The sequence below is a fragment of the Microcebus murinus genome, chromosome 2 (genome assembly GCF_040939455.1).
Source record: "Microcebus murinus isolate Inina chromosome 2, M.murinus_Inina_mat1.0, whole genome shotgun sequence".
NCBI classification, from domain to species: Eukaryota; Metazoa; Chordata; class Mammalia; order Primates; family Cheirogaleidae; genus Microcebus; species Microcebus murinus.
The window spans coordinates 109,370,997-109,441,000 of NC_134105.1; the positions used below are offsets into that span (position 1 = coordinate 109,370,997).

At 43.6% G+C, this 70,004-nt stretch overlaps 3 protein-coding genes and 5 non-coding genes across 14 annotated transcripts; 5 read left to right on the forward strand and 3 right to left on the reverse strand.

The window, feature by feature from the left end:
* The first annotated feature begins 5,470 nt into the window (after window positions 1-5,470).
* Window positions 5,471-22,496, forward strand: FCGR2A (Fc gamma receptor IIa). 3 transcript variants are annotated; one of them, XM_012768599.2, is made up of 7 exons: window positions 5,471-5,613; window positions 6,035-6,055; window positions 6,390-6,647; window positions 11,621-11,875; window positions 12,605-12,727; window positions 15,871-15,908; window positions 22,314-22,496. In XM_012768599.2, exons 1-7 carry the CDS (start codon window positions 5,529-5,531, stop codon window positions 22,368-22,370), a joined length of 837 nt encoding a protein of 278 aa, XP_012624053.2. In that variant the 5' UTR covers window positions 5,471-5,528; the 3' UTR covers window positions 22,371-22,496. The 3 variants fall into 3 exon arrangements, with proteins under 3 accessions (XP_012624053.2, XP_012624051.2, XP_012624052.2); XM_012768597.2 differs by having other exon boundaries at window positions 5,473-5,613; window positions 21,657-22,496; XM_012768598.2 differs by having other exon boundaries at window positions 5,473-5,613; window positions 6,393-6,647; window positions 21,657-22,496.
* A 3,742-nt stretch (window positions 22,497-26,238) lies between these two features.
* Window positions 26,239-26,309, reverse strand: TRNAG-GCC (transfer RNA glycine (anticodon GCC)). The gene has a single exon. It is a non-coding gene; the product is annotated as a tRNA-Gly (tRNA).
* A 581-nt stretch (window positions 26,310-26,890) lies between these two features.
* HSPA6 (heat shock protein family A (Hsp70) member 6) lies at window positions 26,891-29,344 on the forward strand. The gene has a single exon (XM_012768593.2). The coding sequence runs from the start codon at window positions 27,064-27,066 to the stop codon at window positions 28,993-28,995; it is 1,932 nt and encodes a 643-aa protein (XP_012624047.2). The 5' UTR covers window positions 26,891-27,063; the 3' UTR covers window positions 28,996-29,344.
* Window positions 29,345-35,198: 5,854 nt separating this feature from the next.
* On the reverse strand, window positions 35,199-35,281 carry TRNAL-CAG (transfer RNA leucine (anticodon CAG)). Its single transcript has one exon. It is a non-coding gene; the product is annotated as a tRNA-Leu (tRNA).
* Window positions 35,282-35,957: 676 nt separating this feature from the next.
* TRNAG-UCC (transfer RNA glycine (anticodon UCC)) lies at window positions 35,958-36,029 on the forward strand. The gene has a single exon. It is a non-coding gene; the product is annotated as a tRNA-Gly (tRNA).
* Window positions 36,030-37,034: 1,005 nt separating this feature from the next.
* On the forward strand, window positions 37,035-37,106 carry TRNAD-GUC (transfer RNA aspartic acid (anticodon GUC)). Its single transcript has one exon. It is a non-coding gene; the product is annotated as a tRNA-Asp (tRNA).
* Window positions 37,107-42,636: 5,530 nt separating this feature from the next.
* On the forward strand, window positions 42,637-42,710 carry TRNAN-GUU (transfer RNA asparagine (anticodon GUU)). The gene has a single exon. It is a non-coding gene; the product is annotated as a tRNA-Asn (tRNA).
* A 1,769-nt stretch (window positions 42,711-44,479) lies between these two features.
* LOC105873562 (low affinity immunoglobulin gamma Fc region receptor III-A-like) lies at window positions 44,480-54,563 on the reverse strand. Of its 5 annotated transcripts, none has more exons than XM_012768606.3 (6): window positions 54,428-54,563; window positions 53,654-53,882; window positions 52,853-52,873; window positions 51,911-52,165; window positions 47,426-47,680; window positions 44,480-45,935 (listed from the first exon to the last, which is right to left on the reverse strand). In XM_012768606.3, exons 2-6 carry the CDS (start codon window positions 53,676-53,678, stop codon window positions 45,748-45,750), a joined length of 744 nt encoding a protein of 247 aa, XP_012624060.2. In that variant the 5' UTR covers window positions 53,679-53,882; window positions 54,428-54,563; the 3' UTR covers window positions 44,480-45,747. The 5 variants fall into 5 exon arrangements, with proteins under 5 accessions (XP_012624060.2, XP_012624059.2, XP_012624058.2 ...); XM_012768605.3 differs by having other exon boundaries at window positions 51,911-52,168; XM_012768604.3 differs by lacking the exons at window positions 53,654-53,882; window positions 54,428-54,563 and adding an exon at window positions 53,481-53,636.
* Between the last annotated feature and the right edge of the window lie 15,441 nt (window positions 54,564-70,004).

Genomic DNA, 70,004 nt, shown 5'->3' on the forward strand with positions numbered 1-70,004 from the left:
TATGATTCCAGTGCAGTCACTCCAGCCATGCCCCTGTTTATTGTCACCTTTCACCAATAGCCAGAATAGAAGCGCTGCCTGTGAACTTGTCCTCCCACATTCGTGGCCCTATCCAACTCTGCAATTCCTCCACTATATTTTTTTCTTTCAAGGTTTATTTCCTATCTATTATGGGCTGAATTGTGTTTCCCCAAAAGTCATATGTTGAAATCTTCTTAACCCTGAGTAGCTCAGAATGTGGCTGTACTTGGAGATAGTGTCTTTCAAGAGGCATTTAAGGTTAAATGAGGTCATTAGGGTTGGTCCTAATCCAATATGACTGATGTTATTATAAGAAGAAATTAGGACACATATGTGCACAGAGGGAATTCTGCGAGCAGACTATGTTCTGACTTGAACTCCAACCTCAACTCTTCCCTGGGCTTCCAGCCTGCTGGCCTACCCTGCAGATGTTACACTTGTCAGCCTCTGCAAAACATGAGCCAATTCCTTAAATTCCTTTCTCTCCCCACTTGAAGGATCCCTCATGCTACCATTTCTGAATTTCCTTATCTCCTCAGTCTCTCATATATCTTGTTGGTTCTCTTTTTCTAGAGAACCCCAACTAATATACTACCCATCACTTTTCCTACCTCTCTTTATAGGCCATACCCTTTACCTGCTCACTCTTCCCTCAGAATACAACCTCTCTTTTGTTAGAGTTCTCTGAGCGACAGGAATCTAACCCAAACTAGCTTGAGAAAACAAAACTAACAGAATACCCACACATACACACATAAACACACAACAGGCAGGATCCTGGAAGGTTTCCCAAAAAAGTCAGAAAGTGGCTGAGTCTCAGGATTTTCTATTATCTCTTTTTTTTCTTTTGCTTGATACAGGGTCTCACTATGTTGCCCAGGATGGTTTCAAACTCCTGGCCTCAAGTTATCCTCCTGCCTCAGTCTCCTGGGTAGCTGAGACTACATGTGCAAGCCACCACACCCAGCCCTATTAGCTTCTTATCTTGACTTTTTTTTCCTTATACTACAATACTGTAATGAATATTCTTGTTGATACTGTTTTCACACTTAAGTGTTTCTATTGGACATATTTTTAAAAATGGAATTACTAGATAATAAGGTTTACTGATTTCTAATAAATAGTGCCAAAATGCTGTCCAAAAATGTTCACCAATTTAGAACCCTATGATTTGTCTTCCATTTTGGAATACACACATATGTGTGCAAATCAACTGCTCAGCATGGGCAGTTGCTTCACAATTTCTGTAATAGAAAGCAAGGGAAAAACCACTTAGGATTTTAATGGGAGAAAATGTTTCAGTTTCTCCCAAATCGTCTTCTTCTCATTCAAGAGAAGATTTCAGTGGGAGAAATTGTGAAAAACAAGGTCATTTTCTGCTTTGGGTTTCTGGCCTTTGAGTATAACTGAGCACCACCATCTTCCCCAGGCTCTGTCCCCTCTTCTCCAGCAGGTTGCATTCCTGGTTGTAGGCAGTTCCTTAATCTTTGGCTCCTGTTGGAAGCAAACTACGCTAATGCCTTATGGATGAGATTTTGACCAGGAATTATCCTAAACAATAAAGAACCAATATTTCCAGAAAAATTCAAAGGTTAAAAACTCTTGGCAACACTCATTTACATAAAAGTTACTTTTGAACATTTATCTGGAAACAGACAGTGTCCATTTTATGGATTAGGAAACCAAAGCTCTGAGAAGTTAAGTACCTAGTTCAAGACCCCAGAGTCTCCTTAAAATTTTTTTTTTTAAATTGTGGTTAAAAACACATATGATATATGTTATATGTTATGTAATATATAATTTATAATATAACATAATTTACCATATTAACTATTTTTAAGTATAGAGTTCAGTAGTGTTAAGTATATTCACATTGTTGTGCAGCAGATCTCTAGAACTTTTTCAACTTGCAAAACTGAAACCCTACATTCATTGAACAACTCCCCTGCCCCTCAACTCCCACCTAGAAATGATCATTCTATTTTCTGTTTTTATGAGTTCGACTGTTTTAGATACCACATATCAGTGGAATCATACAGTATTTGTCCTGTGACTGACATACTTCACTTGGCATAATGAATATCCTTAAGGTTCATCCATGTTGTAGCATGTGGCAGAATTTTCTTCCATTTTAAATGCAGAATAATATTCCATTGTATGTATATACCACATTTTCTTTACCCATTAATCTTTTTTTTTTTTTTTTTTTTTTGAGACTGAGTCACACTCTCTTGCCTGGGCTAGAGTGCCATGGTGTCAGCCCAGCTCACAGCAACCTCAAACTCCTCAGCTCAAGCAATCCTCCTGCCTCAGCCTCCCAGGTGGCTGGGATTACAGGCACGCACCACAGTGCCCGGCTAATTGTTTTTTTCTATTTTTAATTATCCGACTAATTTCTTTCTATTTTTAGTAGAGATGGGTTCTTGCTCTTGCTCAGGCTGGTTTTGAACTCCTGAGCTCAAGCAATCCTCCCATCTCGGCCTCCCAGAGTGCTAGGATTATAGGCATGAGCCACCTTGCCTGGCCCCCATTCATCTTTTGATGGACATTTGGATTGCTTCTACCTCTTGGACATTGTGAATAATGCTGTCAGTGAACATGAGTGTGCAAATATCTCTTTGAGATCCTGCTTTCAAGTCTTTTGAATATATACCTAGAAATGGGATTACTGGATCATATGGCAATCCTATTTTCAATTTATTTGAGAAGGCTCCATACTGTTTTCCATAATGGCTGCATCATTTTACATTCTTACCAACATGCACAAGGGTTCGAATTTATCCACATCCTTGCCAACACTTTTAATTTAATTTTACTTTATTTTATTTTATTTTATTTTATTTTATTGATAGTGGCCATTCTAATGGGTGTGAAGTGATATCTCCTTATGGTTTTGATTTGTATTTCTCTAATGATTAATGGTGTTGACCATCTTTTCATGCCTTTTGGCTATTTGTATATCTTCCTTGGAGAAATGTCTGTTTAAGTCCTTTGCCTATATTTTATTCAGATTATTTGGGGTTTTTAAAATTTGTATTGAGTCTTATTTTAGGAATTTTAAAAAATGTATTCTGGATCTTAACCCATTATTAGATGTGTGATTTCCAAATATTTTCTCCCATTCTGTATGTTGCCTTTTCACACTGTTGATTTTTTTCCTTTGATACACAGAAGTTTTTAAGTTTGATGCTGTTCCACTTGTCTATTTTTCCTATTGTTGCCCCGTAGTCTGACTTTTAACCACTGTGTCCCTTATACCATGTTGTTCAACCCAATCATACGACACTGTCACCTGCATAGAATATATAGCTGTGGAATAGGTTTCTGCCCTCAGTTCAGGTCCTGGCACAGAGCCCTTGTAATTTTCTGAGCAATAGGAGTGCTAGGAGCATCTTTTGTTCTAATATCCCAATTCATGACACAAAGTTCCTAAATTCTTTGGAATTTTCTGAGTGATAGGAGTGTTTTTTGTTTGGATGAAGTGACTCTTGGTGGGGTCCCGGATGGGGCTCCTTACCAGAAAAACCACGCCATGATCAGAAGCTTGGAACTTGGCTGGGCGCGGTGGCTCACGCCTGTAGTCCTAGCTCTCTGGGAGGCTGAGGCATGCGGATTACTCGAGTTCAGGAGTTCGAAACCAGCATGAGCAAGAGTGAGACCCCCGCCTCTACTATAAATAGAAATAAATTAATTGGCCAACTAACATATATAGAAAAAATTAGCCGGGCATGGTGGCACATGCCTGTAGTCCCAGCTACTCGGGAGGCTGAGGCAGGAGGATCGCTTGAGCCCAGGAGTTTGAGGGTGCTGTGAGCTAGGCTGATGCCACGGCACTCACTCTAGCCTGGGCAACAAATTGAGACTCTGTCTCAAAAAAAAAAAAAAAAAAGAAGCTTGGAACTTTCAGCTCCTCCAGGGAAGGAAAAGTGGCTGGAGATTGAATTAATAAACAAAAACACCTACATGATGAAGCCTCCATAAAAATCCCTGAAAGACAGGGTTTGGAGAGCTGGTTGGTGAACACATCCACATGCTGGGAGAATGGCACATCCCAACTCCACAAGGACAAAAGTTCCTTTGTTCTGGACCATTCTGGACCCTGGCCTATGCACATCTTCATCTGGATATTTTTGGGGTTTTTTTTTTTGTTGTTGTTGTTTTTTTTTTTGAGTCAGAGTCTCACTCTGTTGCCCGGGCTAGAGTGCCGTGGAATCAACCTAGCTCACAGAAACCTCAAACTCCTGGGCTCAAGCGATCCTACTGCCTCAGCCTCCCAAGTAGCTGGGACTACAGGCATGCGCCACCATGCCCGGCTAATCTTTTCTATATATTTTTAGTTGGCCAATTAATTTGTTTCTACTTTTAGTAGAGACGGGGGTCTCACTCTTGCTCAGGCTGGTTTCAAACTCCTGACCTTGAGCCATCCTCCCTCCTCGGCTGTGCAGAGTGCTAGGATTACAGGCATGAGCCACTGAGCCAAGCCCATCTGGCTGTTCGTCTGTATCCTTTATCAGACCTTTAGTACATAATAAACAGCTAAATGTAAGTAAGTGTTTCCCTAAGTTCTGTGAGTCATTCTAGCAAATTATGGAACTAAGGAAGTGGTTGCAGGAAACCCTGACTTATAGCCATCACTCAAAAGTACAGGAAGCCCAGACTTTGGATTGGCATCTGAAGTGGGGGCAGTCTCGTGGGACCTCTGTCTTGTGGGACCCTTTAACCTGTGGGTTCTGACACTAATTCTGGGTAGGTAGTGTCAGAATTAAATTTAATCATAGGACACCCATAGGAGAACTGCTTGATATGTAAAAAAATACCCATGTATTTGGTGTCATAAGTGTTGAGAGAGTGAATATATAGACAAAAAGTGTTTTCCCTTTTTAAATAGCATTTGAACTTGCTCCAAGGCTTTCCTTACCAAAATTGTTTCTTGCACTTGAGAATGTTCTTGTGCGTGTGGCGGGCAGGGCGTGAAGGGCAGGGGCAGGGCAGTAGTTTTGCATATGTTTATTTACAGACTTTCTTGGATTGAATGTTTCCCACAGATAACTACCCTGTTTTATTGTTGTTGTTGTTTAATGATGATTTTTATTGGTTGCAGATTTAGAAGGGTTTCTTTACCTTGTCTAACTGGAGACTCATTTGGAAATTTTTATATACTGGCCAGTAAAGCAGCACAGGGAGTGTGGTGGGCACAGCATTGAACTGAGAACCCAAGACAGGGGCTCTGTTCCCAGCTCTACTTCCTGCTGTTTCCCCCCCATCACCTTCCTCACCAGCACGACAGCACCTTCCCAGGGGTTTTCACAAGGACACAACAAGGGGGTACATGGGAGAGAAACATTTCTGTAAAGTAGACTAAACGGGGCTAGTCTGGTTTGTTCCTAATTGTTTATCGGAAGTAGAATCTGGAGACTGATGACAAAGGCACAAAAAGATGAAACAATTTCCTTCCTCTTTTCTACGTTCATCTCCTAAACCCCACTGGACTCTGGCCCACTTCTAGGATGACTTTGGAGACAGAAATGTTTCAGAATGTATATCCTGGCAGCCTGTGGCTGCTTCAACCATTGGCAGTTTTGCTGCTGCTGGGTGAGTGAAGGTCTTCCTGAAAGGGGGTAACTTCAGCCACTCCTACTGCCTGGACTCCAGGGACCAGTGTGGTGAATAGCTAGCTGGGCTCTGGAAGCTGAGGACAGATTGAAAGGGGAGAGCAGAACTTGAATTCTTACTGTTCCAGAATTCCGAGGTATTTTTGCAGTCCCTGGGAAGAAGTCCATTCTGTGCCAAACATTCATGTTAACTTTGTAGCCAGAGGGGCAGGGCAGGGATGAGATAAGGAGGACATGGGGATTGAGTGCTTTTTTAAGAGATCAACTGGTAACAGGCTCTTGAGATGGGTCCTGGGGAAAGAAGGAGCCAAGATCACCTTCCCCTGCCCCTCTTCACATACAAGCAACTAAATTTGTTCTCATCTTCTGCTCTACATTGACCCCTCTCTTCTCTTTGACAGCTTCTGCGGACGGGCAAGCTGGTGAGTTTGCTGTTTGTTTTCTTGTGTTGCTGGTGTTGTTTCCTTACAATGTCATGAGCAATGTACTATGTAGGGAAAGGCTGTTCTACCAAGAATTAAGCTTGGGTTCAGCACAGGCAGTTCCCCCATTTTAGTGGGGCTTTGATTTGATTCTTGGTAAGATTCCCCCTAGATCCACCAAAGACTCAAAGGAATGAGGTTGCTGCAAGTACAGATCTTTAACTGGGCCTACAAGGGGACTGTCTGTTGCTGGACCTCCCCTGGGAGCTCCTTTGGACTCCACAGTTCCTTCAAGGTTATTTATGCACTTCCCTTTCTGCTCTCTGCCCCTCAGCAGCTCTCCCGAAGGCTGTGGTGAGACTTGAGCCCCCGTGGATCACCGTGCTCAGGGAGGACGACGTGACTCTGACGTGCTGGGGGGCCCACACCCCCGGGAACGACTCCACCCAATGGTTCCACAATGGGAACTCCATTCCCACCCAGGTCCAGCCCAGCTACAGGTTTAAGGCCGACACCAGTGACAGCGGGGAGTACAGGTGCCAGACGGACCAGAGCAGCCTCAGCGACCCTGTGCGTCTGGATGTGTTTTCCGGTCAGTGGAGGAAGGCCCTGGGGAGGATCTGGGAGGACTAAGAGAGATGAAATCTGCTTACACTGCAGAGATTTGCAAGAAAGATGGGGTGGCCTGTTTACTGAGAAGCATTGCTGTGAGTTGCCCACTCATTTCCTGTTTCACCCACCCACCCCTTTGCTTAGCATGTTTGGTGGAAATTTGGAAATTTCTAATAATTTCTTCGGTATGTGTTAGGTTGTTTTTGCCTCAGTCCTGATTGAGCAAGAAGGTCGCAAGGCCTCAAACAGGCCTTTGAGTGTAAGAGAAGCAGAAGGAAATCCCTACTCTGTAAACCACTGAGTCTGGTGGCAGTCTAGAAAAGCACAGAGCCTGGAGGCAAACAGACCTACAAAGGCCCTAGGGTGGGAGGCTGCCTGACAAACGTGAGGAGGTCGGTCTGCTGGAGCAGACCTCATCTGGAAGATGAGGTCAGAGCTGAGGGGGAGGGGAAAGGACGGACCATGAGAGGCCAGAAGGCTGTTGTAGTGACTTTGACTTTATTCCTGCGTGAGATGAGAATTCATTAGATAGTTTTAATTAAAAGAGTCACTTCAAGGCCGGGCGCGGTGGCTCACGCCTGTAATCCTAGCTCTTGGGAGGCCGAGGCGGGCGGATTGCTCAAGGTCAGGAGTTCAAAACCAGCCTGAGCAAGAGCGAGACCCCGTCTCTACTATAAATAGAAAGAAATTAATTGGCCAACTGATATATATATATAAAATTAGCCGGGCATGGTGGCGCATGCCTGTAGTCCCAGCTACTTGGGAGGCTGAGGCAGGAGGATCGCTTGAGCCCAGGAGTTTGAGGTTGCTGTGAGCTAGGCTGACGCCACGGCACTCACTCTAGCCTGGACAACAAAGTGAGACTCTGTCTCAAAAAAAAAAAAAAAAAAAAAAGAGTCACTTCATTGGATTTAGGTTTAGGTAAATCTGACAGTGTTCAGTTTAAGAGATTCTGTAGAGAAAATACTCCTAGATACTATTTCTGCCCCTCTCCAATGTCTGAAAATATGAGTGCTTTTGTATTGTAGTTTACTTCAGTTGCACCCTTGGTGCCTAAACCCTGAAGAAGGTCCCAGGTAAACATCCAGTGTTTTAGTTTAACACCAGGAGTGTGATTTTTTTTTTTTAGTGGTCCTTTAAGGGCATTGTACCAGAGAGATCCTGGCAGTGGAGCCACTTTCTGTTTTCTGCTCTATTGAAGGGGGCAAATAATGAGTTAACCTCAAAAACCTGCCCAATGACATCACAATTCCCCATCTCCTCTCTTTGTGAATTGGCTTCCCAGAAACAGCTGATGGTACTTCTGACTTTTCTAAGAAAAGGAATATAGATCACAACAACTGAGATCTGAAGGGTTGTTAGTGTTAACTTATTTTTTTCTTCCTGAACCTGTACATGACTGTTTATAGTGTTAACTTAAAAATCACACAATTTATAAATCTGAAAAGGAGAACATTACTTCTTTTTTTTGAGACAGAGTCTCACTTTGTTGCCCAGGCTAGAGTGAGTGCCATGGCATCAGCCTAGCTCACAGCAACCTCAAACTCCTGGGCTCAAGCGATCCTCCTGCCTCAGCCTCCCGAGTAGCTGGGACTACAGGCATGTGCCATCATGCCCGGCTAATTTTTTCCTATATATATTAGTTGGCCAATTAATTTCTTTCTACTTACAGTAGAGACGGGGTCTCGCTCTTGCTCAGGTTGGTTTCGAACTCCTGAACTCAAATGATCCGCCCGCCTCGGTCTCCCAGAAAGCTAGGATTACAGGCGTGAGCCACCGCGCCCTGCCAGAACATTAGTTCTTATAAAGGGTTGCAGTCTATAAGGTGGCCATTCTGACAGGCTGGGAAGCACAGCCTCTGTCTGAAAACTGAGAAAATAAAGCAATTTGAAGGAGGAGGGTTTGGGGCAGGAGCTTTATGTTGAACAGGATTCCTAAACATACATATTCAACAGGTTACAAGGGGAGCTCTAAACATTCACGAAGGGGGATTGTGCACATGCGTGATAAGAGACTGTGCATGTTACATGCATTCCATGTCCACTTTGGGGTGGAGAATTAACATTTAAATGTATTACAGTTAGGCCCTATACTTTAAAAGGTGAAGCAGGGACACACATGTGCAGGCTCTGCAAAACTGGCCCAAACCACTCCATGGTCTGTGGTCTCTTATCAGGAGAATCTTACTGAAATCAGTCTCTTGTCCAGTAAAAGCTGTAGGTGTGGCTTGTGAAATAAGGTGGTCAGTTAGTCAGCATCTGGCCATGATAAGCTGTAATTGTTTCAGTATTGCTTATCTCAAGGCCAGTGCTTGTTTAGCTGCTATATGAAAAGAAAACCTCTGGCAGTTACCATAGTTTATTCTTTAAGTGTAAGGGTGTATGGCTTAACCCTTGCCTGGCATGGCGTTAGGCCCTGTTTATAAGTTGGTATCATATTGCCACAAAGAGTCTGTTCTGTCAGTCATATGATCTCTATTTTAACATTAATGTTGGTCAGTCGTTTCTAAACCATAACAGGGAGGGGCTATAATGAGGTGTGTTTGACCTCCAATTTCATCAGTTTTTAAGGTTTCTCTGCCCTTGGCCTAGAGGGGGTCTCTTATCAGGAGAATGTTACCAAAATCAGTCTCTTATCCAATCAAAGCTGTAGTTGGGGTCTGTTCAGTCCATTGGGGGGCTTAGGATTTTATTTTTTTAGTTTACATCAGAGAGAAACCATCTAGTCCCATCCATCCTTTGGACAAAGAAATGAAGGCAATGAGACCCAAGAGCTCAGCAGTCAATGGCACAGCCAAAATCAGAATACCGACTTTAGATTTCTGTTTCATGCCATCTCAACCACAGTACCTTGCCTTTCATATGCAGAATACTCTTTTCTTACATGGATTTTTATTTAAGGTAGATATAATAAATTATACTATTTATTTCTCTGATAAAGCAATTTGATTTTCTTCTCTAGTAAGTTTGTTGAAACACTTTTTTTTTTTTTTTTTTTTTGAGACAGAGTCTCGATTTGTTGCCCAGGCTAGGGTGAGTGCTGTGGGCTCAGCCTAGCTCACAGCACCCTCAAACTCCTGGGCTCAAGCAATCCTGCTGCCTCAGCCTCCCAAGTAGCTGGGACTACAGGCATGCACCACCATGCCCGGCTAATTTTTTCTATATATATATGTTAGTTGGCCAATTAATTTCTTTCTATTTTTAGTAGAGATGGGGTCTCGCTCTTGCTCAGGCTGGTTTCGAACTCCTGACCTCGAGCAATCCGCCTGCCTCGGCCTCCCAGAGTGCTAGGATTACAGGCGTGAGCCACCGCGCCCAGCTGAAACATTTTTAATAGATGTCCTCCAAAGTTTTAATAGCTAAATTTTGGAGTCTGATTACTCTGCCATTGATAAAGGAAGAGAGTGGTTGGGAGTGAGGGTGTTTGTAGGCAAAAAGGGAAAAGGGATTTTAACTTTAAAAGATTTCTTGAATGCCCCTTTAATTCAGAGTCACAGTTGAATATTAAATTCAAAAAGTCAGGCCGGGTGCGGTGGCTCACGCCTGTAATCCTAGCACTCTGGGAGGCCAAGGCGGGTGGATTGCTCAAGGTCAGGAGTTCAAAACCAGCCTGAGCAAGAGCGAGACCCTGTCTCTACTATAAATAGAAAGAAATTAATTGGCCAACTAATATATATATATAAAATTAGCCGGGCATGGTGGCACATGCCTGTAGTCCCAGCTACTCAGGAGGCTGAGGCAGAAGGATCACTTGAGCCAAGGAGTTTGAGGTTGCTGTGAGCTAGGCTGACGCCACGGCACTCACTATAACCTGGGCAACAAGTGAGACTCTGTCTCAAAAAAAAAAAAAAAAGTCATATATTTTTTTTCTTATGTGGATGAGAGATTCCACTCAGAGTATGCTATGGTCTGAATATTTCTGTCCTCCCAGTTCGTATGTTGAGATCCTAAACTCCAAGGTGATAGTGTTAGGAAGGTGACACCTCTGGGAGGATGATTAGGTCATGAGAGAGGAGCCCTTACGAATGGGATCAGTGACCTTACAAAAGAGGCCCAAGGGAGCTCATGGTCCTTCCCTACCGTGTGAGGACACAGCGAGAAGCCTCGATTCTGTGAACCAAGTAGTAGTCCCTCACCAGACACAGAAGTTGCCAGCACCTTGATCTTGGACTTCCCAGCCTCTAGAACTGTGAGAAATAAATTTCTGCTTATAAGCCACCCAGTTTATGGTACTTTATTATAAAGGCCAGAACAGACTAAGAGAGGTGGGTGAGGCATTATTGAGGTTCTACTTTGTTGCTCATGTAGTTAATGGCTTCCCACCTACACTTTGCAAAACTGGTACCAAAGTTCCCATTGAATTAATAATCCCCAGACCATGAATAGTGTATCCAGAACAAATTGAAGATTCCAGGTCCTGTTCAGTAACATCTATAGCTGCAGTCCCCAACCCCTGGGCCACGGACTGGTATCAGTTTTTGGCCTATTAGGAACCCAGCTGCACAGCAGGAGGTGAGCCGGCAGTGAGAGAGCAAAACTTCATCTGTATTTACAGCTACTCCCCATTGCTCTGCCTCCTGCACCCTCCTCCAGAAAAATTGTCTTCCATGAAACCAGTCCCTGGTGCCAAAAATGTTGGGAACCACTTATAGTTACTGAAATGCACTCATTTCCCTATTCCAGTATAGTGTTTTTAATTCCACAAAATTGTTTTTAATATCTGCTCTTTATCTTTGGGACTTCTGAAAATTTCTATATTTCAGAGGTCTCATAGACAAAATACTGTATGAGAATGCTCACATTTCTTACATACTGCCTGTAAGAGAATGCTCACATTTGCATCTTCAAGTCTGTCTGCCAGAAATCCTGTAAGTAATGTAGCCCTAAGCACAAGGCGGCAAAGGCCTTGGCATCTAGCCTTAAAAGTTTGTCTTGCCATGTTTGTGTCATTCAGAGTGGCTGGTGCTCCAGACCCCTCACCTGGTGTTCCAGGGCGGGGAAACCATCATGCTGAGGTGCCACTCCTGGAAGAACAAGCCTCTAGGCAAGATCACATTCTTCCAGAATGGAACATCCAAGAAGTTTTCCCATTCCAATGCCGGCTTCTCCATCCCACAAGCAAACCACAGCCACAGCGGTGATTACCACTGCACAGGATATATAGGACAGATGCAGCATTCATCCCAGCCTGTGACCATCACTGTCCAAGGTATGGGACTCTGCTGAGACATAGGGAGGGAAGAATAGGGGTGAACAAGGGCTGAGTCGCATGGGCCTACATGGAGATCTGAGAGAAGCCACAGCAGCAAAATTGGGCACTGAGGCAAAGAGGAGAGGGGCAGAGGCCTTGCTCAGTATGGGCCAGTGGACAGGAGTAGGGCTCAGAGCTTGGAGCCCTCAGCTTCCAGGTGACAGGTGATAAGTCTGTTGTCGCACTTTGCAATGCAGGCCCCGTACTAAGGACAGCAGTGAGGCTGAGGTCTCCCGTTGGCACAGAGGTTCCCTAAGCTCCTGGGCATTCCTAAGAGCTGAGGTTTGCCTCGTTTCCTGTCATGTCCTGTGTTATGGACATTCACTCTGGAAGGCCTGGCATGTCCTGCACTGTTCAGGCTGTGCTTGGTAGAGCAGCGATGCCTCCAGGGATGGGAGGCTTCAGGCCCAGCCTCCCCGCTGACCTGAGGGCTAAGGGGAACCGTCCCTCTGCTGGCACACACTCCCCAGTGTGCCTTTATTAGTGTGGCGGAGAAACCTGGGTATGGGGGAGGCACAAGTCCAGCCACAGAAACGATGTGCAGGTGAGGTTGGAGGGTGAAGTGAGTATTTCACCCGCAAGTGACCCAGACACAGAACAGCTCAGGCGACAAGCCCTGGGGGACGGTGGGGAGGGTGGGGGTGGCACAGGGAGAGTACTGCCTGTCCTGAGGTCTGTCTTCCCTAGGGCCCGAAGCGAGCAAGTCTTCGCCGATGGGTGTAATTGTGGCTGTGGTCATTGGGATTGCTGTAGCGGCCATTGTTGCTGTCGTAGCAGTCTTGACCTACCGCAGGAGAAAGATGACTTCAGGTTTGTGGCTTCCCTGTACCCCTCTTGTTATTGGTTTCTGCTAGGGCAAGCACCCATGCCAGATGTTTCCAGAAAGTCTATCTTTGAGCTAGAGAATTGTTTGTCATTTAATTATAGATCCATATTTCATTCATTCATTCATTTATTAATTCATTAATTATTGTTGAATTATTAACTCATTCAACAAGACTTGAACAAAATTGTTCATGTGTCAGTGCTAGATGCTGTGGTGATTCCAAGGTAAAGAAATCCAGTCCCTGACCTCAGGGAGTCCTCAGGAGTGTGGGGAAGACAGAAGTACATGCAGATCATTACAATAAAGTGGGATAAGGGCAGTGACAGAGAAATGAAAAGGCTATGACAGGGGTACAGAGGAGTCACCATAGCCCAGCATGGGCAGGGGTGGTTCGAGAAGGTTCCATGGGGGGCAGTGTAGTGTAGTGATGGAAGCACACGTTGTGGGGCCAAACTGCCTGGGTTCAAGTCTCAGCTCTACAGCTCACCATCTACCTGACTTTGGCCAAGTTATTCCACCTCTCTGTGCCTCAGTTTCCTCACCTGGAAATGGGAACGCTAATAGGACCCACCTCACAGGGTTGTTATGAGGATGAAAGAGGCTGAAGCTCTTATCCCAGGGCCTAGTAGACAGTGATGGCACATAAATAGCAGCTGTGGCCATGATGGAGGAGGTGGTGAGTGAGAGGAGCCATTAGGCCCAGAGGACACTCCAGGCATGGGGCCAAGGCATGGAGTGAGGACTGCTGTGGCTTGGATGAGGGTCGAGGTAGGAGTAAGCCACTGCAGAAAAGAACATAATACTACTAATACCTCTCAGAGCACTTTGCAGTGGGTTTGTAGGCTGGACCTCAGTTACTGATGATAAGTCAGTAGAGAGACTCAGAGAGAGATACTGAAGAGGTATGTTCTTAAAAGGCAGAGCAAGCCTAAGAAAGACACAATGGAGTGGCCATTCTAACACTCCTAGGAGTCCCCACCAATCAGCTGAATTATGTCTTTCTGGACCATAATTCAGGCCAGGAAATCCCTGGCAGGGGACCAGGGGAGTGGGGAGGAGAGGAGGTGTCTGTGAGAGGGAGCATCTGTGTTGTTCCTAACTCAATCCTGCCCCTTGTCCTTGGTCCTGAAGACTCAGGCCCCTCAGAAGGGCAGAGGCTCAAATCTCTTGGTCAGTTCTGAGTCTAACTCCTGGGCCTGAAGAGGACCTCGCTGGAGACGGGAAGAGGAACACAGGTCCCAGACAGAGAGGGAAGGGCTGTGTCTGATTTTTTGGGGCCAGGAATCTGGAGATATTTCCAGAGCAGGAAACCAGAGATATCTGGGCAGGGTTAGGAGTCGTATGGCCAAGCAGATAGGGTTCAGGAGGTAGGAGTCTAAGAGGAAAGAGGGAGGCCTAGGGAAGAAAGGCCAGATTGCTGAGGAATCTGTGCCTGTGGAGTGATGGGGTAGGGGTGCCCGGGCTCAGCTCTCCGTGGAGCATGAAGAGGAGATTTGGGCTTGAGAAAGTTCTGGGGGACTAGAGGCACTAGTGGGCTTTACTTTGTGTGCAAAGCTGGGTTCTGATGCCCACCCGGCCTGGTTCTGCCACCGTTGTACCATGGAATCTTTTTTTTTTTTTTTTAGAGACGGGGTCTTGCTCTCGCTCTTGCTCAGGCTGGTTTTGAACTCCTGACCTTGAGCAATCCGCCCGCCTCGGCCTCCCAAGAGCTAGGATTACAGGCGTGAGCCACCGCGCCCGGCTGTACCATGGAATCTTGAGTCACCTCTCTGAGGAAGCGAGTGGGTGGCCAGGATGACCTCTAAGCCCTTCTAGGTCTGACGTCCTGAGAGCCAGTGACCATCCAACCCCTGGCTCAGGTGGGAGTGTGCAAAGGAAGAGGATTCCAGGCACCTTCCTGACTGTAGTTAAAGTCAGAGCACAAAGTTAACTGGAGCTTTCTCTGGGGGTTTCCATGACAGTAGAAACCAGCAGGAAAAAGAGCTCTTGGTGACTCCACCTCACATGGCTGGAGCATGACTCAGAGCAGAGCCAACAGATTTGAGAGCTTGCGCAAAATATCACTCATCCAGCTGCGCTTTGAGCAAGGTCTGCGTGTCCGGTGGTCAGGCCCAGTGGGATATGGGCCTGGGGCATGCCAGAACCAGCTAGATATAGAAAACAGCCCAAACACAACTGGATTATCCACCTGGACATGTGGTTCTGTCTACAGTGGCATGAACATATTTCGTGAGGCCAGGTGCTCGAGCTGATGGTTTCCCCAAAAGTGTAGCCAGGTTATTGGGATCACTAAGGGTTATATGAGAAGCAGAATTTAGTTGCCTAATAGATTTGTGTGTGTGTGTGTGTATGTGTGTGTGCTTGAACTTAGAATGTGGTTTGTTGCAGAATTTGGAGCATAGTAAATAAAGACCTTATGTCCAGGGGATGAGAGAAAAAAGACTCCTCCCCAGCTTCCTGAGAAATGCTGATTTGCAGACACTGAGGCTGCTTTTGACAGTGGCAAAGTGAGTTTATGACAAAAATATGAGGGAATTTGGTGTGTTTTGAATACCAGAGAAAGTACTTGTTGAGTGGCTTTGTTGCTTGCATGTTTGCTTCCTTTTTTCCTTCCTTCCTCCCTTTCTCTCTCTCTCTTCTCTTTCTCGTCCTTCCTCTCACTCTCTTTGTTTCTCTTTAGTGCCATGGAGTACCAGATTCTTCAAATTTCCATTAAAGTCTCTCTACATTTGAAACACATGGAAATGGCCCTCAGTCTTCTCTCACTAAATCTGTGGCCAGTAAAAGTCTGGACTTGACTTCAATACTGAACATCCCCCACCTTTTTCCTAATATCTTATATTCCTAAAGCTTCCTGGTTTGCTTCTAGGAAAGTTCAGCAATCATTTGAAAAGAATATGGCACAAATGACTGCTTCCTTTTGCCAGTGTGGCCAGTGGGGAACACTGTGTCTGGGATACCCCAAGGGTGGGTAAATTGGGTCAAATTTACTTAGCTGTTGCCCTATAGACCCAAGATGGGGTCTGCAGTCCTTGCCTTGAATTTGGTTTGGGCCTTTTTCATTAGCAGCACCAGTAGGCCCTCTTCTAACCATACCCTAGCTGATCTGTCTTCCTTTCACCCACAGCCAATCCCATTAATGGTAAAACAGCTGCCAAAGTTAAGGTGAGTGATGCTATCCACCTCCTTTTCCTTCATACCCCTTCTCTTCTCCCTTGCTCCCTCTTTTGTTGCCTTTGTTAATGCAAAATTAAAATGGAGACCGGGTCTGGAAAATTCCGAAGCAAACAAAATCAACTAGGCATTAGAAATAGCCTTAACTTTGCTGAAGCTACAAACATAAGCGAAACTTCACTGGAGTCATAACTATAAACTTAGGCAAAACTTAGTTTGAATCATTTCTGGTAAACGCTTATATTAGACAGAAATATAAGACTCACCCTCAGCCAATCATAAGCAGCCAACTAACATATATTTATGTTACTACAGACTTTCCAACAAGGTAACCCCCCCCCCAAAAAAAAAGACAATTATATTACTGCAGACCAGTCAAATGTCTTTATTTTGCTTCTGAATTTTCCTGATAAATACTTGGCTTTAACATTTGTCATTGGAACACTATACCTCTTTTGGTTTGGGGTTCCACAATTCATGAATTGCTTCTTACTTAAACTCTCTAGAATTTTATTGTGCCTCAGATTTGTTCTTTAAAAGTTTGGTGTCAGAACTGGATCTTAAGTAGATCCTACTCCTTAGCTCCCCAGGAGCAATGAGCAACCAGGCATAGGTAGGTTCCCACTGAGTCCATTGTGCTCACTACTTTCTTGCTGCATTTGTGGGTCACTGGATAAGTCCCTCTCAGAGGTCAAGCTCTACACATTGTGTCCTGAGCTCTCTGAGTTTGATTCATTTTATTCCCAACTGGATTCATCAGTCTGAGTGTTTGGCAGGTTATAATGGGTGTTCAACAGGAACTGGACTAGGCTGGTTTCCAGAGTGGGTCTGATTTCTGGGTTAGAATATAGGGCTCAACCTGTGTATTCAGCAGGTTGAACCAGGTGTTCAACAGGAATTGGACTGGGGGCCTAGTTGGAGGCCTCAGTAGGTAAATTTTAGAAGGACAGGACATTATGGTTTTGTTAGAATCTAAGGACTCTGGGACTCCTCTGTCCAGAACACTAGCAATTTTTATGTTCAAATATGGACCCAGAGCCTGTGCCTGATGAGAAAAATAGGTGTACCTTACTAGAGATGATTTGACATTACAGTGGCCACAGTGAGGAAGTTTTAATCTAGATAAAATTGTTCATTTATGGGGTTCATTGGGGAAAAAAGGGGGATCCCAAATGCCTTAGGAAACAATGAGATACATCTTTAATTGGTATATAGAGTCTTCTAAAACACAAAATGACTTGGCCAGGCATGGCGGCTCACTCCTGTAATCCTAACACTTTGAGTAGGCCAAGGTAGGAGGATCACTTGAGGTCAGGAGTTCAAGCCCAGCTTGAGCAAGAGTGAGACCCTGTCTCTACTAAAATTAGAAAAAATTAGCCAGGTGAGGTAGTGCTTTTTCTCAAAAAAAGAAAAAGGAATGCCTCAAAAAATAGTCCAGTCTCTCTAAAGAAATCTCTGTAGCACACTAATGAGAAAACACTCTAAACCTATTAACCTCTATGTTTATTTATTATTATTATTATTATTTTTGAGGCAGAGTCTTGCTCTGCCAGTCAGACTAGAGTGCAGGGGCATCATCATAGCTCACTGCAACCTCAAACTTCTAGGCTCAAGTGATCCTCCTGCCTCAGCCTCCCCAGCAGCTGGGACTACAGGCACAGGCCACCACATCATGCTAATTTTTTTATTTTTAGTAGAGGCGGGAGTCTCATTCTTGCTCAGGCTGGTCTGGAACTACTGAGCTCAAGCTATTCTCCCACGTTGTCCACCCAGAGTGCTAGGATTACAGGCGTAAGCCACCGTGCCAGGCCTTAATCTCTTTAATTTTTTGCTTTTTCCATCTGAACTTCCTTAAAAAAATTAGACCTTCAGATTTGCCAGTAGTATTGGTAACAGCTAAATTTAACTCTTGGTATTACACACAACTCTGAGCTATTATAAAAGCAAAGACTTAAGTTTTAAAAGGACAAAGACTTATTGGAAATAGAATGGATTTCTCCTCAATCACCTAAAATTGAGTCCATAGTCTCAGTAAGACTGACTCCTGATAATAGATGAGTATGCCCCATAACTCCTTCATGGAGAAAACCTAACATCTTTTCACTGTCTTTTTGAGATGGATAAGTCTTTAAAATGCAATCTTTAGGGAAATGACTGATCAGAAGGAAAAACAAAAGGAGGAACCTTTTAGAAATAAACTGGCAAATGAAAAATCTTAAGAAGTCCTCTTCACAAATATTAATAAAAAGTTTTAGCTATGCAAGCAGCTAAATTTAACTCCCACAAACACTACTCAGATTCAGCTAGTGAATTTTATATTATTGTACATAGCACATGGGTAAAATTTCAGACAAAAAGCCATGAATTTTTGTTTGTATTTGCCTGTATGTTTACATATGTCTACATATGTGTATGCTAATTATATGTAATATTATTCTACCTCTGGATGGTATTATTATAAACAATATTAAAATAGCTCTATTTACCTGGCCTACAGAAAAATAAGCACTTGTATAAATTATTTTCTTAGAAAAGAAAGGACTTAATGAAAATGCTTTTCAACTCTGGGAGGCCAAAGTGGGTGGATCGCTCAAGGTCAGGAGTTCGAAACCAGCCTGAGCAAGAATGAGACCCCGTCTCTACTAAAAATAGAAAGAAATTAATTGACCAACTAAAAATATATAGAAAAAATTAGCTGGGCATGGTGGCACATGCCTGTAGTCCCAGCTACTCAGGAGGCTGAGGCAGTAGGATCACTTGAGCCCAGGAATTCGAGGTTGCTGTGAGCTGGGCTGATGCCGCAGCACTCCAGTCCAGGCAACAAAGTGAGACTCTGGCTCATAAAAAACAAAAACAAAAACAAAATGCTTTTCAAGTTCTTATGACTTGAGTAATCTTTAATAAATAAGAATATTGATAATTTAATGAAAATGGAAATGGATATTATACTTAGCTTTACTAGTCAAATAAGTTCATGTCATCTCTGTTACAAAATTTGTCAACAAAAAATATACCTTGAGATGACAACTAGTTTTGTTTAATGTTATGTCTGCCTAAAAAGAATTTCTAGAATCTTCTTGACAATTTTTTTTAAGGCAAGCACAAAAGTGAAGTTTATTGAGTAGAGAGAGAATTATAGTGCAAGTGCAAGACATAGGTTTACAGAGCATGATACATATGCCACAGATGACAACCGGACCCATTGTGGCAGCAAAGGGAGAGCAAAACAAAGGGCGCAAAAAGGGGACTTTTTGACAACTTGACACAAACTATACTACGTTAAATTATATAAAATGATTAACTAACTATCTAGATCATTTCCAAATAAGACAAACTACTAAAAAAAAAAATGGAACATTTATCTTTTTCTCCCTGTTTGTTCCAGAATTTTGAAACTCAATAGTATTTTTATTTTCAACATGGGTATTTGCATAGGTCCAGTAAGAATCTGTTCTCCTTGTAACAGGACGTAATTGGGCAAATCCCGGCTTGGTTTCTAAGCCTAGAGAAGTTTTTAACTTGTAATGAGATTTCTCATCACAAGATAGTTTTTAAAAACTAAGGTTGACTAATACAAAGTCAATAAACCCTCTTGCTAAACTCTTCAGCGCTGACTAAAATATATTGTAAAATATATAGAGAATTACTGTTCTTGTTACACTTATATAAATAATCAGGTCAAGTTTAATGAAACTAGACTTTTTTTAAATTTTTTTTTTTTTTTTTTTTGAGGCAGAGTCTTGCTCTGTTGCCTGGGCTAGAGTGCCATGGTATCAGCCTAGCTCACAGCAACCTCAAACTCCTGGGCTCAAAGCAATCCTTCTGCCTCAGCCTCCCGAGTAGCTGGGACCACAGGCATGTGCCACCATGCCTGGCTAATTTTTTCTATATATTTTTAGTTGGCCAATTAATGTCTTTCTATTTTTATTAGAGACTGGGTGGTGGGGGCAAGGTGGGGGGGCAGCAAGGGGCAGTGTCTCATTCTTGCTCTGGTTGCTCTTGAACTCCTGACCTCAAGCGACCCTCCCATCTTGGCCTCCCAGAGTGCTAGGATTACAGGTGTAAGCCACCATGCCCAGCTGAAAACTAGACATATTTTGCAAAAATATTAACTGAGATTTTTGGATAAAAAGGAAAGTAAAAATATCTTTCACCAGAATAAAAAGATTGTATTTCAGTAGAAAACTATAGTGTACACACTATCACATTCTAGTCCTGGGGTCAGGTGCAGTGGCTCTTGCCTGTAATCCCAGCACTTTGGGAGGCCAAGGCAGGAGGATCACTTGAGACCAGCCTGGGCAACATAGCAAGACCCTGTCTCTACAAAAAAATAGAAAAACTGGTTGACGTTAAGCTTCAGAAAAATCACTGCAACAGAACATGTAAGAACAATCTTCATGCTTGCTGCTATATGGGTTACTCAGAGAGTTCACTAGAATAGCCAATGACATAACTAGAGACATTCAAATTGCAAACCAGGGAAGCCCATCAGATTGCAACTGCCATCTTCATCCCACCACCTAAAGATGATTCAAACTCAAATCTAGAAATTGTCTTGACTAGCTGCCCTCTGGACTCAAAATCTAAGATCATAATTTGCTCCAAATATTAACTTTGTTTTTCTTTCTTTTCATAGAATGATACCTTAAAATTCTTTTCAAGCAATATAGCCCGAAACAAACAATTTAGCCTCACTAGTACCTTAAAATAGAAGTTCTTTCTTTATGTTATTTTTTGAAATGGGGTCTCACCCTGTCACCCAGGCTGGAGTGCAGAGGTGCAATCATGGTACACTGCAGCCTGGGCTCAAGGGACCCTCCCACCTTGGCCTCCCACAGTAGTGGGTTTATAGGCCTGAGCCACCACAACCAGCCAAAAACAGAAGTTCTTGATACCTTAACAGCTTAACAAGGAGGAGCTTGTGCTCTTATTGATGTCAAAAGATAAAATTACAACAAATTTAATTTATAGATCTCAATTGGCCTTATTGTAATTCTAGAATTGGGCAGCACTTTATTTCTTAGAGTAAATGTTCCAGTGAGTCAATCAGAGGAGACTGGCTTTACACAGAAAAAGGGCTAAAGAAAGAAGAAACAACAAAAAGTAGATTGGTCCTTTCAAAGTTATTTTCCCTCTAAGGTGAAAACAGGGAAACAGAACAATAGAGAAATAACTGATTGGTTAACATCAGTTTACTTCAGGTCACTTTTTTGTAAGGATTATAGCTGAGGAAACTTAATTCCCATGCTGATTGAAACTGACCTTTTTGGCAAATGAGGCTGTTATCTCTCTCTCTCTTGTGATTTCTCCAAAGGCCAGATAACATCTTAGTTTAGGCTTGGTGACTTGGACTGTTAGTGTAGGTGACTCCATTTTGACTTTTAGTCTGATTTGTTGGGGCCTAGTATAGGAGCTTAGTCTAAAACAATGATCTCCTATAATTTTGGTTTAACACTGATAAAAAAAAAAGTTTTTTCTCTGTTAATAAAATGGAAATTATTGCCCCAAATTTAAAATTTTAAAGAACAAACATGAGTTTTTCATCAGACAAGCACTGTCTTCTCCATTAATTTATTCATCTTTCAAGATTCATCATTCAAGATTTATTAAATCTTGGTTGCTGAAAATCTTTGCTTAAAGGAATTTTTCAATCCTTGGCTATTATTCTCCTTATAGCTATTGTATTTATCTCCCTAGTGCACTGTATTCGTTCTCTTAAGGGTTTTTAATGCTTTCCAGCGGCCATTGTCAAGTCAAATGAGTGAGATCAGGAATAGACAACTTGAGGAAACCAACAATGATTATGAAATTACTGATGGTGGCTACATGACTCTGAAGCACAATGTACCCACTGATGATGATAGCAACGTCTACCTGACTCTTCCTTAATGACAATGTCTACGGTGATAACGTTGTACCATTAACGTTATGCCATTTGCCCACCCAGTGGATCCCCACTGCTTGCTTCTGCTTTCTCTCAGCGTAGAATACAACCACCTTTTGACTTCTCATCCACCGCAAAGCTCCAGAGAAAGAAACAGAACAAATACAAAAACCTCATTTAGTCTCCATTGCCTTGCCCTGAGATTTGGGAAGGGAATCAGAGGGGCAAGGACAAGAGGATGTTGCCATTGCCAAAGGAGAAGGACTCTTCCAGAGTAATTAATCTACATGAGTCCTGCCTGAAACTGCCTGTACTGAAGCCACAGTCAATAGGATCTTGGATGACTGACTGCACCTTCTGTACAAGAAAGACATCTAGACTTCTGTTATACATCCACACAGCCAATAAAATTAGTAAAATTACTGCTATTAAGAGATTGTACATGGAAGATGCTTGTTATAGGATACATGAGAACAATTATGTTTTTTAAAAAATCTTTTTTTTTTTTTTAGATTTCAGTGCAGATGAAGAGAACAATTATGTTAAGTATATATGATCTGAGATGTTAGACTAATCTATACCAACACATTAGAAATGATTATTTCAGGGTGAAGAAATTATCAGCAATTATTATTTTCATTCTTTTTTTCTATAAAGATCATCTATTACTTTTATAATAAAATGTTAAAACAACATTCTGTTTACCTTTTCCAACCTGTAATGGTTAAGTGTAGACTGAACTATCTGGGGTCTGTTTGTTTTCATTGATAAGAATCTTGGGAAGGTGGTCATGGATAGAATGTGGCAGGGAGGAGGGATGGGGATTTGAAATGTAGGGCAAATGCCCCTCTTCTTATAACTGAATAATCTTCTTCCAGTGAACTTGTATTCTTGTTTCCATGTTTTCTCTCCTCCCCTCCTATGGTGAGTAAAACATTCACTTTGCTTTGCAACGCAAGTTCCCAGGAAGTCAAATTTCAGGTAAATCTTAGTGGAGAGTGCTGATTCATCCTGCTCTGCTCTTCTCCCACTGTTGTTACCAAGACGATGTGACCTTCTCAGAGAAGCCTTCCTTGGAATGTTAGAAACATGACCAGGTGGTCTCCTTGAGGATTTGGTGAATGCCCTTGAAGAGATTGCATTTTCCTGAGACACAGCATCATTGTACAAAATTCTTCTTGCATTCAGTATTTAGCAGCTTCCTTTGTTGGATAGTTTCCATAAATTCTAAGGAGGCTAAGGAGCCTTCAAGCACCCTTCAGCCTTTAGACCCTAGACAGAGGCTTCTCAAATATGCAAAACCTCAGGAAATCCTGCTTCTATATTCAAATACATCCAGCAATCTGACTGTTTCTCAGTACTCTACTCCTACCTGCCTGATCCAACCCACCATTATCTTTCACTCGGACAACTGCAGCAGCCTCCTGACTGGCCTCTCCTTGCCCTCCTACAGTCTATTCTCACCACAACGGCCATTGTGGTCTTTTTAATATGTGTGTTACATTTTTTACTTCTTTGCTCAAAACTATGTAATAGCTTCCCTTTGCACTCAGAGTAAAAGCTAAAGCCTTTGCAATGTTCGACAAGACACTTCATGATCTTGCTCTTCAGTCTTTCTCTGACTTCAGCTTTGACTGCTTTTCTTTCCTTACTCTTGGTCACTTTTCCTCTCCCTTGAAGACATCAATTATACTTCTGCCCAGAGCCTATATTGTTTTCTGTTTCTGGAATGTTGTTTCTTAGAGATACCCACATCATGCTTCATTATGTCCTTGAGGTCAAATGTCACCTTATCCATAAGGTCTCCCTGACCATTTGGTATAACCTACTCCCTTACCATACTCCTAATCCCCCTTTCCTGCTTAATTTTTCTCCATTGTACTTATCACTAACATTACATGTTTGCTATCACATCATTGTACTTATCATTGTAGTTATCATTGTACAATGATATGTTATCATATCATTGTACTTATCACAAATATTACATGTTTGCTCCTTTAATTGTTTTTTGTCTGACTCCACCCCCAGCCCTGCCACCACCATTGGAATGTGAGCTCTTGGAGAGGCCTTTGTCTGTTTTGTTCACCACCATATACTCAAAGCCTAGGTCAGTGTCAGGTACATGATAAATCATTCAATAAATATTTTTCAAAGGAAATATTTAGGTTTGAAATATTTAAGGTTTGAAAGCAGAGACTTTTAAACATGGAAAGTCCTTTGAAACAATATAGTCCAATCTCCTCCTCATTTGAAAAATTGAAGAAACTGTAGCCCAGACAGGTGAAATGATTTGTTCAAGGATGTACAGGTAGTTGATGTCACAGACCTTTATATATAGTTTCGATCATATTACAAATTTTGCTCTACAGCTTGCTTTTTTTTGCTCTCATTATTGGGTCATGAGCATCCCTTCACTCCGCAATGTTTATTTAAGTCCTTACTTTAAGCTCTGGTTCTACTTTTGAAGATACTCAAACTAAGCTACTAAACACAAATGGATATGTTTAAGTGTATGTATAAAATTTCTACTGCCTACATAAGCTCCCCTATGCCTGAACCTCTCTGAACAGATTAATTGAAAAGAAGTGAATGACATTGGAAATGTGCCAGTGTGATGCTATGGTAACATTTACAGCCCGCTTTAGGGCTATACCTGCAACAGCTGGGGGCTAGGGGGTGGGTAGGTGGGGTTCTGAGGCTGCTGAGTGCCAAGAGAGGGCAGTCCCTGAACAATCCAGGGCATAGAACCCCAGGTTAGGACACCTTTCTTTTCTGAGATGAAGACCTTTCTCTTGCAGGCTCTCAGCTAAAATGTTTCCCCTCTGGTACCCAAGCCTAACCGGCCTAGGCTCTGAGAGTGAATGAATTTAAAGCTGACAGATTCTCTCCCTCCTGGAGTGCATGCTTTTTTTTTTTTTTTTTTCCCTTAACTTATTTTCTTGCCCCACCCCGGAGTTATGAAACAGGATAGTTGTTTTTTTTTTTTTTTTAGTGAGACAGAGTCTCGCTCTGTTGCGCAGGCTACAGTGCCGAGGCGTCAGCCTAGCTCACAGCAACCTCAATCAAACCTCTGCTACAGGCATGTGCCACCTTGCCCAGCTAATTTTTTCTATATATTTTTAGTTGTTGGGTTAATTTCTTTCTATTTTTAGTAGAGACGGGTCTACGCTCTTGCTCAGGCTGGTCTCGAACTACTCCTGACCTCGAGCGATCCATCTGCCTCAGTCTCCCAGAGTGCTAGGATTACAGGCATGATCCACCATGCCCGGCCTTGGGCTCCTTTTTTGAGGGCAGTTTCATTTTACACTGTGGAAGTCATTCCTTGCACACTTCTTCCAACTTTCCCTTTTTTTCCTGGACCGATCACCTTCCCAGTACAGCTGATCTCTGTAGCAGCAACCCGGCCTGCTCCTTCTCATTGGTACTCTGGGAGAGAGGATGGACCAAGAAATCCAGCCTAGGAGCTGGACCGACCTTTGCTTCCTGACTCCCTCCTTCCTCTTCAAAAACCCGGTGAGCTTTCTAGTGGGTTCTAACCTGTCCGAGGAGATAAGAGCCACCTACTTTATCTTTTTTAAAATTAGAAGTTTCCTTTGAATCATCCAAGTAACATTAAGTTAACTTTAACTTCCTTTAAAACACTGCTTAAAGTATATTAGAATATACCCCATGCTCTCTAGCTGCCACACTGTGTAGCCATGATCCTCGTTAGTATAGTCCTAGGGTTCGATCCCCACGCGGGGAAATCACAGGTAACACTTTGCTTCTCTTCCCTCCAGTACATTTCAACCTTGAAATCTCCGAAATGGCTCTTTCTTTTGGCTTTCAGTACAAGTCCAAACAACAGAAAATCCAAAATGGGATGTTCTGGATTAAAGAAAGTGGGGCATGGCAACCACTCAATTCGTAAAGCCACAGGCCCCATGGGAACTAGTATGGCTTTACCGTCCGGTGAACCTATCTGGTTCTCCGACCTTGGGCACTGGATGGACTGGGGCTTGCAGCAGTTTATTATTCTCCACCTGAGTCCTGGGCTAGGCCACAGAAAAACTCATTGTGCCTTTCCAGTGGGTTTCTGGGGATGACGCTCCTGGGCGATACGAAAGTCAGGGAGGATGTCGCAGACAGGAGCAGGACATTCTCACTGCATCCTCCTCCCTCGGTGCTGCATTCTCTCCTGGGCGGGGCAGCGAGCCAGCTCCCGAGTTCCAGAGCCACAGCGCGATGTCCTGGCTCCTCTGAGGGAAGCGCCTTGGTAAAGGACGGGGAACCAAGCCGGAAGAACCCAAAGTCTTCGGCCAGCTGGCTTCATTTATTTATGTGTCATAAATTCTAGAATGGAAAAAGAAGAAAAAAGAAAGAAAAAAGCAAAAACAAACAACAAAACAAAAAGAAAACGAAAAAATTTATTTAAGCTAAAAGAGTTACGCGTTTTGCATTGGCCGGGAATCGAACCCGGGCCTCCCGCGTGGCAGGCGAGAATTCTACCACTGAACCACCAATGCTTCCGACGTAAGCTAGTCTCCAGTATCATCTCTTAACCTCACCTCTGTTTTGAACGCGTTGCACAGGGAATCAAGTATCATCTTTGAATCACAGTTTCGAAGATTTTGCCTTCATGTTTCGAGATAGTATTTTACGACTTGGAAAAAAAATTTAAACTGGCTTTGATGCCCTGGCCCTATTCGCTTGGTAACACGTTTTCGGCTTTCCCGGGCCACCGGACTCAGACCAGCCTCTGAGGCAGTCCGCAGGCCTGCGCGCTGGGGATCCGACCCTGACCGATCCCCGGAGACCTTGTGTCTAGGGACGTTACCGCCTCAGCTGGCGTCTGCCGCGCCCGAGCGCCCTCAGTCAGAACCAGCGGGGAGAAGCTGGAACTTTCTCCGCCTTTCTTTTCAGCGGCTGTGAGTCAGAGGCGGGTGAGGCCAGATCCTCCCGAACCTTCTCCCCGCGTCAGCGCGGCGCCCGCCCGACTGAGTCAGCCCGGGGCTGGCGGGGACGGGCGGCTCTCGGCTGGCCGAGAAGGCGCGGGAAGGTTCTCGGCGCGGGGGCGGGAGGAGGCGGGTCCCCTGCAAACGGATAAAAGGCCTGTGGAAGCGGAGCCGAGCAGCTCCGAGCTGGGCTGGCTGGAGAGAAATCGAGAGGCGAGCGCCCCCGCTGAGCGCCCCCGAGCGTCCGCGCAGCACCGACTCCCGCAGCCGCGAGCATCTGACCCGGTTTCCGACTCGTCCCCAGGAAGCTCGAGAAGCTACAGCCATGTCCGCCCCGAGGGAGCTGGCGATCGGCATCGACCTGGGCACCACGTACTCGTGCGTGGGCGTGTTCCAGCGGGGCCGGGTGGAGATCCTGGCCAATGACCAGGGCAACCGCACCACGCCCAGCTACGTGGCCTTCACCGACACCGAGCGGCTGGTCGGCGACGCAGCCAAGAGCCAGGCTGCCCTGAACCCGCACAACACGGTGTTCGACGCCAAGCGGCTGATTGGGCGCAAGTTCACGGACGCGACGGTGCAGGCGGACATGAAGCACTGGCCCTTCCAGGTGGTGAGCGACGGCGGCAAGCCCAAGGTGCGGGTGTCCTGCCGCGGGGAGGACAAGACGTTCTGCCCCGAGGAGATATCGTCCATGGTGCTGAGCAAGATGAAGGAGACGGCGGAGGCGTACCTGGGCCAGCCTGTGAGGCACGCTGTGATCACGGTGCCCGCCTACTTCAACGACTCGCAGCGCCAGGCTACCAAGGACGCAGGTGCCATCGCAGGGCTCAACGTGCTAAGGATCATCAACGAGCCCACGGCGGCCGCCATCGCCTACGGGCTGGACCGGCGGGGTGCCGGAGAGCGCAACGTGCTCATTTTTGACCTGGGTGGGGGCACCTTCGATGTGTCGGTACTCTCTATCGACGCCGGTGTCTTTGAGGTGAAGGCCACCGCTGGAGACACCCACCTGGGTGGAGAGGACTTCGACAACCGGCTGGTGAGCCACTTCGTGGAGGAGTTTCGGCGGAAGCATGGGAAAGACGTGAGCGGGAACAAGCGGGCCCTGCGCAGGCTGCGCACAGCCTGTGAGCGCGCCAAGCGCACCCTGTCCTCCAGCACCCAAGCCACCCTGGAGATCGACTCCCTGTTCGAGGGTGTGGACTTCTACACGTCCATCACTCGTGCCCGCTTTGAGGAACTGTGCTCAGACCTCTTCCGCAGCACCCTGGAGCCTGTGGAGAAGGCCCTGCGGGATGCCAAGCTGGACAAGACCCAGATCCACGATGTCGTCCTGGTTGGGGGCTCCACCCGCATCCCTAAGGTGCAGAAGCTGCTGCAGGACTTCTTCAACGGTAGGGAGCTGAACAAGAGCATCAACCCTGATGAGGCCGTGGCCTATGGGGCTGCTGTACAGGCCGCGGTGTTGATGGGGGACAAGTGCGAGAAAGTACAGGATCTCCTGCTGTTGGATGTGGCTCCCCTGTCCCTGGGGCTGGAGACGGCAGGTGGGGTGATGACTACGCTGATCCAGAGGAATGCCACTATTCCCACCAAGCAGACCCAGACCTTCACCACTTACTCCGACAACCAGCCTGGGGTCCTGATCCAAGTGTATGAGGGTGAGAGGGCCATGACTAGGGACAACAACCTGCTGGGGCGCTTTGAACTCAGTGGCATCCCTCCTGCCCCACGTGGAGTCCCTCAGATCGAAGTGACCTTTGACATTGATGCTAATGGCATCCTCAGTGTGATGGCCACTGACAGGAGCACAGGCAAGGCCAACAAGATCACCATCACCAATGACAAGGGCCGGCTAAGCAAGGAGGAGGTGGAGAGGATGGTTCGTGAGGCTGAGCAGTACAAGGCTGAAGATGAGGCCCAGAGGGACAGGGTGGCTGCCAAAAACTCCCTGGAGGCCTATGTCTTCCATGTGAAGGGATCTTTGCAAGAGGAAAGCATGAAGGACAAGATTCCTGAAGAAGACAGGCGCAAAGTGCAAGACAAGTGTCAGGAAGTCCTTGCCTGGCTGGAGCACAACCAGTTGGCAGAGAAGGAGGAGTATGAGCATCAGAAGAAGGAGCTGGAGCAAATCTGTCACCCCATCTTCTCTAGGCTCTATGGAGGGCCTGGTGTCCCTGGGGGCAGCAGCTGTGGGTCTCAAGCCCGGCAGGGAAACCCCAGTACCGGTCCCATCATTGAGGAGGTTGATTGAATAGCCCGTCAAGAATAAGTCACCTGTGACATTAGGGCTGGGCTTGTGAGCCTTCTAGACTCTTTTCTATGATCTTGCCCTGTAACTTCAGGGATGGGAGGCTGGGAGTCTTTTCCCCAAAGCTGGAGTTTTCTTTTCAGTTTGTTTTATAATGGAGGTCTTTGTCATTTGACTTCTTTTTCCCCTTTAGTCCTTTTCTCCCTCTTTAAACAAGAAGTCATTAATTTATTTATATTTGTATGGCACTTTAATATTGCTCTCACCTAGGTTTTGTGTATTTTGTTACTTGCACATAAGGATTTTGTTATGTGAAGTATAGTTATAGATCTAAATAAACGTTTAAAACTCCGTCTTGTTTTTTATTCCAACCAATTAAGCACACAAAGGGGCTAGGCTTTCAGAAGCAGAAAATATTGGGGCGGGTGTTGAAGGAGGACTATGAAGAAAATTCACAAGGTTGTGTGGATGATTTCTATAGGGGAAACAGAGTGAGGGGAAAAGTTTGAGGTTGACACATTGAGGTTGACACAGTCTTGCAGTGTGAGAGCTGATGTCAGGAGAGGATTGTGACTTGTAGTGCAGGAGGAGGGAGGGAGATGGAATTGGAAAAGCAGAGAATGGAGAGAAACTTAAGTGTTGGTAAGGTTCCCTTGTGTGACCCTACAATAAAAATTCTGTACTGGGAGGCTAGTTTAGTTTGTCAGTCTTATGTGACCTAATGACACTGACAAACAGTTCACATGCTTATTAGCTGTTTTTAGTCATGTTACTTTATCCATTGTTCTTTTACAGAAAAGATTCCAAGTTCTAGATTTTGGGGAATAGTTTTTGGAGAATAGGTCTGGTGATAGGACTAAAGTTACTGTTGACCTTATCTATATGAGAGAAATAGCATGGTCCTGTCTGGTTTATGCTGATGGGTCTGAGGTTAATAATGACCATAACAACAAAGTGTAGTATAATGGCTATATTGGAACAAGACCCCATAGATTTTCAGCTCTGCCATGTTATATACTGTACAAATTAAGTCTCTGAGCTTCAAATTCCCCTTCCCTATAGCGGAAACGATTACAATAATAGCACCAGCCTTAGAGTATTGTGAGGGTTCAATTAAATCATATGTATGAGAAACAAAGAAGAATGTTAGGCATATAATATATTATCAACAAACATTAGCTATTACTAATTATTATTAGCTGAGTGTTAACTAGGTACCAGGTACTTGGCATACACAATCTAATTCAATCCTCATAGCAACATCACAAGATATCTTCTTTTTGAAGATGAGGATTCTGAAGATCAAAAAGGTTAAACAATTTATTCAAGGTCAAATAGCTATTAAGTGGGGACAGCAGGAGGGAGGGCTAGAATTAAGAACCCTGTCCTGCCTGATTCTAGAGCCTGAACATGTCACCTCACAAATAGCCTATAACTCTATTTCTAGAACTTCCCCCAGATGTTGTGAAATTGGGTATATTATTACTTTAAAATACATTTGGATGCTGAGCCCTGAGAGGAAAGTACATCCTATTGTATATTTACATTATTCATGAAGTGAACATTCGTGTGCGTTTTTATAGCAAGTGACTGAACCTGGGAAATATCTTTAGGCTCAAGTTCACTGCCAGTTAGGTAAATGACAATATAAGAGCAAGCATAAACTTGTGTGAGTTAGTTCCCAATCAATCCAATTTATACTGCATCTATCCTATGAGCAATGGAGATTTATTTTTGTTTCAGAAATGAGGATGAGCTTGGCTACATTATATTTAGATTAGGTTTATCTCTTGCAGATATGATGAAAGTTATGCTAACAATACATTTGGCTCTCATATTTCCTTTTTTTTTTTTTGAGACAGGGTCTTATCTAGTCACCCAGGTGAGAGTGTAGTGGCATGATCATAGCTCACTGCAACCTTGAACTCCCACCTTGGCCTCCTTAAAAGTGCTGGGATTACAGATGTGAGCCACCACATCTGGCCCATTTCAAATTTTTTTTTTTTTTTTTTTTTTTTTTGAGACAGAGTCTCTGTTGCCCTGGCTAGAGTGCCTTGGCATCAGCCTAGCTCACAGCAACCTCAAACTCCTGGGCTCAAGCTGGGACTACAGGCATGTGCCACCATGCCCGGCTAATTTTTTCTATATATATTAGTTGGCCAATTAATTTCTTTCTATTTATAGTAGCATCAGCCTAGCTCACAGCAACCTCAGCAACCTCAAACTCCTGGGCTCAAGCTGGGACTACAGGAATGTGCCACCATGCCTGGCTAATTTTTTCTATATATATTAGTTGGCCAATTAATTTCTTTCTATTTATAGTAGAGATGGGGGTCTTGCTCAGGCTGGTTTCGAATTCCTGACCTCGAGCAATCCGCTGGCCTCGGGCTCCCAGAGTGCTAGGATTACAGGCGTGAGCCACGGTGCCAGGCTGAGGTCTCGCTCTTGCTCAGAGCTGGTTTCAAACTCCTGACCTTGAGTCATCCTCCCGCTTCGGCCTCCCAGAGTGGTAGGATTATAGGTGTGAGCCATGGCACCTGGCCTCCATTTCACATTTTTAACTGCCCTTTTTCCCTGCACCTGGCCCAAGTTCTATGCAACCTGCTTTCACATTGAAGGAACCTGCAAAAAAGAGATGGAGTTACATATATGCCCTGTATTACATTCTCCCTTTCCTGAATCTCCTCCCAACCTCCAACATTGACCACCTCAACCTGTTTGTACTTCCCAAAAGGAACGATGGTACTTACAGGGTTAATGAAGTTCCTTAGTATTCCAGTAGCATGCCTCTTTCTTAAAGATCCCTGCCACCCACTCACGCCCCCCTCCCCCACACTCTGACAACCCAAAATAAGTGACTGGGAAAAGATCTCAATCAATGGAGATTTATAAAGCCCAAGATTGAGGACATGCCTAGGAAAAGTACTAACCACAGAAGCCCCTGTGGCCCGAGCTCTCTTAAGAGGGATTTGGGAACTCAGTATTTAAGTGGAGAGGGTGAGGCAAACCATTATATTCTTGTGAGACTTTAGCTAGTGTCCAGGAAACCTACACTTTACATAGGAATAGGTGGATACTTGAAGAGAAAAAAGGAGTAAATCAATTGTGCAAATGTCCCTGGGCAGATGGAAGAATGATTGATCTTGTCTTGTTTCTGTCCTGCACCTGGGAAGAGAAACTTGTAAAGGAAATCAAACAGGCTTAGCCTGAAGATGTAATTTGCATGTCCTTGTTTATGGGAGGTCACCAAAGAATTTCCTTATGAGTGATCTGTGGGGGCTGCCATCATAGATGCCTGAGGCCTTTTACCTTTCTGTGGGGATCTGGCTAACGCATAAGGTTAGTAACAGCTATCCATTAGGAACAAGTGTTGCATGACTCAGCACCCAGGCATGACCTTCCCTTTCTCACAAGGAGTTGGGGGAGGTGGTGGTCTTGAGATTTAAATTCTCCTTTATAAGAGTAGAAGAAGGAAGATCTGAAGATCCTTCCATCTTCACCCTTATGAACCTCCCACATTCAACTTCTTAACAGCTCTTCCTCTTCCCAAATGGCCAACCAGGCTTTTCCCATTCTCAGCAATTATTTGTGATCTAGAAACACAAATTCTTCAAACAACAAACTCCACAAGTTTATTTATCCTATCACTCCCCCACCACCCCAACATTTGATCTATTCATTATTGTGTTTAGCCATGAAAATACCTCAGATTCTCCCACCTGGGTGGTATCTATTTTTCTACAGAGAGATTTAAACAAACAAATCACATCCTTTACTTTTAAATGGCTGTGATTGATCATTTTAGTTTAGTTTCTTTGGGGACTGTGTTGTGTATAATAGACATCTAAAAATCCTTATGTTCTACACAGAGACAAAGGTATAGTTTCATAGAAAAAAAAGATAAGAAATAAATAAATAAAAATAATTAAAAAGAAAAAAATCCTTATGTTGTATATAGTCTTAGTTTGATTATTGTAATCATAACTACGTCACCCAGATCCTCCAAAAAAAAAAAAAAAAGAATAAATTAAATCAAAATACATGCTCATTATCATGAATTCAAAATCATGAATCATTTTCACACAGGTAACCACTTTCAGGTTGTTTCTATTTTTCTTTTAAATTTTGCAATAATTTTGGATCAACAGACCAATTACAAAGATAGTACAGAAAACTACTGTATATCCTTCAGCCTGCTCCCCCAATGTTAAAATCTTACATAACCATGGTACGATTGAACCTAAGAAATCAGAATTGGTGTAATACTAATAAGTAATTTTTAGACTTTATTCAGATTTTACATTTTTCCACTAATATCCTTTATTATTTCAGAAGTCAATCCAGGATAGCACATTGCATTTAGTTATCATGTCTTCTTAGGTTCCCATAATTTGTGAGTTTCTCTGTTTTCACTTGTTTTTCATAACCTTGACACTTTTGAAGAATACTGGTCAGGTGTTTTCTAGATCGTCACTTCCTTTGGGTTTATCTGATATTTTTTCATGATTAGGGAACATTACTATAGAGTGACTATGCCACCACATTATCAGAGTATACATGATGTTACTATGACTAACTACTGGTGAGGTTAACCTTGAGCACTTGGTTAGGGCTCAGATTTGTTTAAAAACTATTTTTGGCCAGGTGTAGTGGCTCATGTCTGTAATCCCAGAATTTTGGGAGGCTGAGGCGGAAGGATTGCTAGAGGCCAGGAGTTAAAATCAACACAGTAAGACACACCCACACTCCCCCTTCCCCCACCCCCATCTCTATGAAAAATAGAAAAATTAGCCAGGTGTGATGGCATGCACTGGCAGTCTAAGTTACTCAAGAGGCTGAGGCAGGAGGATCACTTGAACCCAGGAGTCTGAGGCTGTAATGAACTATAATTACATCACTGCACTCTAGCCTTGGGAACAGAGAGAGCAAGACCTGTCTCAAAACAAAGCACTATTTTTTTTTTACATGTCTCCCTTAAGAATATACTATCACCCTCCTTAGTTTATACAATATTTAGTTTAACTTTGTATGCTATGTTCTAAACACAGTGTCTGACTTGTTGTAAATGCCTAAATGATACCAAATAAAAACTGGCCTGGTGAGGAGCAAGGGAAAGGGTATTCCAGGTTAAAGATCAACCTGTGTAGTCACCTGGATTAGATAGACCTGTGTTTCTCAAATGTGCATGCAAATCACCTGGGGATCTTGTAAAGTGCAGATTCAGTAGGTCTAAGGTGGGGCCTGAGATCTAACATATCTAATAAGCTCCTATCTCAATCAATTCTACAACCATTTTACTACCTAGTAAACTAAGGCTGAGAAGGGTCAACTGCACTTAAAAGGAAACCAAGACTTAGAAAGGTCAAGTGCATTCCCCAAGGTCACAGTCTATTAAATGAATGCAGTTCTTCCTGGCAAACTTTCACTAATCAACCTGAAGATCCTTCCATCTTCACCCTTATGAATCTCTCACATTCAACTTCTTAACAGCTCTTCCTCTTCCCAAAAGGCCAACCAGGCTTTTCCCATACTCAGCTCTTATTTGTGATCTTCTAGAAACACAAATTCTTCAAACAACAAACTCCACGAGTTTATTTATCCTATCACTCCCCCACCACCCCAACATTTGATCTATTGATTTCTTTTTCTCATTGTCTATGACACTGCAAACGTACTGAATTAGAATTGGTGATGGGGGCGGGTCCAGCAAGACGGTGGAGATATCTGATGCTTACAATACTCTTTGATGTTACTACTTTAGTATAGAAGACTGAGGCAAATTACAGTATAGCAAATTAAAGGATCCTGGGTTTAGGGCTTTTCCTTGTTTTGTCAAAGGAGACTTTAGGATCTGCCTGCCTTAGTGTGCTTGACACAGAAAGGGCGCAATACATTGTTGTCGAATAAGGGAATGGATAAATAGGCACTGGGAAGCCGGAGTCTAAAGTAAAAAACATTTTTGTAACAGTTAGGGATAAATCTTAGTTTCAAACTACTCCTGATTTCATAGACCAGTCTCATGCCTATAATACAGAAGAAATATTTAATTTTATACTTACAATAGGGCACAATTAATCATGTATGTAGGATAAGCAATATAAAAAGCAGTGTTGATTAATTAATAATTTTTTCCGCAAGAATTCAGTAAGTATTTCTTGCTTGGTTCAGGAGCAAAGCTAAGAAGGAAAAAAGTAAAAAACACTATTTGTCAGAAGTGGGATTCGAACCCACGCCTCCAGGGGAGACTGCGACCTGAACGCAGCGCCTTAGACCGCTCGGCCATCCTGACACACGCACTTCAGGCTTTTCCTGGTTTATTTTAAGTTCACAAAACACTGATAGTACATAGTACCACGTCATATTAATGTACTTCATTTATTGTTGTTTCAATTAAAACTAGAAAGCTTCCTGCACCGCTACACAAAGCAAGAAAAACAAAACTGTCTCCGACAGCTCTTTTCCTACTTCCTTGATCACTACCCTAAATCTTAAAAGCTCCATTTCTTCCTGGCGCCCTTTCAAGCGCTCCTCTCCTCTAGAGGGTTTGAGCCTCAGGGTGGACCTTGTGCCGGCCGGTCTCCCTCGGACGCTCGGCACCAAATCGCCGCTGCCAAATCTGACACGGGCCTCGGGAGCTAGGAGCTGAGAGCTGGGAGCGCCCGGCAGTGCGGGGAGTGCGGGTGAGGGGAAGCGGCGGGGGAAAACCCCCAGGCCGCGCTAAGCCTCGGCTTGCTAGCAGGGGTCTGCGCCGACCGTGCCCTCCGCTCCGGGTGCCGGCTAGCCTCCGCGCTTTCAGGCCCGCGCTGTTTACTGGTGGCGCGGAGTAGGAGGAGTCAGCTTTCACCAAGTGAAAGTTTCGTGTATCTTTCTTCGGGAACATAAATACAGAACCCAGTTAACAGAGTTGGGAAAGTCACAGCCTCTATTTCTCTTATATACAGAATTATAAGCCTTACTTCGCGAAGGCGTTGGTGGTATAGTGGTGAGCATAGCTGCCTTCCAAGCAGTTGACCCGGGTTCGATTCCCGGCCAACGCAACCTGTGTTTTCTTGCTTTTCTGATCATGGTGAGCTGAAGAAAACACAGCGCAAGAGCAAGAGATATTTATAGCGCAAGAGGTGTCTGTCTTACACCTGAGTAAAATTAGCATCCACAGCCATACGTCGCTTTCTGTTTTGACCCTGGCCTCTCTTCTCTGCCTAGGTTTGCTTTGAAAGGATTCGATTCTGACGGTTTTCTTCTTTTCTCCCTTTCTCTCTTCCCTTTTAAACGTCCAACTCTTGAGGAATCTTTAGGATCTTCTGGATTCTGGGATCTCTTGTCTGAATCTCAGCCTCAGAAAGGGGCTCTTGTGTCTTTATCTTCGAGGTTCATACCGTAGCCACCAACTACGGAGCATTTGAAATCGACGAGTGCGTCCAAAGGAACTGCATATTCAAATTTAATAAATTAATTGAAATTAATAAATAAGTGAAAAATTTAAAACAGATACTGAGTTTTAACTTAAGTATTAAGTTAAACTTAACTTTTCCAACTACATTTGGAACAACTTGGGTATGTGAATCTACTTTTTCAAGTGTAAATTTTATGAACTCTAAATACTGACTGTTTTTTCCATGAAAATTTAACGTCCGAGTTGAAATGTGCTGTCTGCAAGTGTAAAATATATACACAATTTTGAACACTAAGAGAAAATATAGCTAATTAATAATATTTTTATACTGATCGCATGTTGAAATAGTATTTGGGATATATTGGGTTAAATAAGATTTATTATTAAAATTACTATTACCTGTTTCTTTTTACTTTTTAATGTGGCTATTAGAACTAAAACTAAAAATTACATGTGGGCCTCACGTAACGTTTCTATTGTCATATGCTGGTCTAGAAAAGTGGTGGCACAATTATAGCAGCAACCACCAACTTTTCGCGAAAGTCCATTTGTAACTTAGAAAAATACCTTCCCAAAAGACAAGTTTGGAGACGTTAGTAATCTAGAAATATATTCCTAAGCATCAAATTTAAAGGCTCCGTTGCGGTCGTCCTCGTTAGTATAGTGGTGAGTATCCCCGCCTGTCACGCGGGAGACCGGGGTTCGATTCCCCGACGGGGAGATCAGGTGGCCTTTTTTTTCTTTCCCCTCCCTCTCTCACTGCCTAAACAAAAACCATTCTTAAATAACTTTAGGTTCACCGGGAAAGCTTGTCTTTCGCATGCAAAATTTATGGATATGGGCAAGAGTACGAGTGGGTGAAGTTACGTTGACCCTGATTCTGCGTTCTTTAAAGGTGTTGGGTGATTAATCCTGTAAATAAATAAGTTTCCACCTGATTCACCACTGAATAGGCCTGCCACTCGGTTAATCATCACCCATTTCCACAATGGCCTGCTGCCTACTGGGAAAGAATCCTAGGGTCCACGTCTGCCTTAAACTCAGGACTACGGATTTCCATTTTCTTGCCATCTCCTACACCGATGACTTTAATAGGCACTCCTTCTTCCCTTCTTCCGTGTATATTGCTATTCTGCAGTGGTCAGCCTAAATTCTTAAGTCGGCACTCCCCACTGCCACGTTACACGAAGATGTGCAAACTTGTGAAACATCTTCCCCTACAACGATTGATGGGTAATAACAAAGACTTTATGTCTAAACCAAATATTACTAAAAATGAGAACTGGTCTGACAATCAGGAGACCTGTGCCTGTGTGTTTTTCTGTTTGTTTGTTTTTATCACTAACAAATGGTTTGCTTTGGGGCAAGTCATTTAACTTTTCTAGTCGCCTCAGTTTCTTCACCTTTGAACTGGAGGAGCGTTCAAACTCCACAGTCTTTGGCATCCTTTGTGTCTTTAAAGTACTTTGAAGTAGTGTCCTGAATGACAAAGAGTGTAGGTTTTTGGAACCAAACATATTTTTAATCTCAGCTCTTCCACTTCACTAGTTCTTTGATCTCAGGCCAGTTCAATCTTTCCGAGCCTCAGTTTCATCATCTATGTATATGTATGTATATATAAAAAAGGTAACAATTGTACCTATTCTGAATGATTTTTTTTAAGGGCGGAAGATTATATATGTAAAAGTACTCAGCACATAGTCAAATGCCCATTTTTACAAAAGATATTATTTTTCCCATGAAGAATAGTAATATATAGTCCTTGTAGACAATACGGAGAACAAGCAAATCACAAACAAAAGGTATACACCCGTATTTCCATCATCCTCCAAAGAAACCCCCATTAATATTTTACTGTATGTTTCTCTCTTCAGTAATTTTTTTTTTTTTTTGAGACAGAGTCTCACTTTGTTGCTCAGGCTAGAGTGAGTGCCGTGGTGTCAGCCTAGCTCACAGCAACCTCAAACTCCTGGGCTCAAGCAATCCTGCTGCCTCAGCCTCCCAAGCAGCTGGGACTACAGGCATGCGCCACCATCCCTGGCTAATTTTTTCTATATATATTAGTTGACCAATTAATTTCTTTCTATTTATAGTAGAGATTGGTCTTGCTCTTGGTCAGGCTGGTTTCGAACCCCTGATGTCGAGCAATCTGCCAGTCTTGGCCTCCCAGAGAGCTAGGATTATACAGGCGAGAGCCACCACGCCTGGCCCCTTCAGTATTTTTTTTAAATGCAATCTGGAATCAAACTATGCATATTGCTTATTTTTTTTAATAAACTATTTTTAGAGCAGTTTTAGGTTCATAGGAAAATTGAGAGGACAGTACAGAGATTTCACAAATACCTCCACCCCCACACCCATAGCCATCCTCATTGTCAATATCCCCTACCGGGGAGTACATTTGTTATAATTAATGAACCTACGATCATTATTACCCACACACCAAAGTTTACATTAGGGTTCACTCTTGGCATTGAACATTTTATAGGTTTGACTTTATTGTGTTATACTATATGACCACATCACAATTTCTTTAACAAATCTATTTTTGAGCATTTATGGTGTTTCCAGTGTTTTTCTGTCTCCTCTGGTGGGGCAGTTTGGAAATCTCTGTTCAGTATTCTTTCACCTTACCAACTATTATTGTCATCTTGGCCTCCTTAGACTCTCTGCTCAGTGCATGTCCAATTCAGGAGTGAGGTAAAGATTTCAGGGGAGAATTATTTGCAGATTTGGTTTTCTTCCATGTGGTTCCCTCTTTTCACAAAATTTACTCTTTTAAATTTCTACCCAATCTGACATCTCTAAACTCGAGCCTGATGCAGGAGGTCTATAAGACTGTCATTTTCTGCATGAGTTTTAGTGTCTGACTCCAGCTGACTGAAAACTGCCTACAGAATGAGATCTTAACCATTGTGGTTCCTTCTTTCAAGGCTTGAGTGCTCTTTACTTGCTATCTGATTTGATTGCTCTCTACTGCCTTCAAACAGATTTTTTTTTTTTTTTTGAGACAGAGTCTCACCCTGTTGCCCAGGCTAGAGTGCCATGGTGACAGCCTAGCTCACAGCAACCTCCAACTCCTGGGCTAAAGTGATTCTTCTGCCTCAGCCTCCCAGGTAGCTGGGACTATAAGGCATGCACCACCATGCCTGGCTAATGTTTTATATGTATATTTTTAGTTGTCCAGCTAATTTCTTTCTATTTTTTTAGTAGAGACGGGGTCTCACTGTTGCTCAGGCTGGTCTCCAACTCCTGAACTCAAACTATCCTCCCGCCTCAGCCTCCCAGAGTGCTAGGATTACAGGAGTGAGCCACCATGCCCGGCCCACACAGATTTTTTTGAAACCATATTTCCTCCATAGTTTATAGTTGTTGTCTGTAGAGTGGTTAGATCCATTCAAGCTACTCCACCATTACCAATACCAGAATCACAGAAGTTTCTGATTTTTATGAAATCAAATACTTTTCCTGGTAGTTTCTTTATTTTTATACATAGAAAATTCTTTTCTTTTGAGGAGAAGGAAAGAGAAGCTTATTACTTTGCTGGCAAAGGAGGAAAAATGGTAGACTCTCATCTCTAAATCCAAATTTCCTGAACATAAACAGAAATAAAGAGCTTTTGAAGGGAGGGCCCCCAGTTCTAGGCTATTGTTAGTAATTCTAATAGTCCCATCTCTGCCAAAGTCAAAGCCATGACCTCCACCTACCCGGTGGTGGTGGCGTGGTGCTGCCACTAAGCCTGGGATAGCTGAACTATCTCCTGTATACAAAGGACAAAAGACATTCCCCGGCTCCTCCTCCGACCACCTGCCTGAGGCAGGATGCAGGCTTCAGTTCCCAAAAAGAGCAGAGGAAGTTTTAAAGAGACAGAAAACATCTGGGTGGTTTTGGTTATGATTGGTGAAATCTAAATCAGACTTCACAGATGAGCTAAATTTATCCCAAAATATTGGCTACAAATACAGGGTTTCCAGCTTTTTATTTTGCCAAGTTAAGAAATTAACAAAACAGCCACAGCCACAACAACTATCATCTATCCTAGTTATAATTTTATTAAAAGGAAGGACATTTAAAAACAAAACTTTGAAGTGTAAAAAAATTAAAGTTCACTTGGAAAACATATATATTTAATTATGTATCATATGCAGTACAAATATGTATTTTATGTAAGATATAAAGTATATGTATATATATACACACATGCATGTATTTATAATTTCTGCACATGCACAAATAAGCTTATGATGAGTTAATACTCAGACATGCACACATGCACATACAAATTATCTAGACAGCAGAAAAACTTATTGATGTACTTTTCTAAGCAAAACCAACTGATTTTTTTTCTATGTTTGTGTGTATTCTCATTTCACTGAACACCATTGGAAACTTTGACCTGCACCTAAATGGGAATGCACTGATTAGACGATGGCAGTGCAGAAAGGAAGGAGGATCTCCCATCCAAGTACTAACCAGGCCCCACCCTGCTTAGCTTCTGAGATCAGACAAGATCGGGCGCGTTCAGGGTGGTATGGCCACAGGCGGCTAGGAAGGAGGTTCTGCATGGAGAGACTATGGAGGGGCCCTGGATCTCCGTCAATATAGAAAATGGCTTATTAGGCCCAGCACTGATGAGGATCTCTAGGTTGATGCTGCTCTTCAGATCTAAATATGTCAGTATCAAAGTCCTTAAGTTACTGGCATTTTAAACTCCATGCTCTGTTTGCCTAATATGCTAGCTTCTAGAAACCTTTCGACACAGCTGGGACCGAAGATTAATTTTGTAGTTTGAAGCTCCTTTACTTAGATATTACATTTTCCAGGACGAGATTGGACATGTGATATAGTACTTTTAATTTTCACAATAATAAGCTTATGATGAGTCAATACTCAGACATGCACACATGCACATACAAATTATCTAGACCAGCAGAAAAACTTATTGATGTACTTTTCTAAGCAAAGCCAACTGATTTTTTTTTTTTTTTTTTTTTTTTTTGAGACAGAGTCTCACTCTGTTGCCCTGGCTAGAGTGCTGTGAAGTCAGCCTAACTCACGGCAACCTCAGACTCCTGGGCTCAAGAGATCCTTCTGCCTCAGCCTCCCGAGTAGCTGCTACTACAGGCATGTGCCACCATGCCCCGCAAATTTTTTTTTCTATATATTTTTAGTTGGCCAATTAATTTGTTTCTATTTTTAGTAGATACGGGGTCTCGCTCTTGCTCAGGCTGGTCTTGAATTCCTGAGCTCAAGCAATCCTCCCGCCTCGGCCTCCCAAAGTGCTAGGATTACAGGCGTGAGCCACCGCCTCCACCCGGCCTCCAACTGAACTTTCGAACCCATAGAAAGTTTCCATTTTGGATTTCCCAAAGACCCTTCCTCCATTCATCCTCTTCTGCTCCTCTTTTCTCAGCAATATTAAAAACGTTGTATAACAACCCAACAATTCCACTACTGAGTTTTTACCCAAAGGAAAAGAAGTCATTTTATTAAAAAGATAACCTGCACTCTAATGCTTATTGCAGCACAATTTACAATCGAAAAGATGTGGAATCCACCTAAGTGTCCATCAATTACTGAGTGGATTAACAATATATACATATACCATGGAGTACTACTCAGCCATTAAAAGATGTGAAATTTTCAAGTCCACTTTCCAACAAAAAAAAAAAAAAAAAAAAAAAAAAAAAGAAGTGAAATAACGTCTTGCCATTTGGATGGAAGTAGAGACCATTGTCCTAAGTGAAGTAACTCAAGAATGGGAAAACAAACACCACATGTACTTTCTAACAATTTGGAACTAATCGATGGGCACACATGGGCACAGAGAGAAGTAAAAGTCATTGGAAATCAAGCAGGGGAGAAGGGAAAGAAGGGGAGGAGTAAAAACCTATCTAACAGGTACAATGAATACTCTTTGGGTGATGGGTACACTAACAGCCCTGACTTAAGCATTATAAAAGCTATCCATGTACCCACTTAATACTTTGAAATTAAAAAAGTATTGTATCGTGTGTCCAATCACTCTTCTGGGTGGAAGCTGAGTCCTGTCCCAGATCTACCGTAAGCAAGGGCTGGAACGGAAAAAGACCTGCCTCTCTCGGGGCTATCAGCCGCGCCCTGGTGCGCGGAAAGGTAGTGGTGCCACTGGCTTCTAAGTCAGCCTCAACCACAATGTTTTGGAGGCACAGAGCACACTGTGAATTTTTTTCTTCCGTGAACTGAATTGGCAGCAAAAATGGTTTCTGCCTGTCTCTGTGGCGCAATCGGTTAGCGCGTTCGGCTGTTAACCGAAAGGTTGGTGGTTCGAGCCCACCCAGGGACGCAGGTCAGAGTTTTGTGAACCTAGGGAGGTTAGGACCTTCGTGTCTTGAAACTTAAAAGCAACTTCGGCACTAACCCTAGGAGCCCTAGCTATAGCCGCTGGCCTCTACGCTGGGTGTGGTTCCCAGCACCTAACTCACTCTAGGCACTTTGCTAGCGGTTTTGAGGTATTTGGTGCGACTAGGGTTGCAAGTAGAATTTTTAGCAGGTTAACCACTGAAATTGCATCATTTACCAAAGGAAGTAATTACTAACAACCCAAAGATGAATTCTATATCTTTCCCACCAAACTCGTACCTACCTTGACTTTGTATTTCCTAGCCTATGAAATGGGCACCATGTCTGGAACCTGGGTCCTTAGTCACGCTACGTTCTTCTTGCTACCAATTCTTGGAGAGTCTGGCTCCTAAATATCTTTTGACTATGCACCTTCCTCTCCTGCTTGGCCGCCACTTACTCCCTCATTACTCCCTTTGGGTTACTGCATACTACCTAGCCACCCTAGGTGGTTCCCTCTTCAACGCTCCTCTCTCATCCCTCCTCCAAGTAGCTGCCAGAGGGTCCTTCTAGAGTAGTAGTAGTAGTCCTTCTAGAGTACTGTACAGTACAAGATTAATCTATTTAAACTCTGTCAATGGCTTGCAGCACCTGATACAATCTCCTTAGCTTGGAAGGCAGTGCCCTCCATGATCTGGCCCTGAACCTCTCTTCTGTCCCTCACTGACCCTTCAGACTCCAACAGAACCCATTTGCTTTCTTGACTTCATACTCTGGCTTTTTTTTTTTTTTTTTTTTTTTTTTTGAGACAGAGTCTTGCTTTGTTGCCCAGACTAGAGTGAGTGCCCTGGCATCAGCCTAGCTCACAGCAACCTCAAACTCCTGGGCTCAAGCAATCCTGCTGCCTCAGCCTCCCGAGTAGCTGGGACTACAGGCATGCACAACCATGCCCGGCTAATTTTTTTCCTATATATATTAGTTGTCCAATTAATTTATTTCTATTTATAGTAGAGACAGGGTCTCGCTCTTGCTCAGGCTGGTTTCGAACTCCTGACCTTGAGCAATCCACCCGCCTCAGCCTCCCAGAGTACTAGGATTATAGGCGTGAGCCACCGTGCCCAGTCCATACTCTGGCTTTTGAATCTTTGCCCATGGACCTCCGGTTTTTCTCCTCCTTTGTCTGGCAAACTCCTATTCATCCTTCATGACTACACCAAAATTAACCCTTTTCTCTGCAGCCCTTTCGTCACTCTCTTCTTACTTACCTGTTTTGCTCACTAGAATGAAAGCTCCTCCAGGGAATGACCCTGTGTTGTTCATCTGTTATCCTCAGCACCTACACTCAAACTTGGCACATTGTAAGTACTAAATAAATGTGACTTGAATGTCCACGGTTTCCAAATACACTTGTCTCATGTCTGAATCTCATCTAACATTTACGTCTATACCTAGCTTGAATCATCTTGTTATCGAGCTCTGATTCACACAATCAGGCTGACCCTCTACCTCTGCCCTGGCCTCTACCTCCTGGCTCTGCTGTGCTTTTTCCTACTTGCCCCAGTGCTCTAAAACTACCTTTAATTCCCACTCCCCCTCCTATCCTGCACTGCCCACAAAAAGGCCCCTTCAACCAGTCGTCTCAGGAAGATTTGGAAAGCAAGCAGGCTAATTCATATGAATTGTGGCGAGATGGTTGCTAAAAGGGGAGAGGGGCAGGGTTCTCATCAATCCAAACCAATCTCTGATAGAATTTTGGACAAAGAGCAAAAAGGATTTTATCACTCATGTTTTATTACCACGTTTTTTTCCTATCTTGTAAGAGTAGCATGCAAGATATTATAAAATGCTTTATTGGAATCAAGAAATATTCTGTTTGAAACTTCTAAAACAGAAAGAGATAGCGAAAGCTTTCCTCCATGAGCAGCAATTGCCTTTTCCATTCCCACTCCACTGGTGTCGACATGCTGAGGGATTTCAAAGTTTCATAATTTACTCAGTAGAGTTCACTACATTTAGCATTGGTTATCCAACATATGTTTGATAAATGAAGTAATCAAAGCTATACTTGAATCAGATACCGAAACAGAAAAGCTGGTTTTATTGTCCCTGCCCCTCCTCTCTAATTCTTACTGTCCTGGGCAACAAAGGCATCTTCACCCCCCTGCCCTTTCCTTCCTGTGTGTTTATGGTTGACTCTTGCATATCATTTCTCAGTTTAGATGCTGAGATATCTGTTCACTTAGCTTAAGCTGGGGCAGTGAGGCACAGGGTTTGTTGTGTGCTTTCTTTTCCAATCCCCTGTCCCTTTCCTAGGACCATTTTCTGCTCACAGCATTAAGAGAGTTCATCAGTATATACTTGCAGACCATCCCAGTTCTGATAGAGACTCCCCTGGAAAACTCAATTCTGCATCACCTCTGTGATTTCCTGTTACCTCCACCAGGGCTCGTGTTCTAGGCAGACAGACTTCTCTCTGGGCCCAGAGGGGAGTACTTCCCCTGGTCTACCCTGGACTGCCCTGCTCTTCCTCTCCCATTCCCTTCACTGGTTCTGCAGAATCCTCTAGATCCTCAGCAGTTCCCACACTCTCGTCTGGAGTTTGGGGATCCCCTGAATGCAAACAGCCCTGCAGCAATAGATGCAGACCACTGTCTAGCTGGCTCTGCTCCACCACTAATTCTGCTGGTCTATTTCTTTAGGAACAACTCCTATACATTTAAAGGTCACCAACCAGAGCCTGTGCTGTTGCTTCGCTGTGAGGGAGTGATTGGGACAGAGAAAGTGGTTGTATAGCCTTGACACTTCAATTCCTCAGAACGATGCTACTCACTGGGCTTCACTTGAAGATCCCAGGCCCTTCCTTTCCATTGGAGATCAGGAGAAAATAGAGAATTGGGTGGGGGGCCCTCAGCCCAGGGTCTGAGTTGTGTTTTTCCTGCTGCTCGCAGAGATGCCTAATTGGGATGATGAGGTCGCAAATCCAGAGAAATGTTCAGAGATGCTGCTGCCACTGCTCTTACTACCCACCAAGGGATAACGGGTCATTGGTCCTGAGGGTCCTGGCTCCATTTAAATTTGTGGTCTTTCCAGTTCCTTGGTGGGCTTCGAAGCTTTCTCTGCACAGAGAAATACAGTCCCGTGTCCACTGCGAACAGGATTACCATCACCAGGCAGAAAGCGACTTGATGCCAAGGCGGAAAGGGCAGTGAGACAGATAGACTTGTGGAGCCTAGTAGGACAAGTAGAGGTATGAGAAAAATGACAGTCATTAAGGCAGAAATTGGGCATAGTGAGGTTACCTGCGGAGAGTCTTCCTGACACCTGCCAAGAGACAGGTTGCAGGAATGGTGGGGAGTCTCAGGGAAGCCTTTGCTTCTTCCCAGGGACTCCTGATCTTGGTGCTGTCTGAGCAGAGTCACTCTGCTTCTGCTTATTTGATGGAGATGTGACAGGGAATGTTAGCAAGTTAGGTGGTAGCTGGGTGTTGTGTGACAATTATGAAATTGTCAGTCAGTGCTGTTGTCTATAAACTGGGACAAATTTATGGACTTTTAGTTTCAATTTTTTAACTCTTAATTTTGATGTAATTTCAGACTTGAGAAGATTTACCAGAATAGTATAAAGAACTCTCATATATCCTTCACCCAGATTTGCTAATTGTTTGCATTTTACCCCATTAGCTTCATTATTTTCTCTCTCTTTCCCTAACCATTTGAGAGGGTTTACTTTCAATTTAAAGTGTAATTAAATTATTTTTATACAAATTATGGAATTGTTTTGTCAAAATCTCAAAAGGCGTTTTGCTGCCTTTATACATGAAAATTATTTAGAATTTAGGTCTTGGTCCAGTTCCAGAAAGAAGTCCAGGAATACCACGCCAGATCTCTGACCCTGGAGGTTGGCCCTATAGAAACTAGAGATGTTTTCTGGGTCACTTAATGGGATCCAAAATTCCAACATAGGATATTTGTGCCTGTTAAATTCTTTCATTTTACCTAATGGTTAAATATATAGGTTTCAAGGTCTTTGGTGTGACCTTAGGGACAAATTTTATTTACTTATTTATTGCACTTGAGTTACTCCATGTAAATGGAGCCAATATTGCCTATCTCATAATGTTGTGAAGGGCAATGATCAAACTAGGTGCATGTAAAGAATTGTTTAGCCCAATGTCTACCACAGTGAAAAGTGCCCACTAAATGTCAGCTTCCCTTTGATTCAGAAGAAGAAATTGGGGTTCAGAGAGACTAAGTGGCTCACCCGCTGGCAATTAGCTGCAGAGCTGGAAGTCAGCTTCCGAGCCATTTCTGTGAGGGGATGAAGGGCTCCCGCCCTTTTATCTCTTGGCTAAGACTTGTATGAGGGTGAAGATGGGACAGCATAATAGGGACACATGACATCATGGGTGTGGCTGGGGTAAGGACAGGTATATTTATTGTTATGTATATTATTGTTATGGGGGGGTGTGGCTTCTGCTCCTGTTATCACACTGCAGAGTGAATGACACTTCTCAGCTACCTCTAAGCAAGAGGCTGAAACAGAACTGCAAACCTACCCAGCAATCAGGGCTTGTCAGGTCTCTGCTGGTCAGCAGTGGGGAAACCTATGTAAAGAAGTCTGCGGAAGAGTTGGAAATCTCCTCCCGACTCATCTTCCCAGTGTGAGGGGAGGCTCCACACGCAGGGGGCTGTGGGCCCTCTAGGGTTGCACGTGTCTCACCTTGAACGATGATGTTCACAGTCTCCGAAGACACGTTTTTCTTTCCGACAAGCCCTCTGCAGAAGTAGGAGCCATTGTCACGAGGTGTGGCTTTTGGTATGTGGTGCTCAGAATTCCAATGGTAAAACCTTTTGCCTTTGCCATCCTGTAAATATGTGACTAAACGCAGAGGAGTGTTCTTCCAGCTGTGACACCTCAGGTGGATGGGCTCCCCCTCCTGGAACACCCACCGAGGAGCCTGGAGCACAAGCCAGCCTGAAAGACACAGAGACCCCAGGCCCCGGGGGCCTCGGCTCTTAGTGCAGAGCTCTTGTGAAGGGGACACTCACCCCCCAAACCCTGGGACATCAGGAAAAGCCAGACTGGAAGCCATTCCTACATAGCTCCCTTTGGGGAAAGGCTGACTAGGCCCTGCGAGAGAACTCAAGTCACACCAAGACCTTTTATCTAGTGGGGAAGAGGGACACACACACACATACACAATCAAAGCATAAGGTTCGAGCAGAGGGACTAAGTAATGAGGCAGCTGGGAAGCAATGTTGGGGATAACTGCAGAATCCTTAAGTGCTAGTCTTGGATTTGCTATGACACGCAATAAGGAGTCACAGCATATTCTGAATCAAAGAGTAAAAATTACATTTGAAAATGATGATTCGCCCCATTCGAGAAAAGGTAGATTTCAGAAGGAATAGGCAGTCGTAGGAAAACTGAAAGACTTCTACAGCAGTTAGCAATAAGGTGACTGAGTGGCCGGAGAAGAGGCCACAGAAATCATGAAGGGGCACTCAGCGGAGAAGTCAGGAGGGAAAGGAATGACTGGTAGCGCTTGTGGCAGGAATCAGTGGTTTCTGAAGGGCCGAAGGGCCTCAGTGAAACCATTTTCGTTACTGAGCATGGCCTGCAAGAGAGAAAATTCTTCTTTTTTTTTTTTTTTGGAGAGACAGAGTAGAGTTTCACTCTGTTGCCCTAGCTAGAGTGCGGTGGTGTTGTCAGAGCTCACTGCGACCTCCGACTCCTGGGCTCAAGAGATACTCCTGCCTCAGTCTCCCAAGTATCTGCGACTATAGGTGCATGCCACCACGCTCAGCTAATTTTTTCTATTTTTAGGAGAAAGGGGGTCTCGCTCTTGCTCAGGTTGGTCTCAAACTCCTGAGCTCAAAAGGGATCTTCCTGCCTCAGCCTCCCAGAGTGCTAGGATTACAGGCGTGACCCACCACGCCTGGCCTGAGAAAAATTCTTAAATCACTAGGAAATTTGTTGTCACAACTATTTCACCAAGAGATCAGACTCCACACAGACAGAACATGAAGTCATAGTCAGGAAGGGACCTGAATAATTAAAAATGATATTAAAGATAAATATTATAATGGCATGAGAAAACACTTATGAGACAATAAATTAAAAAGGCATAATACCAAAAGTATATATGCACAGAAAAAAAAAAGAAGGATATGCACTTAAATATTAATAGGGTGTTTTTTGTTTTTTTGAGACAGAGTCTCACTTCTATTGCCTGGTCTAGAGTGCCATGGCGTCAGCTTAGCTCAAGGCAACCTCAAACTCCTGGGCTCCAGTGATCCTCCTGCCTCAGGCTCCCAAGTAGCTGGGCCTACAAGCATGTGCCACCATGCCCGGCTAATTTTTCTATATATTTTTAGTTGGCCAATTAATTTCTTTCTATTTTTAGTAGAGATGGGGGTCTCGTTGTTGCTCAGGCTGGTCTCGAACTCCTGATCTTGAGCAATCCTCCCGCCTGGGTCTCCCAGAGTGCTAAGATTACAGGTGTGAACCACCGCACCCAGCCTATTAATAGAGTTTTTTTCTGAGGGAGTAGGACCAAAGATATTTTTAATTTTTTCCTTTTTATTTTTATATATTTTTAAAATTGAACTTGAATGATTTTTGTAATAAGAAAAAAACAAACTTTACTGTAATTTAAATAATTTAAGAAACAAAATCTACTACCTCATGCTAAACAAAATTGGGAGAATATGTTTTGATGAAGGTTCTCTACCAGGAAGATTTGCCAAACAGAAGGTAAATTTTTTTTTCGAAACAGAGTCTCACTCTGTCACCTGGGCTAGAGTGCCGTGGCGTCAGTTTAGCTCACAGCAACCTCAAACTCCTGGGCTCAAGTGATCCTCCTGCCTCAGCCTCCTGAGTAGCTGGGACTACAGGCACACACCATGATGCCCAGTTAATTTTCCTATTTTTAGTAGAGATGGGGTCTCGCTGTTGCTCAGGTTGGTCTCTAACTCCTGAGCTCAAGCAATCCTCCTGCCTCAGCCTCCCAGAGTGCTAGGATTACAGGCATGAGCCACTAGGCCTGGCCAGTAATGCATCTTAATAAGCAATAAAGATTACCTTCTGGGATGGATGTGATGGCTCACGCCTGTAATTCTAGCACTCTGGGAGGCCAAGGCAGGAGGATTGCCTGAGCCCAGGAGTTTGAGGCTGATGCCATGGCACTCAAACCCGGGCGACAGTGAGACTCTGTCTCAAACAAAACAAAACTTTATTTTTCAAAAAAGGCCGTGTGCTTATATATCCACTTACTTTTTTGGCAAAGAGATGAATCAGGCCAGGCTCGGTGGCTCACGCCTGTAATCCTAACACTCTGGGAGGCTGAGGTGGGAGGATTGCTCAAGATCAGGAGTTCAAAACCAGCCTGAGCAAGAGCAAGACCCCGTCTCTACTATAAATAGAAAGAAATTAATTGGCCAACTAATATATATAGAAAAAATTAGCCAAGCATGGTGGCGCATGCCTGTAGTCCCAGCTACTTGGGAGGCTGAGGCGGCAAGATTGCTTGAGCCCAGGAGTTTGAGGTTGCTGTGAGCTAGGCTGATGCCACGGCACTCACTCTAGCCTGGGCAACAAAGCGAGACTCTGTCTCAGAAAAAAAATAAAAGAGAGAGAGAGAGATGGATCATTATTAGCATAAGATTATGATTGATATTTTATATGTATGTATATATATATATATGTATGTATGGTCCAGTGGCCTTTGAGGAACATTCCTATTCCAATCTGTCTTGTCATGGATTCTTGCTCTCTCTCTATATATATTAATTCAACCAATACTTTACTGAGCATTCACTATGTACCAGGCATTGTGCAGACTGGAGACAGCTGGATGACAAGACACATGGTCCCTAACCTCAAAGAATCTACAGTCTAGACATAGAAACACACACACAGAAATAATTACAATACAATGTGATAAGTGCTTCAACAGGCTGAGATCAAAGGACTGCAAGGCCAACAAGATTGAGATAAAGAAATTCTGCCTGATAGGCAACAATGGCGGGCTATATAAAAAAATAAAAATAAAAAATAAAAAAAAAAAAAAGAAATTCTGCCTGAAAAAAGCAAGAAGCAAAGAAAGCTTCTCAGAGGAGGAGATAAGTGAAAGGGGTGCTGAAGGATGATTAGGAGTTTGCCTGATGAAGTTAACTCTCATGGTCCCACTTTAATACAGCCCTCATTGACTAGACTTCTAAAGCCAGTTTCTAGAGCCAAGTTCAAGGCAAACTAACAACTCCCAGACTTGATTTTTCTATTGTTTCCTCTTGGTAAATCCCCATTTTATTGATCTTGGGTGCCATCTCTCACCTAGCTAAATAATTAACATTTCTTCTTGTAGCTCTGTAGAGTGAGGACCATGTCAGGTGGATGGTACAGTCAGAGACAAAGGAACCATGAAAAGGAACTTCAGAGGCTCAATTCTTTTGAACTTTGTTGCAGATCCAACTCTGTTATGCTCACCTTCCTCTCCAGGCTTGTTCCACCCATAGACATTGTACAAATGCAGCAGCCATGGAAGTAGAGTCGGGCCTGCAAGGCTACCCTGCAGTTACCAGGCTTTGGGGTGTGACTCTAGGGATGCCAGGAAAGATTCCCTCCTCCAAAATATTTCCCCTACCTGATTCTGATGCCTAGATTCTGTTACTAGTATACAAAGACTTTCATTCCATGATTAATATGCAAGCTCAGCATGTATATATCTCCATTGGGAAAGGTATAAATTGCCAAATTTACACTGAAGTGTAAGTTTGAGTATGGCATTGAGGAGGAGGGGAGAGAGAGAGAGAGATGATGCCAGACCATTAGCGATGATTTGGGAGGTAGCTATCATTATCATGTCCTGACCTCCAGATGACACGTTCACACTATTCATGCATTCGATGTGTGTGGTGATTTCTAGAATTGTGCAGGGCAGTGCAATGGACCCATATCTATTATTTGGCAGGCTTTGACATTTTGCCTAATGCCTACTTATAGCTAGGACTATAACTCTGATATCATTCAGTGGGACCACAGATTATCTCCTTAATTTTAACCCCCAAGAACATCATCTTAATTTTAATCATCACCTTAATTTTAATCCCCAAGAACACCAGCCTCTGGCTCTTCCCAAGTATGTCAGGGTGCCTTGTTTCACCCCTTTATTGGTGCGTCCCCTCTTCCTTTTCACCGACTCACCGTTGTGGACTCGTAGCTGCACTGGGTCACTGAGCATGGAGAGCGATGTCTGGCACCTGTACTCTCCGCTGTCCTCAACTCTGGCAGCTTCAATGAAGTAGCTTGAGTTCTGGCCTGAGATGAAGCTCCCATTGTGAAACCACTCTGTGGACGTGTTTCCAGGAGCGTAGTCCCCCTGGCACTTCAGAGTCACGCTGTCGCCCTGGAGCACCCTATCCCATGAAGGCTCTAGGAACACCACAGCCTTTGGGGGATCTGCTGAGGAGCCATGAGAACGTGGTATGAGGACAGGGAGAGGAGCAGGCCCCGTGCTGGCATTCCCAGGGAGGCTCAAAGCCAGTGTGAGCCCACTGGAAACCCACACTTGATGACTCAGTATGAGAGCATCTTTGCCCCATTTTTGGCATGCTACATATCTCTTTTTTTTTGGAGATAAAGTCTCACTCTGTTGCCCGGTTAGAGTTCCGTGGCATCAGCCTAGCTCGACCTCAAACTCCTGGGCTTAAGCAATCCTTCTGCCTCACCCTTCCAAGTAGCTGGGACCACAGGCATGCACCACCATGCCTGGCTAATTCTTTTTCTATGTATTTTTAGTTGTCCAACTAATTTATTTCTATTTTTTTTTTTTTTTTTTTAGTAGAGACGGGGTCTCGCTCTTGCTCAGAGCTGGTCTTGAACTCTTGACCTCCAGCGGTCCTCCCGCCTCGGCCTCCCAATAGTGCAAGGATTATAGGCATGAGCCACCACGCCTGGCCAAGCCTTCTATGGATCTTGAGGAAAACTGGCCAGAGCAGCATAGGGCCCACACCCACTGTGTTGGGGGGCTGCTCCTGCTCACATCCATCAGCAGTTTCCCATGCAACGGACATTTCCTGATGTCCTGTGGACATTGCACCCATATGTGCCTCATTTGAGCAAACCAAGACCATGAAGCAAACTCACCAGCCTGCATGTCAGCTGAAACTGCAAGAAAAAAAGAATGAATCAAATATTGAGCAAGAGCGGAGATCAGCGTGCCTGGAGTGTCAAATGAGTTTAAAACTTCCCTACCTGCCTCTGCCCCAGGAGCCTGGTATTCCCAAGAATCAGGATTTCTAGTGGATACCTCTCCTGCTGCCTGATCTCTGGTCTCCAGTGTCCATGCTTCCTGCCCCACCAGCCACCTGAATCCCTACTTTCAACACCATTCTCTTACTCCTTGTTTCCTGTTCAAACTCACAAATTAAAGTACTGACTGAATTTCCCTGAATCAAGCACAGAAACAACCTCAACCCAAACTTCCCAGAAAGGGTAAAAATGAAAACTCATGGGGTTAGGAGGGAACCCTGGAATAGCAGACTGGAAGAGACAGACCTTAGGGACCATCTAGTCCAAGCTCTTCAATTTACACGTAGAGACTGAAACCCAGAGGGGTGAAGTAACTGACCTTGCTCCTCTTCACTTCATGACTATGCCCAAATCAGAAGCCCCAGTTGGTTTGTCCTGAGTCCCATCCCTGACCTGTGGAGGAGTCTCTGAGCCACCCAGGGCATCCTGGGCTTCTCCCTCAGCCAGAGAGCCCCTGACTTACCCAGAACTAGCAGAGCCATCTGCAGTAGCAGCTGCCACATGATGCAGCACTAGAGGGGACCAGTCACCACAGATATGTGGAACCCTAAAGGAACCCAGCTAACTAGAAAAGAGGAAGTAAACAGTCTTTCCCCCAATCCCCTCGTCAGTCACTCACCAGCTTCCGTCACTCACCCGCTGCCTTTTCCGGGAACATCATCTGACTCCCAAATCCAAACCCTGACCAGTGAACCCATGATAGGGCAGGAACAGGAAGGAGAGAGCCTGGAGGAGAAGCTAAGGCGGTGTGGCCCCTTTGCTGGGCACAGTCTGCAGCTGAGCACCAGGGCACACAGTCTGTGAGGCGCTCTCAGCAGTCCCGGGGTGCTTGCCCCCCATCTCCTGGGTTTGGGTCCACCTAGGGCTAAGAATGCACAGCATGATCCTGGGATGGAGACTCACGGGGGAGGGCCCTTCCTTCCCTGAGGGGTCCTTTCATTCTACCCAGAATTTCTCACTCCCTTGCCTGGCCCACACCCATCTCCAGCCAGCCAGGGCTTGCCTGCATACAGAAAGACGTAATTTAAAATCTGCAGACCACTAGAAGTGTCTCAGCCTCCACATTATCTCCACCCACATTTTTTTCTTTCAAAATTCAAAATGCACATACCCCTGGGGCATGTAATCCACAGGTAACATTAACTTTTTTTCCATTGGTAGAGATGGGGTCTTGCTACATTGCCCAGCCTCAGCCTCAGCCTCCCCAAATGCTAGCATTACAGGCGTGAGCCACCACGCCCAGCCTATTAACTTCTTAGTGTGATTTTGATCATTAGATTCCTGTTCTCTGTTAGAACAAACTCAGGCAGTGGAAGAGAAATGGGCGCTGGGAGGAGGAAACACCAGGGAAAGGCTGAAAGGATCACAGAAAAGGTCGGGGGTGGAGAGGAGAGAACAGGAACTGTTTACCTTCCTCACGGTGCTACCGGGGCTGTGCTGAGCCACACTGGCGCAGGTCAGCCTGGGCCCTCGGGCCCACTGTGTCCGGCCTGGTCTGGGAGTCTAGCAGCCATGGGCTCCCTGGGTCCTTACAAGAAAAGGAGGTGGCGTGGGGGCCAGGAAGTGGTAAGATTGTTAACCTCTTCTCCCGTCTCCTCATCCTCCCCCACCCCTTACTTTGTTTACTCTCACAGCTGTCTGGATCCCAGACAGAAAACCAAGTGACCCCGCTTGGTAGTGCCACTCCCCCAGCGGGCTACTGGACACCCAAGACGGGTCTTACCCGGCTTGGGAAAGCCCAGGTGGCGAGCAGCAAACAGACGTGTGCACACGACACTTGGCAGGGGTGGAGTGGAGTCAGGGGCTGGCACAGGTGCCCATGAGCCTGCTTCAGGCTAAGGCCTTTCCTATTCCAGGAGCATATGAAAGTCACTACTCAGGTTTGGTTCTGTTTTGTTTTGCTCCCAGGCGGATGTGGCTGATCATTCCCGTTCGCCATCCCCTTCCTCCCCCAGCCACTGTGCATGTTCTTGCAGCAGCCCCTCTTGTCCTAGGCCTTTGGATTAGGAGTCTAGGTGCACAACAGAAATGAACCAGGAAGCCATCCCAGTGCTCCTTCCCAAGTGATTCATTTATGTCTTGCCAAATCCAGGCCAGTATCTGGCAACTTCCATCTCCTTGCTGTCCACTGCAGAGGCTTATCTGGGAAACCTGAAACAGAAGCAGGTCTTCAGGCCCGTGAGTGGTCTCTGAGGCAATAGGGGGACCTCCCTCAGCCCTCTCTATTCTTCACAGCTACCCCGGTGGCTTTCTGCCATGTGACTTCTGAGACAAGGTGCTCACTTAGTTTTCCTTCTTTGAGGTTTTCTTTTCTTCTCTGACTTTTGTCTTTTGTCTGCAGTCCTTGAATGAAGAGAGGAGATGTTGGCCGAAGAGAGGGTGGGCTAGATAGGAAGAAGAGGAGAGAGAGTGCAGGAGGAGAGAGAGGGACGGCTAGAGGAAGGGAACCATTCAGCTGGTTTTCATGAAGTGCTTAAGTGCTTGTTGAACAATCCTCAAATTAAGCGTTGTTGGGGTAGTAAGGGTTAATTTTACAGTGAGATAAAACGCAAGATTTTTACAGAGGGGCAGATGGCCTTGGGATGTCTCACATTGAAGAGTCTGTCTTCATGCTTGCCTTTTCTTTTCTCCCTTCCTCCTCCTCTTGCTTTTTTACTTTTATTTTTTATTTTTTTGAGGCAGGGTCTCACTCTGTCACTTGGGCTAGAGCGCTGTGACGTCAGCCCAGCCCACAGCAACCTCAAACTCCTGGGCTCAAGCGATCCTTCTGCCTCAGCCTCCTGGGTAGCTGGAACTACAGACACATGCCACCATGCCCGACTAATTTTTTCTATTTTTAGCTTTTTAGCTAATTTCTTTCTATTTATAGTACAGATAGGGTCTCCCTCTTGTTCAGGCTGGTCTTGAACTCCTGAGCTCAAGCAATCCTCCCGCCTCAGCCTCCCAGAGTGCTAGGATTACAAGGCGTGAGCCACTGTGCCCGGCCCTTCCTCTTCCTCTTTACTTACCTTTCCTCCAACATTAGAATGAATGCCAGGCTCAGCAAAAGTTTCTGATTACAGAGGTCAATCGGTTGTCATCCCCGGGAAACACAGTTTTTTAGGGGGAAACCACCAGATAAGGATCTGAAGTGCTCCAAGGACTATGAAAGTGTTTATGAAACACTGTATATGCACAAAGAATGTGGTGGCTAATTCTGTCTGGGGGAGGAGCCTACATGGAAGGGAGAACACTTTCATTAGATCACAAGATAATTGTGTGTTCAGCAGGAAGATTTTTGAGGGCAAGAGGCATTCCAGGCAAAAACAGAGGCACGAGCAAAGTCTTGGAATGACATAGGCTGGTGCGTTTGCAGAGCTGGGTGTGGTTTCACAGGCCTAGGGAGTGCTACAAAAGAGAAGCAGAAGCGTCTAAAAGGTTAAGACATCAGGGTCTCAGATGACTCTGGGATGGGATTCCAACTCCACCACTATTTAAGCCTTCTAGGCCTCAGTTTCCCTATCTGTAAAATAAGGCTAACAGTAATGGTACTAACCCCAAGGAGTTGTGAGGTTTAAATGAGATAACGCAGCTAAAGTTGTTGGTTCCATATCTGAAACCATACCTGTTGATTACAATTATAAGTACAAGATGGGATGTTGAGGCCTTCCTTGGTTTTCAAAATGAGGTTGTCACACCCCTACTGCTAATTCCTTTAGAAGTTTGTGTTTCTCCTTTGTAAACTCATCACATTTGTGGACTGAAAGGTCTTTGGGAGCAGGGAATCTGTTCATCTTGTTTACCACTGTGTCCCTAACATTTAGCACAAGGTCTGGCACTCAGTTAATACTTACCAGGTCATCATGAAGGGCTTTGTATGTCAGGGTGAACAGTGCATACTTTATTCTGAAAGCTACTGGGAACTAGTAAAAGGTTTTCAGTTTTACATTTTATAAAAATTACTCCGATAGCAATCTGAGAAATAATTTAGAGGGGAGAGAGACTGAAGGTGAAGGGAAAAGTTGGGAGGTTATTTCAACAATATAGTTGAGAGACAGGAAATCCTGCTTAAGAAGTAGAAATGGGCCGGGCGCGGTGGCTCACGCCTGTAATCCTAGCTCTCTGGGAGGCCGAGGCGGGCGGATTGCTCAAGGTCAGGAGTTCGAAACCAGCCTGAGCAAGAGCGAGACCCCGTCTCTACTATAAAAAATAGAAAGAAATTAATTGGCCAACTAATATATACAAAAAATTAGCCGGGCATGGTGGCGCATGCCTGTAGTCCCAGCTACTTGGGAGGCTGAGGCAGCAGGATTGCTTGAGCCCAGGAGTTTGAGGTTGCTGTGAGCTAGGCTGACGCCACGGCACTCACTCTAGCCTGGGCAACAAAGCGAGACTCTGTCTCAAAAGAAAAAAAAAAAAGAAGTAGAAATGTGGCTGAGTATGGTGGCTCACGCCTGTAATCCTAGCACTCTGGGAGGCCGAGGCAGGAGGATTGCTTGAGCTCAGGAGTTCGAGACCAGCCTGGGCAAGAGTGAGACCCTGTCTCTACTAAAAAAAAAAAATAGAAAAGATTAGCCGGATGTGGTGGCATGCGCCTGTAGTCCTGGTTACTTGGGAGCCTGAGGCAGGAGAATTGCTTGAGCCCAGGAGTTTGAGGTTGCTATGAGCTTGGCTGATGCCACAGCACTCTAGGCTGGGCAACAGAGTGAGAATCTGTCTCAAAAAAAAAAAAAAAAAAAAAGTGGAAATGCAACGGAAGTGTCTAGAGGAGATGTTAAAAAGGTAGAATGGACAACACTTTGGGTGAGTGATTGACTATGTGGAGTGATGGAGAGGGAGAGGTCTGGGCGGTGCTCAACTTTCTGATTTGAGTGATTAGGAGAATTGCAGAAGCCTTCAGGGATTTAAGAAATATAGGAAGAGGAGCAAGCTTTGGGAGGGAGAGATAATGATCTCGGTTTTTGACATTATTGATTTTGATGTAGTTGTGGAGGTGGCATCTTTAGGTGAAGATGCCAAGTCTGCAGTTGGACATACGGCCCTGGAACTCAGAAGACTGGCTGAACTAATGACATGATTTAGGAGGCTCCAACATAGTTGATGTTTTAAACTTCTCATAAAAGCTCTAGGCCTTCTCCCAAGAAAAGATGCAAATATACATACCATTTTCCCGGTAATTTAAGAAGTCCCATGTGAACCCATCTAGAGATCTTAGGTTAAGATAAAGTATAGATAACATGTAAGAGCATTGAGTGAGAAAAAAAGAGGGACAGTGTGGGGAAGGAAGGAGGGGCTGGGAGGTAGAGGAGAAGAAGAGAGAGCCCATGACAGAAAGTGGGCACACAGACATGTTTACAGAGCATGCAAAGGAAGAACAGCTGACAAAGGAGTTTGGGTAGGAAGGGCCAAAGAAGAGAGAACAGGGAAGCTCAGGGAGGACAGCTCTCCAAGGAGGGAGTAGCCAGCAGTACTAAATGTTGTAGAAAAGGGTTCAAGAAATAATTCTTTCAATGTGGCAATCAGATTATTACCAATGACCTTTGCTTGACTAGTTTCAAGGGAAACAGAAGTTTGACAACTGAGAAACAGAAGTTTGACAATCTATGGTTGAAGACTGAGAAGAAATGAAAAAGAGTGTGAGTGAATTACTGCTCCTTTTCAGAGTCTCCATTATGAAGGAATAGTGGACACTTCTCATCACTGTCCAGGATCCACTCCACCTCCCCTTCTCATTAGTATCTCATTCTCCCTTGGGGAGGCCTCTGCTGTGACTAGTCTTAGTAGAAGGTGGTGAGTGCTTTCTACTACAGAAACCAAAGATCCAGATGTTCCTTTTCTCCACCCTGGGGCACCATTATGGCCTAAGTTGTGTCTCCCCCAACTTCATATGCTAAAGTCCATATCTTGAACACCCTGTACCCCAGAATGTGACTCTATTTGGAGACAGGGCCTTTAAAGAGGTAATTAGGTTAAAATCAAAGCATTAGGGTAGGTAGGTAGGAAAAGAAGTAGACAAGAAGGCCGGGGGTGGTGGCTCAGGCCTGTAATCCTAGCACTCTGGGAGGCCGAGGCAGGTGGCTAGCTTGAGCTCAGAAGTTCAAGACCAGCCTGAGCAAGAGCGAGACCCCGTCTCTATTAAAAAAATAGAAAGAAATTATCTGGACAACTTAAAAAAAAATATATATATATATATATTAGCTGGGCATGGTGGTGCATGGCTGTAGTCCCAGCTACTTGGGAGGCTGAGGCAGGAGGATTGCTTGAGCCCAGGAGTTTGAGATTGCTGTGAGTTAGGCTGATACCACAGCACTCTAGCTTGGGACTCTGTCTCCAAAAAAAAAAAGTAGGCAAGGAAACTGGCAGTGCAAAAAAGTAAGAGAAGCATGGACAGAGTTAGGGAGAGACATGAAGACATTAATGGGACCAAAGTTACAGGAAAACCAATGAAGAAAAATTGTTTTGAAGAAAAACAAACATATTGGGACAGTTAAAAAAAAAGGTACTAAGAAATACACCCAGGTTCACAAACATAGAGTCTTAAAAATAGATGGAAAATGCATGCAGAACAAGGTACATACAGAGAGATCTGTTTGGATACAGACATACCTAGAGACACCCACAAAGACAGTCATGGGAACAAGGAGAGAACCACACCAAAAAATAGGAAGAGGGAGATAGATGCACTGCAAGAAAACTACAAGGAATTAAAATAGAGTTTGTGGCCAGGCCCGTGGCTCACATCTGTAATCCATCCCAGCACTCTGGGAGGCCGAGGCCGGAGGATTGCTCAAGATCAGGAATTCAAAACCAGCACGAGCAAGAGCGAAACCCCATCTCTACTAAAAATAGAAAGAAATTAATTGGCTAACTAAAAGTATACAGAAAAAATTAGTGGGGCATGGCAGCACATGCCTGTAGTCCCAGCTACCCAGGAAGCTGAGGCAGAAGGATCGCTTGAGCCCAGGAGTTTGAGGTTGCTGTGAGCTAGGCTGACGCCACAGCACTCTAGCCCAGGCAACAGGGTAAGACTCTGTCTCAAAAAAATAAAATAAATAAAATAGAGTTTGTGGGATGACCTTGAGCCACAGCCTGTTTACTTTGGTTGTGATGATATAAAATAATATAGCTTAGAGCCATATAAAAACTTTTCAAAAATTTGGTGTTATCCCTAAGAGTCATTTATAAATGCCCCACCTTATGTTATCTTACATCAGAACATGCTTAGACTCTTCTCACACTTGCAAAATTTTAAAGTGTCAAGAAAAGAGTGCTCATGATATGTTATGGGAAAGATACTGGCTAAGGAGGAAGGAAATGGCGGTTTCAGTTTCAGTCTGACTAGGGTCGTTGTCAAGCCACTTCTCTTCCCTAAACTTGTTTCCTCATCTGTAAAGTGAGGTAATTGGGCTAGATTATATCTAGCTCTTTTTATCTTAAATATTCTATAGTTAGGAATGTTGGCTTCAGTGGTCATTTCTAGACATTGCAGAATGTAGTAGCCTTTGTCTTCTAAAAATCCTAAGATAGGCCATTGGGCACCTTTTGGGAGCCAAATCGATCTTCTAGCAGAGCTAGCAAATTATACTTCTAGGATTTAAAAGTTAGTTATAAACCTAAACTCATGCATTCACTCACACGCAAAATTTTCAGAGTCTACTAGGAAAAGAAAAGGTAATATCAAAAAGAAGGCCAGGCATGGTGGCTCACACCTGTAATCCTGGCACTCTGGGAGGCTGAGGTGGGTGGATCGAGGTCAGGAGTTGGAAACCAGCCTGAGCAAGAGCAAGACCCTGACTCTACTAAAAATAGAAAGAAATTAATTGGCCAACTAAAAATATATATAGAAAGAATTAGCCAGGCATGGTGGTGGATGCCTGTAGTAGTCCCAGCTATTCTGGGGGCTGAGGCAGGAGGATGGCTTGAGCCCAGGAGTTTGAGGTTGCTGTAAGCTAGGCTGACACCACAGCACTCTAGCCCGGGCAACAGAGTGAGACTCTGTCTCAAAAAAAAAAAAAAAAGAAAACCTAGTTTTTGAAAAATAAATGGAAATAGTGTTTTGTCTGTCTTGTTTTTATCAGTACCATCCAGTTGGAGAAGAGAAAAAGGTTGAAAACATCACTGGGATCATGAGCAGAGCCCAGAACCATACCTAGACATTCCATCCTTGTTCCTGTCACCAATATTTTGTTGCTGTTGCTATAAACAATTTTTTGTTTGAAAATGCACATGATCTACAATATAATCTTGCTGCAAGTAAGTGAAACAATTCACAAGTTAAAAAAGTAAAAGTGAAAGTGATACTTAATGACCGTCTCCCCTAATTTCCTACCCTTCCTCAGGGGTAACCCCTGAGAATTTTGTTGCATATCCTTCCAGAACTTCCCCTACACATTCATTTTCATATAAACACACATCTACCTATACATATTTATATTTTGTTAATTTTTGTTTTTATTGTTTATGTATTAAAGGACACATATTATTCTGCAACTTGTTTTTTTACAGTAATTCCAAATACACATAGACACGTAAACACGTACTACTTAACATTTTTCACATTTTTAGAAATTGTAAATAAAAATGCTAAAGAAAAATGATATTGAGGATGCAGGGAAAGGAAAGGACAGTGTTAATGCCTTTGACTTTCTTTTGAGACAGGGTCTTGCTCTGTCGCCCAGGATAGAGTGCCGTTGGTACCATCATAGCTCACAGCAACCTCAAACTCCTGGGCTCAAGCAATCCTCCTGCCTCAGCCTCCTGAGTAGCTGGGACTACAGGCATGCGCCACCACACCTGGCTAATTTTTCTACCTTTTGTAGAAACTGGATATCACTCTTGTTCAGGCTGGTCTCAAACTCCTGGCTCCAGGAGATCCCTTCTCAGCCTCCCAAAGTGCTAGTATTATATGTGTTAGGCACCGTTCCTGGTCCAGCTTTCTTTTATTCTTAAAAGTTTCGGGTCATTTATGGCACCAGAGCAGTGGCTTTCTCCTATTCAGTGGTTGCCTAATCCACAGCCATGTTTTCTTTTTTCCCTTGCTAACAGAACATAATTTTGTTCAGGTTTACAGTGGCCATGAGCTCTAGGGAAGGCTAGATCTAGTCAGCCTTGGGAGGTGACTTTTGTTTAGTCTAAGCCAGTGGTTCTCAAACTTGAGCTTCATCAGAGTGATCTAGAGGGCTTGTGAAATACAAATTTGTGGGCCTCGCCCTCAGAGCTTCTGATTCTGGTGGAACCCAAGACTTTGCATTTGTAACAAGTTTCCAGGTAATGCTGATGTTGTTGGTCCAAGGATCACACTTTGAGAACCTCTGGTCTAAGCCAACCATGGTATTGTATTGCCTTGCTAGTTATTTGCTTAGGACTTAGCACATGGTGCAGTTTTGGACAATGAATTCTCAGGGGGAAGTTTGCTAGGGGGTTTCTGGGGCACAAGAAGGAATGTGTTCTCCTTCTATCCTTGCACATGGTGATGCTTAAAGATGTGATGCTGGGTGCTGCTGCAGCCATCTTGCTTCCATGAGAGAAGTGGCTGACATGCTGAGGATAGTCAAGCAAAGAGAGGGAAGAACCTGGTTACTGATGACACTAATGTTGATTAAACAGCCCTGGAACTGCTCCACCTTCAAGAAACTTGATATGTGACATAACGCAATATTTCTTGTTATGAAAGCCATTTGAGCGGAATTTTCTGGTACTTGCTGCAGAAAGCCACCTAACCGATTCATACACTTCTCTCTCAGTGCTCACGGAGACTCCAGCTGATGTAGTAGCAGAGCAATTTACTTTAAGCAAGACTTTGATCATTTTAGGTTGTTTCTAATTTTCATTTATCGTTCAGCACGAGTATTTTTTTAATATTAATATTAATAGTTTGACATATTTCCAAAGGCTATTTTGCAAAGTTAAAATGTCATGGGTAGGCCGGGCGCGGTGGCTCATGCCTGTAATCCTAGCACTCTGGGAGGCCGAGGCGGGCGGATTGCTCGAGGTCAGGAGTTCGAAACCAGCGTGAGCAAGAGCGAGACCCCATCTCTACTATAAATAGAAACAAATTAATTGGCCAACTAATATATATATATAGAAAAAATTAGCCGGGCATGGTGGCGCATGTCTGTAGTCCCAGCTACTCAGGAGGCTGAGGCAGGAGGATGGCTTGAGCCCAGGAGTTTGAGGTTGCTGTGAGCTAGCCTGACGCCATGGCACTCACTCTAGCCTGGGCAACAAAGTGAGACTCTGTCTCAAAAAAAAAAAAAAAAATGTCATGGGTATGCACATTTCTAAGCTTTTGATAGTATTTCCAAAACAACTGTTTTAATTTATACTACATTTAGAAATGTATGTGAAGTCACTTAATCACATTCTTTTTCTTAATCATAGATAATTTGATGGATGAGAAATGGTGCGTCATCATTTTACTTTGCATTTATTTGATTACTTGTGTGTCTGAACATTTCCCACATGTTGTTAAGCAGTTGCATTTCCTCTTTTATGTTTCTATTAGATGCAAAGCACTCAGCACAGTGTCTGGCACATTTAAATATTTAGTTTGCTTAGCTAAATATTTGGGGATTTCTATGTTGATATTCCTGCCCTTGCATATTTATCAAAACTCTATGTTTTCTCACTAATTTCTTGTATAATAAAATACCTTTTTCTACTTCATCTAGTTGAAAGAAAAAAATACCTTTTTTGAGGGACATAATTTTTTTTATAAATATTCCTTTTTTTTCAGTTTGCAATTGGTAGTTTATTTGGGGTTGGTTTTAGTTTTGTGTCATTGAGATGTTTAAAAAGTTTTATATAGCTCTTTTCTTTTGCATTTTCTTGTATTTTTCTCTAAGTTTATAAATCTTTCTTCCTTCAGAGAATTTGATCAATATTCCATTCTGTTATCATCTGGGTCTTCTATAGTGCAATTTTTGTGGCTCACTCTATGATCCTTCTGGAGTAGATTTGCTTTTATTCTAAGAGGAGCTGTCTTCCTAACAATGTGCCCTGCTGGAGGGGCTTACTAATGCCTCCAAGTCCCTGCCTCCTACTTCCCTGCTTTTTGACTCTCCTTAGACCCCAACAAAAAGAGGTATAAAAGAGGTGACATAGAAATGTTAAATGGTCACCTCGTTTTTTTTCTCATGTATACTTCCTTTCTGATTAGTACTTACATTTAAAGCAGAAGCACCTTAAAGACAGAAATGGCTAAACATTGTTGAACCCTTCAACCTTAGGAAGCCAGGAGAGGCACCTGGAGGAGACAATGCCTACGCTGAGACCAAAACTTCTCCCCCAGAGCTGAGTGTGTTGTATCTTGAGAATGAGGAGAGTAGTATATATAGCAAGATGAAGCTGCAGTGAAATACGTGGGTCTTTGAACCACAATGCCTGACAGGCCACATTAAGGAGTTTGGGCTTTATCCTGAGGATGTGGTTCAAAGCCACTGAATTATTTAAGAAGAAAGTGACATAATATGATTTGTACTTTAAGAAGACTATTCTAGTTATATTTTGCAAAAGGTGAGGAATATGATGGAAAGAAATTTAGCTGGGATGGAATTGGGGAGAGATGATAAATTCAGATTTGGATCCTCTGAGTTTGAGGTGCATGCAGGATACACTAGTGGAGTGGTCACTATATGTCCAGTGGATATTTGGAAGGGCAGGTCTGGGCTAGAACTAGAGATATGGATTTAAGCTGAATTGTGCTTCTGTTAACGAACCAGCAAGGTGGGGAGGTTCCCTCTGTTGCTTGCTGCACAGAAAGCCAATTACAGAGACAATGAAGATTGTCAAGGAAGAAGGGAGATTTATTGCAGAGGACACGCCAACCAGGAGGTGGGAGGTATGAACTGCCTCAAATCTGCCTCCCCAACCAATGGGGTCAGGAGGTTTTCTGGAGGTGAAATGAATAACGTATGAGGGGAATGAGCATCATTAAGTGTTTGGGGGTGGGGTGGGAGAGCAGGACACAGAAGAGCAGTGAGAAATCATGCTAGTACATACATCCCATGATCAAACAATGGTGGTTAAGTCCCTCCCAGGGTGGGGATTTTAGTAGTATAATGAGCTGGAGGGTTAATATTGGTCATTCTTTCAGCTGTGTGTGCAGGTAGGATGCAGGGAAGTAGGCCATTCAGTGGGTTCTTGGACACAGTCTGTGGTGGAGTGTCACTTACCTTCTCCAAACAAACAGGTGGTGTGAGGCTTTGTAGTTATCTTGTGGCTGCAAGGAGGTTCTGCTGTTTCTGGGAAAGAAACTCAAAAGGGAATGCATCAGTGCAACAGAAAGTTCTGGTCAGTAAATCTCACAGGCCTGGGAACTTGAAATATTAGAGAACTATTAAAAAAAAACTATTAAAATTTTTTTCTTGCTTAGGCAGCCAGTTATACTTTTAGGAAATTAGCTGGAAGCTAAAAAGATGATTCCTTTATACGTTGAGACTTTGAAGTAGGTCTATTTCTGGTAACAAGACAACAGTTTTGAATCGCTTAGAACCTCATTTACAGTTTTGCAAATGTTATTAAAATATTTATTTGCTACAGAGCAAGGCAGCCTCAGACTTTCTCAATAGCCTTTTCCAGCACTCCTCAGCATATTTGGTTTAGGACATGGTTCCTTCCCTCCCGAGTCTTCACCCTTGCCTGAGACAAATGTGCTTGATACAGTTAAAGCACAAAACAGGCCTGAGGCGGAGGTCCCAAGTCAATTGAGTCTTAGACCCTAGGTGTTGGAATCTAACTCCTAAGTTTTCTACTACAACTTCTAATTCTACCCTCACCACTAGGGGTCTAAAGCTAGAGTGCAGATGAATGAATACCACTGTCTGAGGTCATGCTAAAGTCAAGAGTCATTCCATCAGAAGAGCAGACCAAGTGGCTTAAGGCAAGGACATCCCCAGCTTCTCCTTGCTCCTGAATCTGACTCCCCTACCCATTAGCTGGTTGCTTCTGTGTTAAACCACTCAGATCTTTGGTATCCTTGAAAACTGGGTTCCTTTGTTCTGCAGAAACGACTTACACTTCCCACTTTCTTTCAACAGAGGGCAGTAGAGAGTAGAAAAACAGCCTACATTTCTAAGCCCAGGAAAAAAAAAAAAAAAAAAACAACCAGTAAATTTATCTTCTACGTTATCCTCAAGTCAAGGTACCCCAAATGGGGCACATCATGCTCCATGTGGTCATGAATGGGAGAGATCTCTGTGGAGGCAGGGAGACCCCAGAGAGTCAGCAACTCTTAGGCAACCTTTCCTCTTGCGAACAACACTTCAGCTATATGTGACTTATGGAAGCCTTTATGAAGAAGTTTGATCTTTAAGAATGAGTACGAGTTGGCAAGATAGCTTTGTTCACAGAGAACAGCATGGGTGAAAATATGGCAACAGCATGGCAGGTTTGCAGGATAGCAAGAAGTTTGGTAGATAATTGGGGTAGGGGCAGCAGCTGTAGACACAATCTCAGATGCTATGTGCCATCTTGAAGGCTTTGAATGTGACCTCAAAGGGTCGAACATCATTCTTAAGGTAATGGAAAGTCATTGGAGAATTTTGAGCAGGGCAGTGATATGATCTAGTAGGCAATTTGGTTTTATTATTTTGTTTTTAATTGAAGTATATCATGGTACTGTCAATCTTTTAAATCAGGTGAATATGTAGTGATATTATGTTTTTAATGTGCATTTCCTTGACAAGTAATGCCTTATGGAGTATCTTTTCATGTGCTTATTTGGCCATTTGGATATCCTCTTTTGTGAAGTGTCTGTTTAAATCTTTTGCCCACTTTTTAAATGGTCTGTCTTCTCATTGGTTTTTAGTAGTTTTTAGTGTATTCTAGATATGAGTCCTTTGTCAAATATACCTATAACAAATGGCTTCTAATAGTCTGTGGCTTGTCTACTCACTTTTAAAAAATTTATTTCAATAGAAATGGTGGTATAAGTTTTTTGTTAGATGAATGAATTGTCCTACTCATTTTAAAATGATGTCATTTGAAGAATGATAGCTTGATAAGTGTTTCTGCAAACAGTATAAAAGAAATAAGTTTCTGTTGTTTATAAGCAAAAACAGTATGCTTCTTTCAATAACTGGGACATAGTTGTACTACTATAATTCCCATTTTACAGATGAGAAAACCAAGGCATGAAGAGATTGGATGACTTGCTCAAAGTTTTATACTGATAATAACTGGCAGGAGGAAAAGACATTTGAGAGAACGTAATGTTTGATTAGATGGGAATGATGGGAAGATTAGAATGGGAATGAAGGGAATGATGACGAAGAGTAAAGGACCTAGGATAACTTGAAGGATTTTGACTTAGTAGATCATAGAGAAGGAAGTGTATGTTTGAGGGAAATAAGGGAATTTCACGTTAGAAAACATAGTTTTTGAAGTGAAAATGTCTTATAGGTAGTTAAATATACTTTTTTAGAATACAGTAGAAAAGTGTTGACTGGAGATAAAGATTTGGGAGTCACCAGCCTATATGCTGGTCACTGTATGGTTCTCATTCTCAGCACCATTGACATTTGGAGCCAGATAATTCTTTGTCGTGGGGCTATTCTGTCATTTGGAAGACATTTAGCACATTCTTGGCCTCTACTCAGTACTGTGTTTCCCTGAAAATAAGACAAGGTCTTATATTTATTTTTCCTCAAGAAGACACCCTAGGGCTTATTTTCAGGGGATGTGTTATTTTCCTCTCAAAGCCTCAGCTTGCAGCACGCACAGGATGGCCGGGACCTGACAGGGGGAGCCGACCTTGTTGGTGGGGCTGCCTGCACCTTTCCAGTCACCTCTGGGATAGTAGCTGTGACAATGGGGCAGATGAGAAGGGCTGCTCCTCTTCTTTACCACCCCACAACGAAATGCATGGGTTGCCACGTCCATCACTAGGTCTTATTTTCGGGGTAGGGCTTATATTTCGCAAATGCTTAGAAATCCTCGTAGGGTTTATTTTATAGGTAGTTCTTATTTTCGGGGAAACACAGTAGATGCCAGGGGCAACTCTCTCCAGTTATAACAACTAAAAATGTCTCCAGACATTGGCAAATGTCCTCTAGGGGGCAAAATCGACTTGGTTTAGAACTAGTGTTATAGAGGAAGTTGTGAATGTAGACAAAATAACTTAGAAGAAGTGAGAAACATACAGGATCATGTTTCTCAGTCCTTTAAAGTCCATTATCAACCATTTCAAATGTAAACATAAAAATTTTTCATTTTTCTTTAATTTTATCTTACATTTCAAAACTGATTTGTCAAATTTATAAGTATTAAATGACACTAAATGCTAAATAAGTTTTTCAAACTACACTTCTATCTATTCTTTCTCTTCCTATTCTGATACAGTCCCTGAGGGCATCTCACCTTATTTAGAAAATCATTGATAGAGAGAATTACTTTGAAGACAGAAAACAGAACAAACACCAATATTTAATGGGTGGGTGAAGATAGAGGCGTGTTCAGGGAGAGTAGTAAGAGTCATCAGAGGGGCACCAGGAGGGGAACCCTGACAAGTCTTGATGAAACAGATGGTGAACAACACCAGAGTATTTTTGCCCTGTGAACTGCAAGGATACATCCAAAAAAAACTACAAACTGCTCCTGTTACTTCGTAGAGAAGTGAGAGGATTCTGAATTCTCCCTGAGTTTAGAGTAAAAGGGACATTATTTGTGACCAGCCCCAGTGCAAAATCTAGGACAAATCAAGGGAGGAAACTGAGATTCAGAAAGAAAAATGACTTCCTCTTCCAAGGAAGAGATAAGGAGGAGTGCAGATGAGGAGATGATGACCTGAAGTTCTGGTCTTGAAGGGAAGACTAGAAAACAAGGTCTGGGTTTCCACTTATTTTGGAAGCAAAGTATTGTTCTTTTCTTAGAAAAAAATTTCTTCTTTTTAAATCTTCCCTGCAAACGAGTTGGCCAAGAGAAAGATTTACATTATTTTGACATTTCTGCCAACATAGCTTCTGGTTATTTCCTTGATGGCTGGCTAGTGTGGTGGCTCTGGCCAGTGGCACCATAGCGCTCTCTCTCTCTCTCTCCTCTCTCTCTCTGTCTCTCTCTCTCTCTCTCTTTTGTTGTAGAGACAGGGTCTCATTGTGTTGCGCAGGCTAGAGTGCAGTGGTGTGATCATAGTTCACTGCAACCTTGAACTCCCGGGCTCAAGCAATCCTGTGATCCTCCTCCTTCAGTCTCTTAACCACTTCAGTACGGCGCTCACCGGCCACGAATCCTTGCCCACAGCCGGCACTCATAGTCCGCACGATAGTCTGTGCTGTGCATTGACCACGAATCCTTTTTGCTCTTGTGTGATGAGGAAAGCTTTAAAGCACTGAAAGCTTGTTTTACTTTACAGGCAGCTTTACTTGTAATGTAAATCAGAATAGGTAACATATACATATATGTTTGCATTACGTTATTTTTTAATCTTCACAATTTTATTTTGATAAATGAAAAATTAGAAAAGTCACATCACGGCTGTCAGCTAAAAAAGTCCACATCTGGCTGTGGACTCGTCTTCATGGCCTTCGGCTAAAGTCACTGTGCGCGTTCATCTGTGGCTATCGACTATAGTCGACCCTTGTACCGAAGTGGTTAAAGTGCTGGGATTACAGGCCTGAGCCACCAGCCCTGGCCCATCCTAGCTCTCTAATTAAGATTTTTTAAAATAAAGATCTATTGATATTTTAGTGATTTTTTTTTCTTTATCTTTGGTGAATCATTTTAATGATTTTTTTCTTTATCTTTGGTTTTCAGTTTAAATATGCTGTGTTAATATTTGGGTCAAGGGTGGGAAACCTGTGGCCTTAAGGCCCCATATGGCCTTCTAGGTCTTTAAGTGTGGCCTTTTGACTGAATCCAAATTTTACAGAACAAATGCTTTGATTTTTTTTTTTTTTTTTTGAGACAGAGTCTCGCTTTGTTGCCCAGGCTAGAGTGAGTGCCGTGGCGTCAGCCTAGCTCACAGCAACCTCACACTCCTGGGCTCCAGCGATCCTCCTGCCTCAGCCTCCCG

Coding starts and splice junctions, on each gene's coding strand:
- FCGR2A (XM_012768597.2), top strand. CDS start 5,529: ATGACTTTGGAGACAGAAATGTTTCAGAATGTATATCCTGGCAGCCTG. Junction 5,614..6,034: donor GGCAGTTTTGCTGCTGCTGG/GTGAGTGAAGGT, acceptor TCTCTTTGACAG/CTTCTGCGGACGGGCAAGCT. Junction 11,876..12,604: donor TGTGACCATCACTGTCCAAG/GTATGGGACTCT, acceptor TGTCTTCCCTAG/GGCCCGAAGCGAGCAAGTCT.
- HSPA6 (XM_012768593.2), top strand. CDS start 27,064: ATGTCCGCCCCGAGGGAGCTGGCGATCGGCATCGACCTGGGCACCACG.
- LOC105873562 (XM_012768603.3), bottom strand. CDS start 53,520: ATGTGGCAGCTGCTACTGCAGATGGCTCTGCTAGTTCTGG. Junction 52,874..53,480: donor GATGGCTCTGCTAGTTCTGG/GTAAGTCAGGGG, acceptor TTTTTCTTGCAG/TTTCAGCTGACATGCAGGCT. Junction 52,169..52,852: donor TTCAGCTGACATGCAGGCTG/GTGAGTTTGCTT, acceptor ATGGCTCCTCAG/CAGATCCCCCAAAGGCTGTG.